A 72,089-nucleotide genomic window follows, 5' to 3' on the forward strand; every position below is an offset into this window, starting at 1 on the left:
CCTTCGTCTCGTGCAAGGGTGTTGTAGCGCACATCTCCAACAACGCAAGATTCATAATGTCTTACCCGAGTATCAGGACCCATTGCTAGTGAGTAAAGGGCATCATCAACTGCCTGCCCATCCTCCCGCATCTTCTTAACCTATGGTTAGAAAATAGACAAGCTGGTCATCTTATGTACTCAATATATTAAAAAAACTGACAGTGCACTTCAAAAGCTTACATGGTTCTTGAACCATTTCGCAAATCCTGCCATAACCAGTTTGTCAATGTTTCTTGGATTTTGCGGCAGTAACTCCTCTTTGTAGATGTTGCACAACATAGTGATCGCGTCAAACATCTAAATATATAAGAATGTGCTGCAAGTTTAGTAGATTACGATGTATAAGCTGCAGTACTGCACTTACTTGATATAAGGTAGTATCTCAGGACAGTTATTCAACACATACCAAACCATTTTGTCCAAATCTTTAGGTGTGTCCTCTTGTCGACTCTTTCCTGTAACTCGAACAGAATAATCAAAAACATTGAGCCCGGGATTGTCTTCACCCACCTCTTTGCTAAGCTGATCAGCTGTTTCAATGTATTTTGAGCAGAATGTCAACGCTTCTGTACCAATGTAGGCCTCTGCAATGGAACCCTCGGGTCTAGCTCTGTTCCTAACATAGCCCTTGAAAGTGCCTAGCCGCCTTTCAATAGGGTACATCCAGCCATACTGTACCGGACCTCTAAGTAGTGCCTCATCAGGTAGATGAACAGCCAAATGCACCATCACATCAAAGAAGGCTGGAGGATATATCTTCTCAAGGTCGCATAGGATAGTTGGTATCTTGTCTCTAAGATGGTCCAAAGCATCTATCCTGATATTCCTACTGCAGAGTTCCCTGAAGAATTGTCCCAACTCTGCAACTGCTCTGTTTAAGTCAGGGCGGCCCAATCCTCTAAGGATAACAGGTAAAACCCTTTGAAGTAGGACGTGGCAGTCATGAGTTTTCAACCCTTGTACCTTGTTTCCATCTGCACTGACTCTCCTTTCAGGGTTGGAAGCAAATCCATGTGGGAATCTCACACGTGACAGGACCTCGCAGAATTCTTTTCTTTTTACCTTGTCCAAGACGTACACAGCTGGTGCCATATCCCGTGGTTTACCTTCATCTTGCACCTGCAAATCCTTTCTGATACCCAGGTGTGTCAAATCAATCCTAGATTTTAAGGTATCTTTTGTCTTGCCTTCAATATTAAGAAGTGTGCTGATAATGCTGTCACATATATTTTTCTCGATGTGCATCACATCAAGATTATACCGCAGATCCAAATCTTTCCAATACTCCAAGTCCCACAAAGTGGACCTGCGGGTAAACAATAATCTCTCTTCTACCCTGCCACGCTTCCTTTTCCCGCTACCATTACCAGGATGGTTTCCTGGTGTAATATGCCTGACCTTCTCTAATTCCACTTGCAACTCATCGGCGGTGAGTCTCTTTGGCGCATCACGGTTTTCATGCTTTGCATTGAACACATGTATTCGGTATTTTCTAGGATGCGTCTTGTCCTTGGCAAGGAAACGGCGGTGTCCAATGTAACAGATCTTGCTAAGTATTGCGTATGACAGCGGATTCCTATCACAACGAACACATGCATTGTAACCATGTGTCGTTCGCCCTGACATAGTGCCCAAAGCCGGATAATCATGGATGCACCAAATTATAACAGCACGCAGAAAGAAATCAGCTGGTGGGCTGCTATATAGGTCTCGAGTGAGAACACCCTTCCATAGCTGTTGAACTTCCTCCACAAGAGGCTCCATGAACAAATCAAAATCCTTTCCAGGACTTTTTGGACCTGGGATGAGCAAGGCCATCATGTAGTTTGATTCTTTGGTGCAGACATTTGAAGGCATGTTGTAAGGGATAACAAGCACTGGCCACATGCTATATGTGGCGCTCTGGTGGCCGTTAAATCCATCTGAAGCTAAGCCAAGTCTAATGTTTCTCGGGTCAGCAGCAAACTCTTTGTGTTTATCATTGAAGCTTTTCCACTCACTACCATGAGATGGATGGCTCATTACATTCTGATCTCTGTACTCCTGGTTCCTAGAATGCCACAGTACATCCTCTCTTGTTTCAGCATCATGAAACAACCTCTGCAATCTTGGTGTAATTGGAAAATGTCTCAGAACATTATGAGGAATCCTCTTCACAGCATCGCCATCTTTCCATCTTGATGATTTGCATTTCGGGCATTCACTTAAGTTGGCATAATCCTTCCGGAACAGAACACAATTATTCTTACAAACATGGATCATATCATATCCAATTCCAACTGCACGAAGGAAATTCTTCATTTTACTTTAGGTGTGTGGCAGCTCGGACGCATCTGGGAAAGATTTGCGGAAAGTAGCCAACATCGCATCGAATGATTTGTTGGTCATCCGCTCAGATGTCTTCACCTGAAGAAAGGTGACCATAGCTGAGAATACTGACAGCTTATTTCCTGGGGTGACAGCAATGTTGCATTGTTCCAACATGCGGGCCCACCGTTTTTCTTCTGCAGGTGAAAGTTCACGGAATGCACGAGCATTTCGTAGCATTGTTTCAATGTTGGTCAAACTCACTGGCTCCGCCACCACCACCTCCTCCTCCTCTTCCACCTGAGCATCAGGCAGATCAAGATGGTGATCTGCTGCTTCCACGTAGTCAATAACATTGACGTTCACAGCTTCACCATGATGAAGCCACCTAGTATATGTGACCGACATCCCATACAAGTGTAGATGATTTTGCACAGTTGACTGGGGTCTTGTAACTGAATTCATACAACTGCTACACGGGCAGAGCACATCTGATTTCGGACCACCGTACTTAGCTCTGCTAAAGTTCATGAAGTTTTCAACCCCCTCAACATATGCAGCGGAGAATCTTTGAGCAGAAGTTATCCAAGTCCTGTCCATCTGTTAGACATACAAATTAGTTCTTCTACTAGATACTACAGGAAAAACATATATGCTTTTTTATGAAGTCCAGAAAAAATACCTAGGTCGATGTCTAAAGCTATGGCAAGATATTTGGACGAGCAGATCTAAGTAACGAAATATATGTAAAGCTAATTCAGCAAACAAATTTGAGTGCCAAATTATGGCAGGCTGTTTCAGCAGTCAATGAGGCCGAGCAAACAGCCATCGAACTATCGAAGGCCATCGCAGCAACAAAGATCGAGTATAAAACGGTGTAGAGCTATTTCACCTAACAGATTGGCTACTAGACCATGGCAATCTACGTCATAATAAATATATGGCAGGATATTTTAGCAACTAATCGGCCTTGGCATGCCATCTCAGCTAAGCAGATTGAATGCAGAACAGGGCAAGGAAGCTTCTTAAGCAGAGCATATTGACAGTAAACTACTTCGGCAAACAGTGAGATTAACAGCGTCTATCAGCTAACATTCAGTGCTACACCGACATGAACGGGGCCTCAGTCTAGAATGCGCGTGCCGTGGGATAAGCTGACCGCCGTGCGTCTCCACACGAACGTCGCCAGCGGTGGCAGCGCTGACCGCCGTGCGCCTCCACAAGAACGTAGCCAGAGGTGGCGGCGTGGCTAGAGGACGGCAGTCTACGAGAGCGTACTGTGGGAGCGAGAGGATCGCCAAACCGCGGCGCCGACGTATCGGCGCGGCGGGGAGGGCGGCTTTGGCGGAGCGAATGGAGTGGAGGGAGACAGGAGGGAGGGGGTTTGGGGAATATTATTGGCTAGTTGGCCGAAGGGCGGTTGAATAGGATTTGGGGGGAATTTTTGGGTGTGGGGGGAGGATTTTCGCGCGGTGGGCGGGGCGAGTTTGGCGCATGGTCGGTTTCTCCAAGTGCAGTCCCACGTGTCAGTGAAGAGGCAAGCCGAAGCGCGTTCCGTTTGCGTGAGCCGTGTGCAGGACCGAACGTGTGTGGGGTGCAATGCGACCGCGATAGGAGTGTTGTGAGTGTACCGCCTTTTTTCCTTTTAAACTAGGTGCTTCGCCCCCTCAAAAAAAAATTGTTGCTTCGCGCGATCCATCGATACTACTACTAGTAATCCGGTAATCCCGACTAAAACGGCGCGGCCGGGTCTTTTCCCGCGCGATATGCTGGGAGGTTGGCTTAGTTGGGTTTTTTAGGACGAGTAATGCTACACCTACGTAATCCCAGTTACGTAATTAATGTAATGTGAAACGTGTGAGCTATTGATTGTAGATTGGGGGGAGGGAGGGGCCCACCACCATGAAAATCAGGGGAGGAGAGAGAGAGAGAGGCAATTTACGTTAACCCTTTCGTAGGTTCCCGTAGATGTAGAAAGATGTGAAATGCGTGAATGTGTAGTGGACGTACTATTGGAGTGCCTAAGATAATTTGTGTATGTATAGACCCTATGTGTTTATTTTACTTCGCATGTTAGATTTGTCTCGGTTCAATAAAAAGCAGAGTTGGTGATGATGGTGTGCCTGTCATCCTGCGATATAGGCCGTCCGATCTATATCTAACGGATAGGAAGGAAACTATGAAAATTTGCCCGCACTCCTCTCCACATTTGCAGATAAGGCTTTCCCTCGTTCATCCTTTTCTCCCACAAGATCTTGATCTTCCGTGCGACGCACGGGCATCTTGCTAGTACTCCTACAATATGTATATTATTGTGAAAGTTCATATACACCAGCCGAGATTAATGCAAACACGGCAGATTTTCATTACATTTCGAACTTTTATAGGACAGAAAAATAAAAGAAACCCGACCCTAAACCTATTCTACGGCGGCGACCGACGTCCTCCATCTGCGATCTCTATGTACGGGGGCGGGGTTCAAGACCCGTGAAGTGAAGGTGCGGTCTCCGGCGAGGAAGAGTAGAACACGGGATACGGACCGGCCAGTTGGCACACCATGCCCTGCCGCCTCCCATGCCCTACTCATCCTCGGAGGAGTCCCCGACCTCGGTGGTGCCGGACGTTGGACGGCGGCAAGTAGGACGCATGGCTGATGGTGCTCCCGTCGTCGGCCGCCAGCGTGGCCACCGCTTGTGCGGTCGCGTCCGCGTCCGGCTACGCCGCTATTGCGTCGCGAGAGGCGACTTGAGCGAGGGCGGTGACCTCGAGCTTCATCCCCAAAGACAAGCTCTCCCGCAGAGCGTTCGCACTTGCGATCATGGCGGATGTGGTGCCAGGTAGGAGGAAGATGCGCCATGGTGTGGAGGTTAGCTGGGCGTTGCCGCTTTAAGTAGTGCATTCCGGTGAGGCCAAGCGTCCGGGTGCGTCATTAAGTCGCCGGAGTTGGTTCCTCGGGCACCGAGCCTCTTAACGACGACATACGAATGGATGGCATGAATGCGGGCAGCTGGCGCCGGCTGGGAATGCACCGCGCGACGGCGCGAGGGACGAGGGTTTTGGTGTGCCAGGGTAGTCAGCTGCGGTCGTGGCAACGTTGGAGATGCCCTTTGCTCACATGCGATCCCCGCATGTCATTGAAAAAGCAAGACGACCCGGCATGGTCTCAGGTCCAGAGGATGCAGTTGACCGCGCTACACCACTCCGCGGACGCGTCGTGGCGCCCCGTGCATCCTCGACGAGCCGGGTGTTGGGGTGTGTTTGGATTGTGGCCAAAGTGCACCTTACCAAAATTTTGGTCATGACCCAAAGATTGGTCTTTGTTTGGATGGTTGCCATTTTTTTGGCATGCCAATGAACTCTAGCCAACTCTAGTTCATTTTTCTTGCCAATGTCGGCCAAATCATGGGCAACCAATACCTCAACCAAAATTTTGGTCATGACCCAAAGATTGGTCTTTGTTTGGATGGTTGCCATTTCTTTGGCATGCCAATGAACTCTAGCCAACTCTAGTTCATTTTTCTTGCCAATGTCGGCCAAATCATGGGCAACCAATACCTCAACCAAAATTTTGGCTACCCAATGCTTTGATGGGGCAACCTTGGGCACAAACCAAACATACCGTTGGTCGTGCCACAGCACTAACGCCACCCTCGGCACACTGAAACCGACCATGTCTAGCGACAATATGAGCGTGTCGCTCACCGCGGTCGCCGTGTCCAGAGGCGGTGCCGGAGCTGCGCCCCGTTGTTGGCCCCAACGACCCACATGAACGGTTGTCGGTGGCGAGGAGGTCGTGGGCCAGCTCCTCCATTGGACTAGTCTGCGCTACGTCGTCCCGACGGGTCTGCCTCACATGTCGATTTCCCTGTTTTCCCGGCCATATTCGAGCGCCAGTGCTCCGCGTTGCGCATTAGGCCTTTCACTATGTAGGCCAAGCGAGACAACTTATTGTTTATTTGAGCCGTTCAAGTATAATCATGTGGCGTTTGCTTATTTCTCATTCCTCTCCAACCCTTTTCTCCATCGATCATGTCGCCCTCCAGTCGAGTCCATCCTCGCGCATGCCTCATTTGAACATTCCGCCGAGTATCATTCACATGTACCCACCCTAGTCCTCTTTCAATAGATCTCCGGACCCCGAGATGAAATCGAGAGGGAACGAGTGGGGGCACGTGATACCTAAGGCAGATTCAAAATTTTGAACCGGTGATCATAGCATCCGCAAATCATATATAAAGGGTATTCAATGTTCGTTTCGTTTTTGAACGTACAATATACTCCCCCTATCCTTTCTAGTTTACATATAAGTTTTATGTGTAGTCAAAGTATCTCTACTTTGATCAAAAAGGTATCAACATTCAACAACGCCCAGTCAATATTGTTAGATTCGTACGTACTCCTAGATTTGTACTCAAGATGGTTTCCAATTTGACTATTGACAAGATTAATAGTACATGAGATGTATAATGTGAAAATTATATCATTGCAAACTCCTTTCACATACGAATTTGACCGTATGCTTTGTGTAAGTTGCATGTCATATATTATTACTCTAACATTTGGTCAAAGTTAGCCTCGAAAAACGCATTAGACCCTGTATGCTTTGTGTAAGTTGCATGTCATATATTATTACTCTAACATTTTTGTAAGTTGCATGTCATATATTATTACTCTAACATTTGGTCAAAGTAGTATAGTTGAAGTGGATCCTCTAACGTAGGTATCCCTGCCTTGCCCTCCCTTTCGGTCACTTACTGGCGGACCCCATGCTTGCTAGGCCCCGCATGTCAGTTACTCAATGGGTTCGGCCACGTCAGGGGATCCTCATCCGTAGTATACTCCCTCCGTTTTTATTTACTCCGCATAAAATGGAGGGAGTCGTGGTATAATAAATGACGCGGGCGGGGGAGGGGGAGGGACGTCGGTTTGCTCTCAACTGCGGTCCCACAAGCGAGCGAAAACGCAAGACGAAGTGCATTCCATTCGGTGAGCGACGTGGAGGGTCCAGCGTGCCGGGCTGCAACGCGAACGCGACAAGAGCGATGTACAGTCAAAACCGATTGACCGGTCGTCACCGGAACCACTATTCACACCAGAACCTTCGCTGCTCGGCCTACGCCAGCCACTGCCCTAAAACCACACCAAATCTCCAGCCCATTCCCCCACCTTTCGATCCCCTAGCCCACATCAAGCGTCCCCTAGTTCGCCGGAAAGCCATGGTGCGCCGCAAGATCACTTACTACAAGTTGCTGACGCCGGAGCACCGCGCAGAAATCGCGGCGGCGGTCGGCACCACAGACCTCCGTTCCCAAGCTCGCTTTGCGGCGGGCCAATCCCCGAGTTCTCTGGAGCCAAGCTACGAGGAGGAGGAAGCCGATCCAATGTTCATGGCGAAGGTCGCGGCGCAGAAGGCCCCCGATGGGTATGAGACGATGGACGTCGACTTCGTGCCGGCGTCCGAGAACCCATGGTGCAGGCGGACCAGCGGTTCAACATGGCGATACTAAAGGAGGACCAGGAGGCAGAGGCTCAACTTGACGCGGAGCGTGCGCATGCCGCTGCCATCGAGGCTCTCCTGCAGGCGAAACCGGATGCCGTGGATGTGAACCGGGCGGCGGAGGCTCAACTTGAGGCGGAGCGCGCGGATGCCGCTGCCATCGAGGCCCTCCTGCAGGCGGAACCGGACGTCCTGGACTTGAACCGGGCGGCAGAGGCTCGACTCGACGCAGAGCGCGCAGATGCCGCTCTCATCGACGCCCTCCTGCAGGCGGAACCGGACGTCCTGGACTTGAACCGGGCGGCGGAGGCTCGACGCGGAGCGCGCGGATGCCGCTGCCATCGAGGCCCTCCTGCAGGCGGAACCAGACGTCCTCGACTTGAACCGGGTTGTGCTCTCGTCCGTGCAGAGTGCCCGCATGCTCCGCTTGAACGAGTAGCTGGAGGCCGAGGACAACCACGGTGCGGAGACACACGTCGGCAGCGACGGCTGGTTCGCGCCGGCAGCCAAAGACGACGAGGTTGTCTCTTTCCGCGAGCAGTGATAGTTTTTCTTTATGTTGTTGTTTTTATGGATCTTTTGCTATGTAAAAACATATATTTGTTATGCAAGTCGCCTGACTTGGGTCAGTCTACCATTTCAGGCGGTTGGATGAATATCCTACGTCTCCTAACCCTTCTTTCCTTCTTCCTCACCTCTTCTTCTTCCCCAACAGACCACCGCACGGGCCGTACGGATACTCCCCAACATGCGGTTGGATAAACATACTCTATGAACGAAAATTATGTGTCAGCGATAGGATGGCTGAGTTTGGTTTGTTCACATGCGACAGCACGTGTCAGTGAGGGTGCGTTCCCTTGGTTGGGTTTGCGGCGTGCAGGAGCGACTGTGTGAGGGTGCGGTGCGACCGCGGCATGCAGGAGCGACCATGCGAGGGTGCGGTGCGACCGCGACAGCCGTGCGCAAGTGTACCTCCTTCTCATTTTGAAAACTTTAGGCAAGCTTGGCAAAAATGTGTGGCGAAGTTTGGCAATGCAAGGCCTAGACCCAAACAGGATAAGTACGTACGTACTAGGAGTACTAGTGTTAAAAAAGAAAGGTGGGGTTTTCCTTCACGGGATTTAATCGATACAAATCCTCGTTTCACGTGTCAATTAATGCGTATTTTTTTTCTCCAAAGACCAAAGAGCTAACCATCTCACTCCTCATCGCTTGATTAATGCAGCGCCATGCAAACCAACCTTCTCACTTCCGCATGCATGCAGGGGATATTAATGTCCTTGGTTGCTAACCCCATAAATTTTGCCTCGATTAGTGTTAGTGGCCCTTTGCAAATTGTAATTTTGATATACTGGCCTTGTGTACAGAAAAAAATGGAGGTAGTAACTATATTTGACTTCCTTCCCCATTGCGGTGACGTCGACGATATCTTTTTTTTGGTGGTTTGGCGAAGTGCGTTCGACGGAGAACACCATTGAGGGAGACCACGGTAAGTCGGTCGCAAGTGCCGCCTGCAAGCCGAGACAACCGCCTTATTTGCATCCAGGAAGTCATTTACTAGTACTACTAGGAGTACTAGTGCGGTGAGATGGTTTCTCGAAGAAGACGATGGAGAAGCGGAGTCAGCGAAGAGTGAAATGATGGTTGCTTCATCCGTGCTTTTGTGATTTGATGCCTCACTGCTTTGTGATTTGTGATAGAAGGGACAGGGGAGTAGACTCTGTGCTCTATACTGTACTACATGCGTCCAAGCATGGGAGAAAGAGGAGAGACGTTGCATTTTTCTATTCCTTCAATCAATCAATCAGGGAGCTTCGGTTCCATCTTTTTGGTTTTGGCAACACCGTCCACAATGGTTCCCACGATGCCAAAAGCTATTTTCACATTTGGCTACACATTGTGGATGCCCTTAATCGTACCACTTGGTTTTGCTCCTGTGTGCTATCTATACAAATCTCAATTATATTGATCTAAAAAATTATAGAATCAAGATTAGTAAAAAGGAGGTGATTTTGCCGCGCGGATGGCGGGGGGGGGGGGGTTTCTTATTTGAGCAATGCTACATCCATGTAATGGTTTATGTAAAGTTACGAACTGATGTGATGTGGGACTATTTGATTGGATTAAAGGAGAGGATTAGGCCCACCCCACCTGAAAATCAGGGGGGCATATATAGAATAGATGGAAAGTATACGTAGCAGCTACGTAGCCCTTTGTAAGTCTAGGATTAGGCTTCTTATTTTCGGAGGACGTTGTCCTGCAGTTTGCTAACATGCGGTCCCACGTGTCAGTGCTTTACCAAGCCAATCCGCGTCCCACATGAGGCAGAACAACGGCAGAAGCAACACGTGGTTAAGTTGAAGAAGATGAGGGAGAAGCGGATTCAGCAACGAGTGAAATGATGTGATGGTTGCTTCGTCCCTCCAACTTAACCGCGGGAAAGGTGCAGCTTTGTGATTTGATGCCTCATTGCTCATTACTACGCCGGCGCCATGACTGGGGTGCTTCACCCCGGCTGCTCTGCACTGTATTCCGGTATGGCACGTGGACCCGGTAGCTTGATGTCCCACATGTCGGCGAAAGGGACTAGAAGATTTATGAAAGCGAGCGCTCCACTCTTACGATGGAGGAGTAGACGACACGACGGCCCAGTGAACTGTCACTTGTAGTACTGTATAGTACTATAGTTTTGCTATTTCGCACGATCCATCGATACAAACCCGATTAAACAGGAAAGGTCGGGATTTTTCCCGCGCGGTAGATGATACTGGCCATACATTTCAAAGGCAATTTTAATGTATGCAAACTGAATAATTATAAGTAACAATATGATATCTAGTAAAACTAAAAAACACATATGATTTATTGTGTTAGAGTGTAGTTGTAGTGCTGTATTGCATAGTTGTTAGATGTAACATGCGAGAACATGTAGAGATGTAGTTTTGGAGGGCCTACAGAGAGAAAAGCATAATACGGTCACCGAACTTCAGAATAAGCTGATTACGGTCACTATATACGTTTTGTGGTGATTATATGATCACTTGCTCACAGTTCAGCATCGGATTGCACTCTGTTGACCGGCCAAATAGTCTGCGTGGCGCCATGTTGACTAGTTAAATTGACCACGTTCCTTGTGGGTCCCACCTGTCAGTTCACATAGGCAAAAGGTCAGATAAACACAAATTTATGCAGGCGCGACAAGGCTCCAACCTGTGCGCGGGAATCACCTGGTTGTGTATGTGTCTGTCAGGGCCTGATGTGTGCGCATGCACGTGTAGGTTGAGCACTTGAGCGTGAGAGTGTGTGTTGGTCATGTGGTGTACTGGTGTGTGCATGCATGCGTGCGTGTGTGCGTGTGAGTGTTGCGTGCGTGCGTGGCTGCGTGTGTACGTGTGAGTGTTGCGTGCGTGCATGGGTGCATGTGTTTGTGTGAGTGTTGCGTGGATGCAGTTCGTGTGCATGCATGCGTGTGTGTATAATCACCACACCAGCTCCTGTGTGTTAAAACAGACGGCTCAGCATACCAATACAAGGCCACCTTGTCCGCTGTGCCCGCGGTCATGACTTCGAACCACCGTCCAAATATTTTTTTGTCGTTTGTTTTCATTCTTACTAGCAAGATGCCTGTGCGTTGCACGTAACATCAAGATGCATTTGTATGACTTGTTTATCTTGTGAGAGAAAAGGATGAACGAGGGAAGGCCTTATTTGCAAATGTGGAGAGGTGTGTGGGTACCTTTTTGCAAAATTGCCATAGTTTCTTTCCTATCCGTCAGATATAAATCGGACGGCCTATATTGCAGGATGGCAGGCACACCATCATCACCAACTCTGTTTTTATAAGAGTGTATTTTATGTATTTTATAAGAGTGTAGATGTAGAGTAGATACAAGTCGACAGGTGGGCACGATGGTAGTGAGATAATGTGATGCAACACTAGAGGTGCCATGTGGAGCGTTTAACTGGTCAACTAGTCATGTTATGAGCAAATACAGAGTTGTACGGTGAGCCCGTGACTGTATAATAACCACTAAACATAAATGGTGACCGTAATGAGTGGGTTCTGAAGTCCAATGTACGTATCGTGCTTTCGCTTCAAATACAATGATCGTCATTGCATATATCGCGAGAGAAAGATGAAACATGCGTGAATTTTCTGGGGGCTTACTTTTAGAGGACCTGGAGATAGTTTTGTGTGCATACGTGAAAGGGGCATACAGGGGGGTATGCGATGGAGAGAGAGATGCTCTTCGTTTCTCTTTATTATGACTAACTTTGTATATAGTATAAAAATATACAAATTCACAGTGCGGAATAAATATCATTGTGGGCACCATGCAATGCAAATTAGCGTTCGTACTCCTCCATATAACTTTGTAATGTTGTATATATGTAGAAACTCTAAAATAATTTTTTGGCCACACTTTATTCAAAAGGAATGTTGTATGCGAAATAAACGTGAAGAGAGGGCTTTTTAGATCAATGGGGTACGTGATGTAACATGTGTGAATGTGTAGTTGATGCATTTGGGGGGGCCTAGAGAGGTATGTTTGTGTATTACGTATTCGAGAGAGGCATGGATAGAGGGGCCGACGGGGGCGTGGGAGAGATAGCACGAGAAATGAGAGTGGTCTAGAGAGAGAGACGAATATGACGTCACGACAAGAGATTCCATTCCCTTGAGTGTGTATATGCAAGGGGGGAGGGAATAGAGGCACCAGGAGAAATTTTCTGTGTGTGTGGTGTTTGTGTTGGTATGTGTGGGTGTGAGAAGATAATGAGACGTGGGGGCAGAGGGTGTCTCACCGCGTGAGGTCTGGTGGGTCGAGGTGAGGCCCTTCGTTCGGTTCCGTCCTGCGCCACATTGGTCGGCCCGTGATGCATTTAGGAAGACCCATGGATGACTAGTCGTACAAGACAAAGATAGCAGAATTGTGAAGGACTCTGTGTCCACTGACAAAGCCGGCTAGGATTTGTAACCCTAGGTTCTCGGACTAAGGTAACCCCTTTATCTCTGATATTACTATTCATCCAACCTAACTTTAAGGGGCATCCTACAGAATGCTCTGCTAGAATCGTACTCGTCGATTAGGAAGAGAGGTGTGAGACAATGCGTGAGAGACAGGCGTAAAGATAATGTGCGTACATGAGACACGTAGGCAGGTCCATGTATATAGAAAGGGTCGATGAGGATTGTGCGTGTGTATGTTTGCGAGAGGAAGAATGCTTGTGATAAAGGTTAGTGAAAACAGTTGTAAATGGTTATGAGAGGGAGGGAGGGTTATATCTAGAGCATGTGTGCGAGAAAGACACCTCGGGAGAGAGTGTGTGAGCATGTGTGAGAGACCACCGATGGAGAGTGAAACTACACGTAAAAGACTGCTCTACACATTGATTAAAGATATAAATTGTATCCAAATATTAGGATGGGATCATGATATTTGCAATTCGCGTAAGGAGCGGTCATTGATCCATTAGACATCTAGATTCTATCAAATTTGAGCATGTCTATGTTATTATTCGACACAATCGATCCACATAGTTAGTATTTTGAACTCCAGACAATGCATCGCTTTAGCAATCGAATATAAACGTGAGTATAGTTCATGTTGTGTGTGTAAAGCACATTATACATACGAAAGTTACACAATGGACATTATAAATAGCTACCTATGAACTAGCATACATTTGAATTCAACTTAAGGTGGTTTAAAAAAATCGAATTCAACATGAAGTCCATTCAATTATTTGAATTTGATATCATGGCATTTGTAAACCATACCTAAATTATGGGGGCACCAATCTTTGCTCTGATTTTGTACATAATAGCATATGTAGTCGTGTACAAAATAGATTCAAATTTAGCTCCTCCATTCCAAATTAATCGTAGTTATAGGATTTTCAAGTGTCAAAATTTCAAAAAGAAGCGGATAATTTAATGAGGTTTTCAAACATACAAGGTCAAATATAACGTTGTCTATTTAGTTCAATCCTCATAGTTCAAGAGTACTCTAAACGTGAATGCTTGTGTTTCGAAATTTCGAACGAAGCGCCAAAAGAGCCTCTACTCGCCCGAAACCGCGTGAGACCAATGTTTGGTAGTACAAGGAAATTACTTTTCTAATAACTCTAACCCGTGAAACCTACCGGCCCGACGTCCAAAGGTCTAAACCGGGGTAGGTTTGTAGCTTCATCTAGATGCCACGCAACCGCATCCGAAAAACATTCATACACAATGGCCGCCTAAGCACACATGCGCGCGGCCGAAATCGCTCCCGCCCACTATTTGGGACACCTGGGATTACCATCCTACCCCCGACCCGCAGTAGGTCCGAAATTTAAGAGGGGGGCAAAGTTTGTACTTTCCCCAAATTTCAAACAAGCGCGTCGCATCTTCTGTTCAAAAAAGCCAAAAACAAGCGCATCCCAGACCGAAACATGGTTCCCCCCCACCCGTCTGATTCCCCATTCGTACTCCGTGGGCGCCAAAACTACCTCTCCACCAGCCGCGAAACCCCGGCGTCCTCCGTCCGCCACCCCATCCCACCCATCAACCGCCGCCCTCCTCCATCACGCCGGAGCCGATACCCCAACGTCGTCGTCCACCGCAACCTCTACCGCAACGCCCTCCACGGCTAGTAGTTGAAGCCGAGGCCGAGCCGTCCGTACCCGAGCCAGTTCAACCACGCCGTCCTGCGCCTCACCGCTGCCGCTCCAACTTCGCCACCCTCCACCGCACCAGAGTTGTTCCTGCTACGCCGTCCTTCGCCGCCTCGGATCTGCTTCCCCTCCGCCGACATACGGCCACGGCAACACAGTCAACAATTTGGCCATGGGTTCGTCCAAGCCTGCACCCTCCAGAACATCGGTTTCCCCGGTAAAAAGAAGAAGATCGGCGCGACATGTGGAGGTGACCACACCGGCAACCGAAAAAGGTACTCATCTTCCCTTATTCGTGCAAATCTTACATCTCTGCTTGCACGGTATTCATCCCACAGAAGACACTAGTTGACCGCTTCTTCTTGATACTAGATGTTCCTAGTAACTCGCGATGCACAAGGTTTCTCCTCATATACTATTTCACCTTAGCTAGAGGTCCGTCGCCCCCCTGAATTTCAATTTCTGGCCAGTTGATTCCCAATTAACGGAAGCATTCCCCGGTGTAACAGGCACTAGTACGCCTATTACGCCGGGGAAGCAGCGCCTTGGTGTTTATCTTAGGGGTGTGTGCGGCCTAGAGCTACTGGCGCCCGATCTGGAGGTCGGCCGGGATTAAAGGGATGGCCTGCGGGCGCTGCCAAGCACGGCGGTGGTGTGAGGTCGATGGGAGGGCGGGGCGGCGGAGGCAGGGGTCTGGGCCGGTGGTCGCTGGCGGTTCGAGAAAGATCGTCAACAGTGACTGGCGGGAGGTAGACGAAGGCCATCTGCCCGTTCCTTATAGATCGGACGGTTCATTAAAAAAATTGACTGACCTATTTATTTTTAGTCGACTGTTATCTTAGATAAGACCACATGTGGTGGTGTGCTGGAGGAGTACCTGCATTTCCTGTGCTCATATATTACAAAATCATACGGAGTAGAATCTAATTTTGTTTGCCATGCAATGTTGTAGAGCTATCATATGTCTCCTATCATTTATTTTTCAGCCACCTGCTATCTGCTACTTTTACAGTGCACTAGTTCTGCACACACTTCACCCTTACTCTCACTATTGTGTTTTCATGCAAGGGTATTTCAGACTCTGCTGCCATGAGAGAAGCCAAAAAGAAAAGAGAGAAGTCGCTCCAGCTTCGTATGCGGGTAGGCAAGACACGTTACAGCGCTATAAAGGGTGCAGTGTCAGCAGATGGAGACGGTAAACGTAGCTCTGGAGTTGATGACCTCGCTCGCAATGAACCACCATCCCAAGTGCTTGCTTTAACTTCACGGTGTCATATGTGGTTGCATGTTCCATATGGTGTCTAGCTTGTATTCGAAAGGCCGAAGTCGGTAAGATAAGGAAAGATATTTTTTTACATGAACCACCATCCCGTGAGCACCAGAAGACAAATAGCTAGTCAGGCACTGGTCGAGCCAGTGACAAGCCCAGCAAAGATAGGCATCACCTGGAAGCCAACTAAAAAGTTGCGATGGTGGCGAAGCAGCCCGCCTCCCACTAGGCTCTCAGGTCCTAGATGATCATGCTCACCACTCCAGCCGGATGTCTAGCTTGTATTGCTTCCAATTTTGTTAAATTGCATCTGCTTAGCTTACACATTATACCTTTGAATATGACATACCTTTCTGTTTTTGGTACATACTAGTACATCTGTGTATTAACCATGTTCTTACATCAAACTAATGTTCTTGTGTATCCCTCATCAATCACTTATGACGAGGCAGGCAGGCAACGGGACTACTCCTCATTTAAAGAATGCAGCGTTAGCCTCCCGACATGATTCTCAAGAAACAGAAATGCTAGATGAAGATAGTGAACGTAGCTCTGTAGTTGATTACCGCATTTCCCCTACACTAGCATCGCAGGTGCTTGCTCTAACTTGGCGGCGTGATATGTGGTTGCATGTTGCATATGGTGTCTAGATTGTAATTCTTCCAATCTGGTTAAACTGCATGTGCTAGTCTGCTTAGCTTATACATTATACCTGTTAATGTGACATGCCTTCCTGTATTTAGTACATAGTACATCTGTCTATTAAGCATGTCCTTACATAAAACTATTGTTTTTTTGTATCCCGCATCAATCAACATGATGAGACACCTTTAGTATATGCAGTGCGATATTAGTTGCATCTTTCATATGATTTATAGCATGCGCTGCTTCTAATTTGTTGAAATTCCATTTATGATGGGACGCTTTTAACTTGGCAGAGTCATATTGGTTGCATCTTTCATGTGGTGTCTAGCTTGCATTGCTTCTTATTTGCTGGAATGGTTTCTGCTTAGTTTACACAAATAGTTGTGAACATGCCATGCCGTCCTGTTTTTCGTACATATTCCATCCTGGTATCATGTGTTTGCCTTACATCAAAGTAGTGATTGTCAGTATCATGCATGAATGAGTTCTGAAGAGAGAATTTTATTGCTTTTTCTTGTTGGTTTTACTTGACAATTCAAAATCAATAAAGCGGAAGGAAGTTAGCAAGGCAGCGGATAAAGGTGCTCCTTCCGAACGGAGGGCCTCTACAGTTTCTACTCCTCCACACCCCCAAGATGATTTCCAAGACAACACATGCATAGACACTCAACAAAGCTATGTTTATGATGAGCATGTCTCCCCTAGTGCAGCATCACCGGTGCTCCCTCTAACTTGGCACTGTTATATGTGGTTGCATGTTATGTGTGATGTCTAGCTTGTATTGCTTCTAATTTTGTTGAATTCCATCTGCTTACTTTACACATTATACTTGAATAAGACACGTGTTCCTGTTTCTAGAACATACAATATCTGTCTATCACACCATGTTCTTACATCAAATTACTACTGTTGTGTAACCTGCAACAATCACTTATCATAAGACACATTTGACTTCGGAGTGTGATATAGGTTACATCTCACATTCTTTTCTAGCTTGTACTACTAATTTGTTGAAATGGCACTTATGACGAGACAGTTTTAACTTGGTAGAGTGATATTCGTTGCATCTTTCATATGGTGTCTAGCTTTCATTGCTTCTAATTTGTTGAAATGCCTTCTCCTTAGTTTACACATCATAAGCTGTGAATATGCAATGCTGTGAATATGCAATGGCACTAATGACGAGAGACCTCTAACATGGTAGTGTGATGTTGTTTGCATCTTGCATATGATTTATTTCTTGTACTGCTTCACATTTGTTTAGACGCCATTTATGATGAGACACTGTTAACTTGGCAGAGCGATATTTGTAGCATCTTTCATATGGTGTCTACCTTCCATTGCATTGCTTCTAATTTGGTGAAATGTCTTCTTCTTAGTTTACACATCATAGTTCTGGTTATCTCTTCCGTCCTGTTTTTCATACATATTACATCCTCCTATCATGTGGTTGTCTAACATCAAAGTTCAGTTCGTCTGCATCACGCATCAATTTATTCTGAAGAACTAAATTGTTATTCGTTTTTCTTGTCGGCTTGACTTAACATGGCACAGAGAAAGAGGAAGAAACATAGAATGGCAGGGAATGAGAAGCGGATGAATCCTGCAGATTCTGCTGCTACTGATGGTGCAATAGAAGGTCAAAGTCCAGCGGAAAATTCTACAAACACGGCATCCCATGCTACACGAGTTGCAAAAAAAGCCAAACAGAAACAAATAGCTGCCACCAAACAAGCAGAGACAGCCCTAGTTCTTGCAACACCTACCACAGTACTACCAGCTGCACGACTTACTCGTGCGTCAACTGAGCTAGCAGCACGTTCCCAAGCTCCCTTGCCACCTGACACTACTTCCCAAGCACTCTTGACACAAGACGAGTTGGCAATATCAGATGAACCTTGTGAGCTTCAACAGCAAGAAGGTAGTTGCTGGAGTCAAGTTACAGTTGCATGCTTCTTTATATGTAGTCTCACAGTTTGATGTACACTAACACTTCCTATGTTCGTTGTTGGACTAGCACCTAGGCGCAAGAGGAAACAAACATCAGGGATAATGCTCGATAGGTTAACTAAATCTAGAGGAGGAAGAATGGAGATCCGTTTTGAGGCAGGTTTAAAAAGGCCACGTGATGCTACAGAGTCAGCCAAGTTAGTATCAGAGGCAGCGGTTGCCGTTAGGTGTCATGTACGTATCCTCCCAACATGGATTCAGTACAGGAATGACAAAGACGAAACCCAGTTCAACACCTTCCTCGACCATTTATCTGTAAGTATGGTTATGTATGGAAACTAGTAATATCGTCTTGCTCTGTCCCATACTTTCTAGGTTGCTGATAATGAGACTCCCATAACTTTCAACAGATGAGGTTCAAGTTGGATAGCCAAGATGATGCAACCAGACAAGCTTGCACCCATGTTTTCAAGTCTGCTCTGCGACAGTATCGGTATAACTTGAGGAAAACTCACTTTGAAGGCAAGGCTAACAGTGAACTTTCCCAAACATCTCCAGTGGAAAATATATCGGATGAAGACTGGAGGGGCCTTGTTAAACACTGGTCTGATCCGAAGTATCATGTACATTATATATATGTGATCAGATCACATGTTGAAGTCCTATTTACGCATGTGCCACACAAATATATCTTCTTGTAGGTGAACTGTTCAAAGAACAAGGCCAACCGTACGAAAGTGAAATTCCAACAAACGACAGGATCTCGTAGCTATATTGCACACGGCGAGGCTCTTGTAATTAGCTGCTGTTTCACTCTTTTTGCTGTACCATATTATCATATCTATATTGACTTGTTCGAAATGCAGAGGAAAGCCCGCAAGGACCAAAAATTACCTGAACCAAATGCTGTGGAAATCTTCAAGGACTGTCACACCAGCAAGAAGAAGGGCATGACTACACCAGTCAAAGCCCCTATTGTAAGTCCTTAATCCTCATGCCTTTTAACTACTACTTACTCTGACTTGTGCCTTGAACTGCATGGTTTGCAGCCAATGTCTATTACTTTTTTCAATTTTATACACAATTGTCTTAGCGTATCATTGCACCTTACAAGGTTTAAAAGAGAGGAGTGATGTTCCTTTGATCTTGACCCGTAATCTAGTTCCGTGCTGGACTTGCCCACACAACGTTACAATTGTCTGTTTGTTTGTTCTCAGATGTTTTGTGATATGAATGATGTCATACTATGCTTACCGTATTATAAACCTCGTCTCTTTATCCTTAGCCCTCAATACAATGTGAAGAAATAGACAATACATTAGCGATGGTACATGGTCATATGTTTGGAACCTGGTTTTATTATGTACTTTGCAATAAAATACAACTAATATTTTACATGGGTTCACCAGAATAAGTTCTGTATATAGACCAAAGCTATTTTGTTTGGTTTTGCTGCCTCCTTAATATCTTCTGTTCTGGTACTACTAATGTAAAACCTCAACTTTTCAGCGAGCTATGGAAAAAATGGTGGAACTGCCACCTTCTGAAGGTGGCGAGGCAACTATAACCGCAATGTCAGCTCTTGCTGCAGTGGGTCAGTACCTGTCCACTAACAGTGCCAAAAGCACGTTCCTGCGTAATACTGGGTTGGTTGTTAAGGCAATATCGTCCAAACTGCCTCATGATCAAGATATGCAAGCTCAAAGCAATGTTGTATCTGCGCTCCAGACACAAGTCCATTCCCTAACAGAGACCCTTTGTGAAACAAGGAGAAACATTGCTCAATGTCGTCGAGATATGCATGGTTTTGAAACCAGACTATCAGACATTTGCTATGTTGTTCAGGAGCCTAGGGGAAATGAAGGCGAGGGTTATGGTGCTCCATCGGACAATACAGCATGAAAACGTAACAGTCAGGTCAAATGAACTGAGCTTCTGAACTTCTGGTGGTGCATTTATCTGTTAGACTGTTAAGTTTTATGCCAACCTTCCTTTTGTTATATAGTTGTAATTTGTTTTGGTGCGATACAAAATTTATTCTTAACGTGCAGCCACCGGCTGAAGAAAACAGCAAGCCATTTTTGTATAGTATAGGGTGTTCCCTATATTTGCACTGGTGGCGATCTTTGATGCCGAGTGGATGTAATCTGTGCAATCGCCTTAATAGCCTAGCGTTAGTTTCGGCCTTATTTATTTCCTAGTCTTCTTTTTCCCTGGTTTGCTAGTGGCCGCAACTACCATGGGCCATATACGGGCCGTAGGATCCATGGGTCTCCTACGGGCCGTCGATAAATGGGCCTGTAATCGGTGGGCCTCGGGCCGTCGGATAAATGGGTCTACATGGGCCGTAATCGGGCGTAATTGGTATCGGCCCAGCACGGTAACAGGCCATTAACAGGCCGTTAACAGGCCGTAGGACAGCAAAGGCTTAATTCTGTCACAGGCATAAATGGTCGTTAATGGGCCAGAATATAGGACGGGCTGGAAACGGCGCAACGGGTTAACAAGCCAGAAACGGGCCGACTCTTGCCATGGGCCGAATTTGGCCCATTATGGTAACAGGCCAGTAACGGGCCGACTCTTGCCATGGGCCGAATTTGGCCCATTAGGGGAACAGGCCAGTAACGGGCCGACTCTTGCCATGGGCCGAATTTGGCCCATTAGGGGAACAGGCCAGTAACGGGCCGGAAGTAATCGAGGGCCGAAAAGGAGCCCAAGAACGTATGGGCCGTCAATAGGCCGAAAGCTAACACGGGCTGGAAACGGCCCATGTAAATCACGGGCCGTTAACGGGTATAAAGAAAAATACTGTTCATTATGGGCTAGAGTCACCGTGGGCCTGTAAAGGGCCGAAAGATACGAAGGCCTCATATGGGCCGAAAGACGTTGTGGGCCATACATGGGCCGAAAGTGAAATGGGCTGGTGTTATATTTGACGGCCCACATGACGTTGTTGGGCCGATTTCCTTTAGGGCCTAACGGGCCGTGAGTTAACGGGCCGTAAAATGGGCTATTTGCGAAGAGACCGTTAACAGGCTTTTCATGGGCCAGCCTGTTAACTTTTGACCAAGTCAAACAGGCCGGCTTTGTAAGCTAAATGGGCCAGTGGTGGGCCGTGGCACGTGTCGACATATCATAGGCGCCCATCTGACCCACTGACGACCTGACACATGTTTCGTCCGGCCAATAAGAATTTTACACGTGGAAATTTCCCATTGGTCGGGGCTGTTAATGGGTTATCGGATCCAAAACCCGACCCGATAGCTTAACGGCGTTCCGTTACGGTGGATGCCACATGTCGGTCACCCTTGACGAAAGCACTTCTATGACGCGCGATTTATCGTCATGGAAGTGGGCACTTCCGTGATGATAATTTTGGTAATGTCATGGAACACTTCTACGACGGCACAGGTATGACTATCTTGATTCTGTCATAAAATCGTCATGGATGTACATGCATGACAAAAAACGCGACCTACTGTGACAAACACGTATCATCACGGAAGTGTATTTTTTTGTAGTGTCACTCTCATCGTCACAGGTTGATGCTAGCGGATGGACAAGGGACATCAGGTCGGAATCCGGTATGGGAGATCTATGGAAATTGAGGGTTCCGAGTAAAGTGAAAATATTCGTGTGGAAGGCCTTGCATGGGATTCTCCCAGGGTTGGCTGTACTAGCAAACAGGCATATCCCGACTACGGGCCAATGCCCGATATGTACATAGGGTGCGGAGGACATCAAGCATCTGATGTTTACTTGCTATCGAGCAAAGCAGGTATGGTGAGTCTTGGGCATTTTTGGACATAATTGAGGAAGTTACACACATTGATAGGCCTGGATCAATTGTATTGGAAGTGATCTTGCGGCGACCAAACAACAAGTCTCCTGTACTTGGTCATGTTGGGCTAAAAGAATTAATTGTTGTTGGATCCTGGTATATTTGGTGGCAACGGAGGGAGTTTGTCAAGGATGCATACATTGCACCACCGGCATGATCAGCGTTCAGAATATAGGCAATTGCAAGTGAGTTTGGTGTTGTAGGTCCTAAAGCTGTCACAAATGAAATACTATGGAGCAAGCCACCAAAGAACACATACAAACTGAATGTGGACGCATCTTTCTTCAGTGATGGAACGGGAGGGGCATGAGCTGTTATTCGTAATGATCAGGGAGAAGCAATTGCTGGCTCGTGTACACCCCTAAATCACTTGCTAGATGTGGCTACGGCTGAAGCAACGGCCCTACAGGAAGGGCTCAAGCTCGTAGAAAAAGTTGGATGTACGCCGGTCGTTATGGAATCGGACTCCCTCGAGCTAGTTCAGGCTTTCAATGGAATTGCTCCAGTTTTCAGTCCTTACTCAGCGATACTTGCAGAGTGTTTTCAATTAGCTCTAAGCATTGGGCCTACTTCATTGCATCATTGCAATCGGGAAGAAAATTTGGTGGCGCACAATTTAGCTAGACATGCAGCTAGCACAGTTTCTAGTGTTTTTTGGATTGATAATCCTCCAAGCTTTATTGATTCAGATGTAATAAACAATGTAACTTTGTTCAAATGTCAATAAAGTGCGCCATGAAGGCTTTCCCTCAAAAAAAATTTATTATGCTTAGTTTTGGTTGTACCCTATGACATGTGGGCCACCTCCTATTAGTTAACTTGGATTAAATAAGCTATTAAAATCAGAGATAATGACAGATGGGCCCCGCTTTGACCCTGTTGACCAGTCAACCTTGACTGGTCAACTGTTGGCTGAACCCCCCTGGTCCCTCCTGTAATACACTCTGGCTAGAGAAGCACTTGGTGACAAAAGTATTTAACTATTTTTTCGAATTAATATTAATTCCAGGATTTTCAGAAAATGATTAAAACTTTGAAAATTAATAGAAAATAAACCGTAACTCGGATGAAAATAATTTATATATGAAAAATGATCAGAAAAATATGAGGAATCCGAATATGCTATCCACATACATGTCACATTCCTCTAACACTGCAAACATGGAACCTTCCCCTCTGGATCGCCTGTCCGATAATTGCCCAGAGCCGGGAAAATATTCCCGGATATTTTCCCGCTCTGTCTCTAACGTGTAGCACTACGTTAGCTCACCCCTAGGACAGCTTATTGCCATGTCATGCTTTATGATGCATTTGATTGCTCCGTTACTTATTTGTTTCCCCCCTCCATTACTTCCTTCCGGTAGACCCCTAGACCGTTGTTGATTCGGTGATCGTCTACTTCGCCGTCGAGGGTTCGTATCTGTCTGCAGAGCTTCCAAGCAAGCAAACCCCCTTGATCATTCCTATATCGCCCATTCCATTCTCTCTCATGCTTGCATTAGATTTTTGATACTGTAAATGATTGCTCCTATTCTGATGCATAGCCTGCTTTTGTAACCTACTTTTGTACCTTACCTACTTATCCTATATGCTTTGTATAGGTTGGTTAGTGATCCATCAGTGACCCCTCACCTTGTCCCTATTGTCCCCGCTGGATTACCAGATGACTCGATCAACGTGATCGACGTCCAGAGCCCGACACATCACCTCACACCCCCTTTAGTGGCACGACTCTGCAAAGCTACTATCGAGTGCCGAGGGTAATACCTCATAACGCACATATGATGATAACTCTATAGTGTAGCTAATCGGTCGTGGTCTATCGAGGGCGATTCCTCCTTCACCACTCTCGATAACGACACTATCGTGAAACACTTCAAGTGTGAACCATCAAGGGTGATTCCTCCAAAGTTCACCTTGACGATTACATCAAGTGGATTCCATCAAGGGTGATTCCTCAGATTCCCCCTTGGTGTTTTGGACACACGTTTACTTTGACTTTACCACCGGAACTATGTTGAAGTCGGGTCGACCCCGAGGGGTGCCCGCGAGTGATGTGGAGTCAGGTTGATCTGGAGGATACCCGCGAGATAAATACGCAGCACGGCTGAGCATTCTTATCCCTTGTCGTAAGTCCATGAGACGGGGCGACGGGACCACATATCATGGGTCATTGATCGTCTCTGCGTGCTCCCAAGACACTAACGATTTGGATATGTGACCCGAGTAGGCCTCTGGCCTTTTCGCACTGACCACCACACCGGAATAAGTATGGGAACACTGTGTCGTACATTTCTTTCAAAAGCTCTCAGGCGTTAGCGATGGAGAGGCACGTGCCCGGGTGGTCCGCGTAAGCCCCTGTTTTGTATAAAGAGGTAGCCAGGACTGATCGCGGCCGTCCTCGCAACATGCAGGAGTGTAAAGGGCGATGGGCCCAAGTCCCCTGAGCACTTAGGGGGTGACTGGCGTGTTGGCCTCTCTGTTGAGTCTAGGTAGGACTACGGTGTGTCGATCAGCTGAGGCCGGGTATGATCCGATGGTGTGCCCGGCCGGAGTTAATCGAGCGTGTTTGGTAAGTTTGTGCACCCTTGCAGGGAACTCTATCTATTCGTCGTGTCCATGGTAACGGACACTCGGAGTTGTATCCCATCTATACAACTAGAACTGGATACTGAAGATGATAAAAGGATATGTTGGCTCCAGGATTGCTTTCTCATAGGGAGTCGAGGAAGGCTCTCTGGGCGTTACTAAATAAACTTGCTACTTTATAATATGCTAATCTGCACTCTTCTAATGTTGCAAGATGCTTCAAGATGCTAGTCTTCGATAGGCTAGGCATTCCCTTCTCTTCTGGCATTTCTGCATTTCAGTCCAAAGATACAGCCCCATTCCTTTGGTACTCACGCATACTTAGTATAGATCTGATGTAAGTCTTGAGAGTACTTTGGATGAGTACTCACGGTTGCTTAACATGTGAATTGGTTGCTACTTTAACATGAAGGTTTATATGAAAGAATTGCTGTTATGATGCTAGGAAAAGTGATAGAAATTATCATTGATCAAACTTGTGCACTTTGCTAGCATTCACACTTCATAAAGTATTTCCTTTATCATTTACCTACTCGAGGACGAGTAGGAATTAACCTTGGGGATGTTGATACGTCTCCAACGTATCTATAATTTATGAAGTATTCCTGCTATTTTATTATCATTCCTGGATGTTTTACAATCATTTTATAGCAACTTTATATCATTTTTTGGGACTAACCTATTAACCCAGTGCCCAGTGCTAGTTGCTGTTTTTTGATTGTTTTTTACATCGCCGGAAATCAATATCAAACGGACTCCAAACACCGCGAAACTTTTTGTGGATTTTTTATGGACCAGAAGACCACCAATGGGCCAGAGCAGCACCTGGGGGTGCCCCCAGGCGCGCCCAGGTGGGTTGTGCCCACCTCGGTGGCCTCCCACACCCCCTCTGAAGGAAATATGCCCTAGAGGCAATAATAAAGTTATTATTTATTTCTTTATATCATGATAAATGTTTATTATTCATGCTAGAATTGTATTAACCGGAAACATAATACTTGTGTGAATACATAGACAAACAGAGTGTCACTAGTATGCCTCTACTTGACTAGCTCGTTGATCAAAGATGGTTATGTTTCCTAGCCATAGACATGGGTTGTCATTTGATTAACGGGTTCACATCATTAGGAGAATGATGTGATTGACTTGACCCATTCCGTTAGCTTAGCACTCGATCGTTTAGTATGTTGCTATTGCTTTCTTCATGACTTATACATGTTCCTATGACTATGAGATTATGCAACTCCCGTTTACCGGAGGAACACTTTGTGTGCTACCAAACGTCACAACGTAGCTGGGTGATTATAAAGGTGCTCTACAGGTGTCTCCGAAGGTACTTGTTGGGTTGGCGTATTTCGAGATTAGGATTTGTCACTCCGATTGTCGGAGAGGTATCTCTGGGCCCTCTTGGTAATGCACATCACTTAAGCCTTGCAAGCATTGCAACTAATGAGTTAGTTGCGGGATGATGTATTACGGAACGAGTAAAGAGACTTGCCGGTAACGAGATTGAACTAGGTATTGGGATACCGACGATCGAATCTCGGGCAAGTAACATACCGATGACAAGGGGAACAACGTATGTTGTTATGCAGTCTGACCGATAAAGATCTTCGTAGAATATGTGGGAGCCAATATGAGCATCCAGGTTCCGCTGTTGGTTATTGACCGGAGACGTGTCTCGGTCATGTCTACATAGTTCTCGAACCCGTAGGGTCCGCACGCTTAAAGTTTCGATGACGGTTATATTATGAGTTTATGAGTTTTGATGTACCGAAGGTTGTTCGGAGTCCCGGATGTGATCACGGACATGATGAGGAGTCTCGAAATGGTCGAGACATGAAGATTGATATATTGGAAGCCTATATTTGGATATCGGAAGTGTTCCGGGTGAAATCGGGATTTTACCGGAGTACCGACGGGTTACCGGAACCCCCCGGGGGCTTAATGGGCCATAGTGGGCCTTAGTGGAGAAGAGGAGAGGCGGCCAGGGCAGGGCCGCGCGCCCCTCCCCCTAGTCCGAATAGGACAAGGAGAAGGGGGCGGCGCCCCCCTTTTCCTTCCTCTCTCAGTAGGACTCCCTCTGGCGCGCCTCCTCCTGGCCGGCCGCACCTCCCCCCCTTTGCTCCTTTATATACGGGGGCAGGGGGCACCCCAAAGACACAACAATTGATTTGACCTTTTAGCCGTGTGCGGTGCCCCCCTCCACCATAGTCCACCTCGATAATACTGTAGCGGTGCTTAGGCGAAGCCCTGCGTCGGTAGAACATCATCATCGTCACCACGCCGTCGTGCTGACGAAACTCTCCCTCAACACTCGGCTGGATCGGAGTTCGAGGGACGTCATCGGGCTGAACGTGTGCTGAACTCGGAGGTGCCGTGCGTTCGGTACTTGATCGGTCGGATCGTGAAGACGTACGACTACATCAACCGCGTTGTGCTAACGCTTCCGCTTTCGGTCTATGATGGTACATGGACAACACTCTCCCCTCTCGTTGCCATGCATCACCATGATCTTGCGTGTGCGTAGGGAAATTTTGAAATTACTACGTTCCCCAACAGTGGCATCCGAGCCAGGTTTTATGCGTAGATGTCATATGCACGAGTAGAACACAAGTGTGTTGTGGGCGATATAAGTCATACTGCTTACCAGCATGTCATACTTTGGTTCGGCGGTATTGTTGGATGAAGCGACCCGGACCGACATTACGCGTACGCTTACGCGAGACTGGTTCTACCGACGTGCTTTGCACATAGGTGGCTGGCGGGTGTCAGTTTCTCCAACTTTTGTTGAACCGAGTGTGGCTACGCCCGGTCCTTGCGGAGGTTAAAACAGCACCAACTTGACAAACTATCGTTGTGGTTTTGATGTGTAGGTAAGAACGGTTCTTGCTCAGCCCGTAGCAGCCACGTAAAACTTGCAACAACAAAGTAGAGGACGTCTAACTTGTTTTTGCAGGGCATGTTGTGATGTGATATGGTCAAGACATGATGCTAAATTTTATTGTATGAGATGATCATGTTTTGTAACCGAATTATCGGCAACTGGCAGGAGCCATATGGTTGTCGCTTTATTGTATGCAATGCAATCGCCCTGTATGCTTTACTTTATCACTAAGCGGTAGCGATAGTCGTAGAAGCATAAGATTGGCGAGACGACAACGATGCTACGATGGAGATCAAGGTGTCGCGCCGGTGATGATGGTGACCATGGCGGTGCTTCGGAGATGGAGATCACAAGCACAAGATGATGATGGCCATATCATATCACTTATATTGATTGCATTTGATGTTTATCTTTTATGCATCTTATCTTGCTTTGATTGGCGGTAGCATTATAAGATGATCTCTCACTAAATTTCAAGATAAAAGTGTTCTCCCTGAGTATGCACCGTTGCCAAAGTTCGTCGTGCCCAGACACCACGTGATGATCAGGTGTGATAAGCTCTACGTCCATCTACAATGGGTGCAAGCCAGTTTTGCACACGCAGAATACTCAGGTTAAACTTGACGAGCCTAGCATATGCAGATATGGCCTCGGAACACTGAGACCGAAAGGTCGAGCGTGAATCATATAGTAGATATGATCAACATAATGATGTTCACCATTGAAAGCTACTCAATTTCACGTGATGATCGGTTATGGTTCAGTTGATTTGGATCACGTGATCACTTAGAGGATTAGAGGGATGTCTATCTAAGTGGGAGTTCTTAAGTAATATGATTAATTGAACTTAAATTTATCATGAACTTAGTACCTGATAGTATCTTGCTTGTCTATGTTGATTGTAGATAGATGGCCCGTGCTGTTGTTCCGTTGAATTTTAATGCGTTCCTTGAGAAAGCAAAGTTGAAAGATGATGGTAGCAATTACACGGACTGGGTCCGTAACTTGAGGATCATCCTCATTGCTGCACAGAAGAATTACGTCCTGGAAGCACCGCTAGGTGCCAAACCTGCTGCAGGAGCAACACCAGATGTTATGAACGTCTGGCAGAGCAAAGCTGATGACTACTTGATAGTTCAGTGTGCCATGCTTTACGGCTCAGAACCGGGACTTCAATGACGTTTTGAACATCATGGAGCATATGAGATGTTTCAGGAGTTGAAGTTAATATTTCAAGCAAATGCCCGGATTGAGAGATATGAAGTCTCCAATAAGTTCTACAGCTGCAAGATGGAGGAGAATAGTTCTGCCAGTGAGCATATACTCAGAATGTCTGGGTATAACAATCACTTGATTCAACTGGGAGTTAATCTTCCGGATGATAGCGTCATTGACAGAATTCTTCACTGCCACCAAGCTACAAGAGCTTTGTGATGAACTATAACATGCAAGGGATGGATAAGACGATTCCCGAGCTCTTCGCAATGCTAAAGGCTGCGGAGGTAGAAATCAAGAAGGAGCATCAAGTGTTGATGGTCAATAAGACCACCAGTTTCAAGAAAAAGGGCAAAGGGAAGAAGAAGGGGAACTTCAAGAAGAACAGCAAGCAAGTTGCTGCTCAAGAGAAGAAACCCAAGTATGGACCTAAGCCTGAGACTGAGTGTTTCTACTGCAAGCAGACTGGTCACTGGAAGCGGAACTGCCCCAAGTATTTGGCGGATAAGAAGGATGGCAAGGTGAACAAAGGTATATGTGATATACATGTTACTGATGTGTACCTTACCAGAGCTCGCAGTAGCACCTGGGTATTTGATACTGGTTCTGTTGCTAATATTTGCAACTCAAAACAGGGACAACGGATTAAGCGAACACTGGCCAAGGACGAGGTGACGATGCGCGTGGGAAACGGTTCCAAAATCGATGTGATCGCCGTCGGCACGCTACCTCTACATCTACCTTCAGGATTAGTATTAGACCTGAATAATTGTTATTTGGTGCCAGCGTTGAGCATGAACATTATATCTGGATCTTGTTTGATGCGAGACGGTTATTCATTTAAATCTGAGAATAATGGTTGTTCTATTTATATGAGTAATATCTTTTATGGTCATGCACCCTTGAAGAGTGGTCTATTTTTGATGAATCTCGATAGTAGTGATACACATATTCATAATGTTGAAGCCAAAAGATGCAGAGTTGATAATGATAGTGCAACTTATTTGTGGCACTGTCGTTTGGGTCATATTGGTATAAAGCGCATGAAGAAACTCCATACTGATGGACTTTTGGAATCACTTGATTATGAATCACTTGGTACTTGCGAACCATGCCTCATGGGCAAGATGACTAAAACGCCGTTCTCCGGTACTATGGAGAGAGCAACAGATTTGTTGAAAATCATACATACAGATGTATGTGGTCCAATGAATATTGAGGCTCGTGGAGGATATCATTATTTTCTCACCTTCACAGATGATTTGAGCAGATATGGATATATCTACTTAATGAAACATAAGTCTGAAACATTTGAAAAGTTCAAAGAATTTCAGAGTGAAGTTGAAAATCATCGTAACAAGAAAATAAAGTTTCTACGATCAGATCGTGGAGGAGAATATTTGAGTTACGAGCTTGGTCTACATTTGAAACAATGCGGAATAGTTTCGCAACTCACGCCATCCGGAACACCACAGCGTAATGGTGTGTCCGAACATCGTAATCGTACTTTACTAGATATGGTGCAATCTATGATGTCTCTTACTGATTTACCGCTATCATTTTGGGGTTACGCTTTAGAGACGATCGCATTCACGTTAAATAGGGCACCATCGAAATCCGTTGAGACGACGCCTTATGAACTGTGGTTTGGCAAGAAACCAAAGTTGTCGTTTCTTAAAGTTTGGGGCTGCGATGCTTATGTGAAAAAGCTTCAACCTGATAAGCTTGAACCAAATCGGAGAAATGTGTCTTCATAGGATACCCAAAGGAGACTGTTGGGTACACCTTCTATCACAGATCCGAAGGCAAGACATTCGTTGCTAAGAATGGATCATTTCTAGAGAAGGAGTTTCTCTCGAAAGAAGTGAGTGGGAGGAAAGTAGAACTTGATGAGGTAACAGTACCTGCTCCCTTATTGGAAAATAGTTCATCACAGAAACCGGTTCCTGTGACGTCTATACCAATTAGTGAGGAAGTTAATGATGAAGATCATGGAACTTCAGATCAAGTTGTTACTGAACCTCGTAGGTCAACCAGAGTAAGATCCGCACCAGAGTGGTACGGTAATCCTATTTTGGAGGTTATGTTACTTGACCATGACGAACCTACGAACTATGAAGAAGCGATGGTGAGCCCAGATCCCGCAACATGGCTTGAGGCCATGAAATCTGAGATGGGATCCATGTATGAGAACAAAGTGTGGACTTTGGTTGACTTGCCCGATGATCGGCAAGCCATTGAGAATAAATGGATCTTCAAGAAGAAGACTGACGCTGGCGGTAATGTTACTATCTATAAAGCTCTACTTGTTGCGAAAGGTTTTCGACAAGTTCAAGGGATTGACTACGATGAGACTTTCTCACCCGTAGCAATGCTTAAGTCTGTCCGAATCATGTTAGCAATTGCAGCATTTTATGATTATGAAATTTGGCAAATGGATGTCAAAACTGCATTCCTGAATGGATTTCTGGAAGAAGAGTTGTATATGATGCAACCAGAAGGTTTTGTCGATCCAAAAGGAGCTAACAAAGTGTGCAAGCTCCAGCGATCCATTTATGGACTGGTGCAAGCCTCTCGGAGTTGGAATAAACGCTTTGATAGTGTGATCAAAGCATTTGGTTTTATATAGACTTTTGGAGAAGCCTGTATTTACAAGAAAGTGAGTGGGAGCTCTGTAGCATTTCTGATTATGTGGATGACATATTGTTGATTGGAAATGATATAGAATTTCTGGATAGCATAAAGGGATACTTGAATAAAAGTTTTTCAATGAAGGACCTCGGTGAAGCTGCTTATATATTGGGCATCAAGATCTATAGAGATAGATCAAGACGCTTAATTGGACTTTCACAAAGCACATACCTTGACAAAGTTTTGAAGAAGTTCAAAATGGATCAAGCAAAGAAAGGGTTCTTGCCTGTGTTACAAGGTGTGAAGTTGAGTAAGACTCAATGCCCGACCACTGCAGAAGATAGAGAGAAGATGAAAGATGTTCCCTATGCTTCAGCCATAGGCTCTATCATGTATGCAATGCTGTGTACCAGACCTGATGTGTGCTTTGCTATAAGTTTAGCAGGGAGGTACCAAAGTAATCCAGGAGGGGATCACTGGACAGCGGTCAAGAACATCCTGAAATACCTGAAAAGGACTAAGGATATGTTTCTCGTTTATGGAGGTGACAAAGAGCTAGTCGTAAATGGTTACGTCGATGCAAGCTTTGACACTGATCCGGACGATTCTAAATCGCAAACCGGATACGTGTTTACATTGAACGGTGGAGCTGTCAGTTGGTGCAGTTCTAAACAAAGCGTTGTGGCGGGATCTACATGTGAAGCGGAGTACATCGCTGCTTTGGAAGCAGCAAATGAAGGAGTCTGGATGAAGGAGTTCATATCCGATCTAGGTGTCATACCTAGTGCATCGGGTCCAATGAAAATCTTTTGTGACAATACTGGTGCAATTGCCTTGGCGATGGAATCAAGATTTCACAAAAGAACCAAGCACATCAAGAGACGCTTCAATTCCATCCGGGATCTAGTCCAGGTGGGAGACATAGAAATTTGCAAAATAGATACGGATCTGAATGTTGCATACCCGTTGACTAAGCCTCTTCCACGAGCAAAACATGATCAGCACCAAGACTCCATGGGTGTTAGAATCATTACTGTGTAATCTAGATTATTGACTCTAGTGCAAGTGGGAGGCTGAAGGAAATATGCCCTAGAGGATATAATAAAGTTATTATTTATTTCCTTATATCATGATAAATGTTTATTATTCATGCTAGAATTGTATTAACCGGAAACATAATATTTGTGTGAATACATAGACAAACAGAGTGTCACTAGTATGCCTCTACTTGACTAGCTCGTTGATCAAAGATTTATGTTTCCTAGCCATAGACATGGGTTGTCATTTGATTAACGGGATCACATCATTAGGAGAATGATGTGATTGACTTGACCCATTCCGTTAGCTTAGCACTCGATCGTTTAGTATGTTGCTATTGCTTTCTTCATGACTTATACATGTTCCTATGACTATGAGATTATGCAACTCCCGTTTACCGGAGGAACACTTTGTGTGCTACCAAACATCACAACGTAGCTGGGTGATTATAAAGGTGCTCTACAGGTGTCTCCGAAGGTACTTGTTGGGTTGGCGTATTTTGAGATTAGGATTTGTCACTCCGATTGTCGGAGAGGTATCTCTGGGCCCTCTTGGTAATGCACATCACTTAAGCCTTGCAAGCATTGCAACTAATGAGTTAGTTGCGGGATGATGTATTACGAAACGAGTAAAGAGACTTGCCGGTAACGAGATTGAACTAGGTATTGGGATACCAACGATCGAATCTCGGGCAAGTAACATACCGATGACAAAGGGAACAACGTATGTTGTTATGCGGTCTGACCGATAAAGATCTTCGTAGAATATGTGGGAGCCAATATGAGCATCCAGGTTTCGCTGTTGGTTATTGACCGGATACGTGTCTCGGTCATGTTTACATAGTTCTCGAACCCGTAGGGTCCGCACGCTTAAAGTTTCGATGACGGTTATATTATGAGTTTATGAGTTTTGATGTACCGAAGGTTGTTCGAAGTGCCGGATGTGATCACGGACATGACGAGGAGTCTCGAAATGGTCGAGACATGAAGATTGATATATTGGAAGCCTATATTTGGATATCGGAAGTGTTCCAGGTGAAATCGGGATTTTACCGGAGTACCGAGGGGTTACCGGAACCCCCCGGGGGCTTAATGGGCCATAGTGGGCCTTAGTGGAGAAGAGGAGAGGCGGCCAGGGCAGGGTCGCGCGCCCCTCCCCCTAGTCCGAATAGGACAAGGAGAAGGGGGCGGCGCCCCCCCCTTTCCTTCCTCTTTCCCCCCTTCTCCTAATCCAACAAGGAAGGGAGGGAGTCCTACTCCCGGTGGGAGTAGGACTCCTCCTGGCGCGCCTCCTCCTGGCCGGCCGCACCTCCCCCCTTTGCTCCTTTATATACGAGGGCAGGGGGCACCCCAAAGACACAACAATTGATTTGATCTTTTAGCCGTGTGCGGTGCCCCCCTCCACCATAGTCCACCTCGATAATACTGTAGCGGTGCTTAGGCGAAGCCATGCGTCGGTAGAACATCATCATCGTCACCACGCCGTCGTGCTGACGAAACTCTCCCTCAACACTCGGCTGGATCGGAGTTCGAGGGACGTCATCGGGCTGAACGTGTGCTGAACTCGGAGGTGTCGTGCGTTCGGTACTTGATCGGTCAGATCGTGAAGACGTACGACTACATCAACCGCGTTGTGCTAACGCTTCCGCTTTCGGTCTATGATGGTACGTGGACAACACTCTCCCCTCTCGTTGCTATGCATCAGCATGATCTTGCGTGTGCGTAGGGAAATTTTGAAATTACTACGTTCCCCAACACCCTCTTTGCCCCATAAAATCCCAAATATTCCAAAAACCCTCGGGGTAAACCTAGATCAGACGTTCCGCCGCCGCAAGGCTCTGTAGCCACCGAAAACCAATCTAGACCCCATTCCGGCACTCTGCCAGAGGGGGGAATCATCATCGGTGGCCATCTTCATCATCTCGGCGGCCACCATGATGAGGAGGGAGTAGTCCACCCTCGGGGCTGAGGGTTTGTACCAGTAGCTATGTGTTTAATCTCTCTCTATCGTGTTCTTGAGATGTTACGATCTTGATGTATCGCGGTCTTTGTTAATATAGTCGGATCATATGGTATTTTCCCCTCTCTACCTTGTTGTGATGAATTGAGTTTTTCCCTTTGAGATTTCGTTGTTATCGGATTGAATACTTTTATGGATTTGAGAGCACTTGATATATGTCTTGCATATGAATACTCGTGGTGAAAATGGGGTATCATATTGATTCACTTGATATGTGTTTTGGCATTCAACTCGCGGATTCTCGCGGTGACATTGGGGTAATTTATGCATAGGGGTTGATGCACGTTCTCGTCTTTGTTTCTCCGGTAGAAATCTTGGGGCACTTTTTGAAGTTCTTTGTGTTGGATTAAGTATTATGAATCTGAAATTATTTGGTGTTATTTTAGTACGAACTCTTAGATAGATCGATCGATAAGAATAGCTTCGAGGTGGTTTTGTACCCTACAAAAAATGTCTTCGTATGTTCTCCGCTAGATAGGAACTTTGAGTGATTCTTCATCGCACTTTGAGGGATGGTTATATGATCCAATTATATTAGCACTATTGAGAGATTGCACTAGTGAAAGTACGGACCCTAGGCCTCATTTTCAAGCATTGCAATACCGTTTTTGTGCCCGTTTACTACTTGCTACCTTGCTGTTTTTATTTATTCAGATTATAAAAATATATTTCTACCATCCATATTACACTTTTATCACCATCTCTTCGCCGAACTAGTGAACCTATACAATGTATTGGGTGTGTTGGGGACACAATAGATTTCTTGTATTTGGTTGCAGGGTTGTTTGAGAGAGACCATCTTCATCCTACACTTCCCACGGATTGATAAACCTTAGGTCATCCACTTGAGGGAGAATTGCTACTGTCCTACAAAACTCTACGCTTGGAGGCCCAACACAAGTCTACAAGAATAAAGTTGCGTAGTAGACATCAGTATGATTAGTGCACGATTAATTCGGGGGCGTCACAGAGCGTACGAAAGACCTGGACAACACCAACCGGACATACCAGGCACCACAACATTGGTTAGCACTGACCGAGAACCAGCATCCACAACGACATCCCAACGCCCACCGGAAACACAACGAGAATAAAGTATCCAGCACGCCAAAACCGGAAACTACGGACCGTCCACCACCCCAACAACAACGCACGAGAGATACCCGACATAACCCGACCTAGCGTAGGCTAATAGCCGAGTAAGGCACAACCAAGCCACCCGTGCAACACCACGTCGGACAAACTGAACATCACGACAGTGGCTTGCACAGGCCAAAAAGCAGCCTGCGCATCATCGAGTAAGTCACGGCTACACCCACGGCGACCAACCGCAGGAAACGCGCACACAGAGGCAATGAAAAGCACCACAGAAAGGTGGCCGCGAGCGTGCCTATGGCCCACACTCATCATGGAACTCCGAGGATGCCGGATCAATAAGGAGGCATGGGTCCTATTTGACGGCAGGAGGCGTCAGGCAGGCACCGGCACAAGGTGCGAGCGGATCGGACAACATGGAGCCTGCTCAAAGGCGCCAATGCCCCTAGGAGGCGGGTCCACCATTGTTTGTAGGAGTAATGAGATATAAGATACCTTTTGGGTGTCTTCTTCAATAAAAAAAAGCATGAAAAAATGACTGTTACTTATTTTCGGTATAAAATGAACCGGAAGTGATACATTTGAATTGCCCGGCTTTTCTACAAACAATAATGTACTTAGGGCATGTACAATAGTTGATAAGACAGTCTAAGTAGGATCACAACTTAATTGAGATGAGGCAACAAAAAATATGTAGAATGGGTTGTTTCCTAGTCTTATCTTTGATAAATAGATATCACTAAATATGCAATGAAACATATTGTTGCTAAGAGATCGTCTCTTAATTAAGAGAAGACAAACATTTTCTTATGGTTTCTCTCTCGTCTATCTCAACATCCTCTATAACACTAAGCTCCCTAGTTTTTGAGGCCCCACAATCAACTGAGGTCTTCAATTAAAATTGTGTCACCTAATTTTGACCGGGTCAATAATTTTTCAAAGCTCTCTCACTCTATTTTTTATACTATACACCATGCTTCTTAGTTTTCAAGGTCTCACATATAATTAAGATCTTCAAACTGGAATTCGGGTCACCCAATTTTGACCGGGTCAGTAATTTCTGAAGGAGCTCTCCCATTCAATTCTTTTAATTCAGTATGTTCCCTAATTTTGAAGCTCTTTCATTCTATTAAGGTATTCAATTTTGGACATGGTTTACAGTTTTGATCAGGCCAACCATTTTTCAAATCAACCAGCAATCGGCCTATAAAAACATATTAATCCCGCGCTCCCTCCCACCACGTAGAAAAAAGTGTCACCATATGATACATGCAATCATCGATAGAGAAATTTTCCTACTTAAATATGAGTTGACTAGCGGTATATACAGAATCACACCACGAAAGACACACCAAATCAACACCATATAAATAAAAAATAAACACACTCCATCGTCTCCCCCACCCGCCAAACTAAGTACTCCATTAGTTCCAAAAACAAAGGGGTATTAGTTTTTTGAAAAATTAAATTTCTTTACCTTTGATCAAGTTCGAAGCAAAATATTGACATCCATAATATTAAAAAATAATATAGAAATTCATTTGATGATGAATCTAATGATGCCGATTTGATATTATGGATTTTGATATATTTTGTTGAGTAAATAGGCAATTTTTTGATTAACTTAATCCACGAGTAAATCACTAACATGGCATTAACAGAAATAATCGCATACTGATATTCAATCATGCAAGCACATACTACGCTAATTGCAGACAGATCTACGTATAATGCTAGCATGGCTAAAACAGAAAACAAAAGGAGCGGAATAAACGAGTTATACCCTCCAGTAGGCCAGGCAGAAGCCGCCGCGGCGGTGGCGGTAGCGGCGTCCTCGGCGGCCTTCTTGTCGGCTTCAACCTTCTCGGCGGCGGCACGTTCGGCGTCGGTGGACATGGTGATGATGAGGATGACGCAGACGTAGAGGAAGTAGACGAACAGCGAGCAGTCGCGTAGTCGCTTCCCAAAAACCTATTCGCACCTCTCCCGTACAGGAACCAGAGGGGCGGGGTTTCGAAGACCTGCTCTCCTGTCGACCGTGTACGCAGCAGACGGGATGGAGTCACCGGCGGCAGCAGCAGCAAAGGAACGACGGTGGGCAGTGCGCGTGAGCAGATGTGATCTGTTCGTGGCAGTTAGGGTTAGGAGACACCGCACACTTATATAGGCGCAGCCGCGTGGAGAGACATGTGCTCGACCCACGTCCGAGTCTGTGAAAGCCCACGATCCGACGTCTCAAATCATGGCCCAGCTGTCAGAAACTCTCCGTTAGTGACTGGCAAAAATAAGCGCGTAGGTGTGAGCTCGGCTCGGCTCATTCCCGCAACCTGCGGCACGTCGCGACGAGGTGTGGCGGGCAGCGGAGGAGTGTGCGAGGGGCTCTTCTATTCTCAAGCTCCAATAGCATGTGGAAAACAATCCCTTATAAAGAGGTCCAACTCCTTCTCCACTAGCGGGGTGGGACTAAACTTCCCACTACACCTAGTGCCAATAATCCACATGGGCCCTTAGAGATTTTTCAGAAATTGCTATATGGGCCTAAAGCCCATCCCAAATTTCAGCATATTTCTCTACAAATTTTATCAAACTTAAAAAGTTTGACGAAAAAAAATATACCTTATATTTTGAAACGTAGTGAGTAATTTTTTAAAGGAACCCAACAACACCAACGGCGCAGTAAAGCGCGCCCAATCCTTCTAGTTTATTTTATGCGGCGCTCTTAAGATAGCACCATTGTACATACCCTTAAGTTCTACGCTCAAAAAATAGAATGTGATTCGGTTTTATCTATAAAATTAATTTCACAGGTGTCCAAATAAATAAGCAAGGAATGAAAAATAACCGGAGAGGCTTTTTAGACTAGATGGAAAATTTAGATTTTGTGGTGATGTACAACCTAGTAGATACAAAACAAAAAAGCTAGTTCATGAAGTTTCCTGACAGTAACTCGGGCCCTACTGGAGGAATGGGATTAGTACTTTGTGGTGCTGCAAAGCCAGTCTAGACGTTTCATGCAAAATGCAAAAAGAAATTAGAGCGAACAAGGTGTGATTTTTATGGTGAAGGATGAAGGCATCAGTGTTTCTACGGCGACGCACGCTGATAGGAACATTGTGTCGTAACTAATAATGCATGCATACCCGCATAAAGAAAACTAATAATGCATGCATGCTCCGGGCCCGTAACACGAGGAACCGAAGGCAGGCAGCTTAGATATCTTTTAGGCCGTCGGATGCGCCGATCGGGAGGCTGACAAGCAGCCACGTCGACGCTTTTGTGTAGAGACGGATGGACTGAGCGCGGGTAGCCAGGAAGCCAATCCTCAGCGTGTGGCTCCTGGGCGATGCCCAACCCCATCCTCACAATTAACATCTCATCATCCTCTCCACTTGGCTCGCCTCAGTACTTATCGCAGCCGATCGCGCTAAGCAAAACCAGTTAGAGCCTAACAATCACATCTTTCTTCACTGCGTGATTACGCGGGGACGCTCTAGAATAGTCTCGCACGCTGTAGGTCACTCCGGTCGCGTTGGACGTTTGCTCCATGGCCGTCTGTGCGTGCACCTATATAAGCCGCCATAGCCAAGCTGCACCGATCGGCATCGCATCTGTACTTGCTAGCCGGCGCACCCTCTCTTTTATCCACATCAGCTCGGTCGATCTGTGACCATCTCAGTCGAGCTGCATCTGCAGGTGTACTAGTAGTACACCTAAGCTGAGCTTGCGTATACCACTGCACGTATACGCACATCAAATTAATCTGAAACTAATTAAGTTATCAGGTGCGGGGAGAGAACAATCGACACGATGGCTTCTGCTTTCTCATCCACCGTTGGAGCTCCGGTACGTATGACTATGACCTACACTCATGGTAGCTAATCCTTAATCCAGTGGACAGAACGTATGTACATCTACTCGCTAAGTTACTAACAACACACTCGGTATTAACAATACTCATCGCCTCCTCTAAATATGGCTGACTTGCTACATATTTTCAGGTTTGAATTGTTTTATTTTGTACAATTTCAATATAATTTGTGATCTTGCTTTGAGATTTGGACGCGACAAGCAGGGCCTCCTCTATGTGTTGACTCGGACAAGGTCATCTTTTCCTCACACATGCCTTCCGGGGCTTATGAAGACTAGGGTGGATGGCCGGCCGCCGTGGGGCGGAGGCTATCAAATGAGGTCATTTGTGCTCGGTTTGCGCATGACCATACATAAATGTTGAGTTAGCACGACAAAGATAATGTAGGCAACACTAGCGACTGATCCATGATGGTGTGGATGGAAAAGAATAGGAGGTGGTCTCGAGATTTTCTTAAGGAGCAACTAGTGTGTGCTTTATTGAATCACGACGCAAACTATAAATAGTGCGGGGTGAGGGTGGTGGCGGGGAGGGTTGAGAAATGTGGGAAGTTGGTGGTTACACTCTTTAGAGGCTACAGGAGGTGGGGAACAAAGGTAGGAGCTAAAAAAGTCTCGAGTGAAGGCACATGGTTGTCTAGCCCGTTTGTGAGAATTTGAGTGACATATAGATTCTCAATCAGTTTGTCTCCCGCCTTCAAGAAGGGACTAAGTGAGGAGAAAACTAGATCTAGATCTAATAATCTTTAAAAGAAAAGTGAATGGTCGACATGAAGGAGGAAGGGAGAGGGAAGAAAGATTGAACTTAGATACAATTATTTAAAAAAACTGACTAATGAAATATATTTCTCATTATTCTCCATCAGCAAGAACTTTTGGTTGAACTGGTTAAGCCGTTCTGTAATCCAATATGTTATTCAACCCATGAGGCATCAATTTCAAGGCCCGGTATGCAGAGGCGGACCTAGAAACTATTTTGACTCGGGGCAAAACATAAGAGTCGTGGTACATTTTGTCTAAATTCATTGAGTTTTAGCATTTCCCCTAGAAGTTAAACAAATCATATTGAAATTTCATATTTTAAGTGCGGTCCTGGCCCCCACTCCCCTCAACACGGGTCCACCCCTCCTGGTATGAGTTGGAGCGTCGAAATATATATTCGACCTTCCGCCTCTCTTCACGGGCTCAAGCTTTTGAATGAACTAATTAATTGTATATGACATGCAATTGAATAGTGACTGAAGACTACAAATGCCTAATTCAACAATTGATACACTGTAGAAAACTTACGACCTCTTTGTAAAAAGTCTTCGTTTATTGGGAAAGAATCAATATATTTTTAATGTCGAATCGGGATTCACTAAGACAAAATTCGTGGGATTCCTAAATCGTTGGAATAGGAGAAACACGGGAATGGACTGGCATACCATCTTCAAAACTTTTGACTTAGTATAGTTGTTTGATTGTGTGCAAGAAAACCATAAAATTCCTCACATTAGGTTGGAGTGGATGAAAATTTTCCTACAAAAACTAGTACTCCCTTCGTCCCAAAATAAGTAACTCAACTTTGTACTAACTTTGCTAAAGTTATTATAAAGTTGAGTCACTTATTTCAAACGGAAGAAGTACAGATGAATCATAAGAAGAAGAAAAATCATGTGAATTGAAATCCTACAAATCAAACAACTCACATAGAAAAAAAATCCTAAGGATTAGAATGCTCCAAATTTTTTTTGGGAATCCTCTGAATCAGAGAGGCATATTCAACCCAAGCGTGCATCGTGGCAACTGCTATTGAACCAAGTGAACCAACGTACATGAATCTGGTTGGGGCTGACCGTGTCATACTTGTGCAGGCGTCGACCCCGACCACCTTCCTCGGGAAGAAGGTGAAGAAGCAGGCCGGTACGTTGAACTACTACCATGGTGGCAACAAGATCAACAGTAGGGTGGTCAGGGCCATGGCGGCCAAAAAGGAACTTGACGAGGGCAAGCAGACCGATGCCGATCGGTGGAAGGGTCTCGCTTACGACATCTCCGACGACCAGCAGGACATCACCAGGGGGAAAGGTATCGTGGACTCCCTGTTCCAGGCCCCCATGGGCGACGGCACCCACGAGGCCATCCTGAGCTCCTACGAGTACATCAGCCAGGGCCTGCGGAAGTACGACTTCGACAACACCATGGACGGGCTCTACATCGCCCCGGCATTCATGGACAAGCTCATCGTCCACCTCGCCAAGAACTTCATGACGCTCCCCAACATCAAGGTCCCTCTCATCCTGGGCATCTGGGGAGGCAAGGGACAGGGCAAGTCGTTCCAGTGCGAGCTGGTGTTCGCCAAGATGGGCATCAACCCCATCATGATGAGCGCCGGAGAGCTGGAGAGCGGCAACGCCGGCGAGCCGGCCAAGCTGATCCGGCAGAGGTACCGCGAGGCGGCGGACATTATCAAGAAGGGCAAGATGTGCTGCCTCTTCATCAACGACCTGGACGCCGGCGCGGGGCGGATGGGCGGGACGACGCAGTACACGGTGAACAACCAGATGGTGAACGCCACCTTGATGAACATCGCGGACGCGCCCACCAACGTGCAGCTCCCGGGGATGTACAACAAGGAGGAGAACCCACGCGTGCCCATCATCGTCACCGGCAACGACTTCTCGACGCTGTACGCGCCCCTCATCCGCGACGGCCGCATGGAGAAGTTCTACTGGGCGCCCACCCGCGAGGACCGCATCGGGGTGTGCAAGGGCATCTTCCGCACCGACAACGTCCCGGACGAGGCTGTGGTGAGGCTGGTGGACACCTTCCCGGGGCAATCCATCGACTTCTTCGGCGCGCTGCGGGCGCGGGTGTACGACGACGAGGTGCGCAAGTGGGTCGGCGAGATCGGCGTCGAGAACATCTCCAAGCGCCTCGTCAACTCCAGGGAGGGGCCGCCGACGTTCGACCAGCCCAAGATGACCATCGAGAAGCTCATGGAGTACGGCCACATGCTGGTCCAGGAGCAGGAGAACGTGAAGCGTGTGCAGCTCGCCGACAAGTACCTCAGCGAGGCGGCGCTCGGCCAAGCCAACGACGACGCCATGGCGACCGGCGCCTTCTACGGCAAGTAGAATGAAGGCCAGCCCGTCCTAGTTAAGATGCATGCATGCACTATATATATTTTGGAATATTTTGGACTCAAACTTTTTGATTCATCGCCGCACAGGTAACCCAATTGTAACTTGTACGTCTCTTGTTGAAAGAAAATCGAATTATACTCCCTATGTTTCTAAATATAACTCTTTTTAGAGAATCCAATATGAACTACGTACAGAGTAAAATGGGTGAATCTACACATTAAACTACGTCTATATACATCCGTATATAGTCCATATTACAATCTCTAAAAAACTTATATTTATGAGCGGATGAAGTATATGTTATTGCATATATATATACCTGAATCGTCATTTTCGGCTTAATCATTTCTCTAATAATGGATGCAAGCTAGGGGTCCCAACAACCTACCTCTTGATATTAGCATTTGTCGGAAGATTAGCAGATATCTGGAAATCCTCTGAAAATTATTGATTAGGTACTGTAAATGTGGGGGTCATGACTAGTGACATGTTTATTTTCCTCTTGACGGATTTGGAAACTGATTAACAAGACAACATCACTAGAGGGCGTATTGGACAAAGATTGTGCAAGGCAAACACGGCTAGCATTCATCAAAAGGATCAATGGTCTGTAGTAGACCAAGACAATGAGTATTCCAGGAAACTTGAGCCAAGCAGCACCAATAACATTTACATGAAAACATTACAGACGTGACATATACACACAGCCATCATTTTATCCTCAAAATGAAAAACTGCATGACTAGCTTTTTCTCTTAATACGCTTCTTTTTTTTTTACCGAAGTGGCAATATTATTGGATTACACAAAAGTACAAACCCATGTGCTTGATGTCAACCAGGACTTGATTTGTGTGGTGCCAAATGACATCCCTAGCTTGATGGTTATCAACAAACCAGTATATGTATGGCAGCAACAAATTTGTGGTATTTGAACTAGAATACAATTTTGGGTGCCTCATCCAACAAGCAACGAGAGAGCCTTTTTTGTGGTTATGCAACGACATAGCTTGGCTAATAAACAAGATAGTATATACGGGCGATCCGGTGAAAGGAAAAACGAAAGGCACGGAAGAAAATGGAGATGATTTGAGCATGAATGGTTAGATTCTGTGGCCGTGGAAGGCCATGGAATTGATGGCCAGCAGACGTACCTGCAGCTGCAGCAGCAGCGTTTGGTCTTGACGGTCCAAGTCATCCAACCGGCCGGCCAAGACGCTTAGAACCCAATCTCCAGCGTGTGGCCTGTGGGGGATCGGGAAGCTGATCCACAAGCAGGGGTGTGTGTATGCCGCCTCCTCCTCTAAGCTCCCCACCGCAGCAATATGCCAATCCACGTGTATTTAAGGCATCTCATAGCTCGGCCTCTATACTTTGAGCAGCAGCAGTCATTCATCACTGATCACCAGCACAGCCGCGCATCCACCGTTGCTAGCAAGGTCGAGCAAGCAGCACAGAGATGGCTGCTGCCTTCTCCTCCACCGTCGGTGCCCCGGTGCGTATGACACACTGATTGATCGATCGATTGATTGATTGCGTCTCTTGCTTAGTGATGATACCATATCAATGTCTTCAACGGCGTCTCATGTGTGTATGTGTAATGTATACAGGCTTCTACGCCGACCAACTTCCTCGGGAAGAAGCTCAAGAAGCAGGTGACCTCGGCCGTGAACTACCATGGCAAGAGCTCCAAGGCCAACAGGTTCACGGTCATGGCAGCGGAAAACATCGACGAGAAGAGGAACACCGACAAGTGGAAGGGTCTTGCGTACGATATCTCCGACGACCAGCAGGACATCACCAGAGGGAAGGGCATCGTGGACTCCCTCTTCCAGGCGCCCACTGGCGACGGCACCCACGAGGCCGTCCTCAGCTCATACGAGTACGTCAGCCAGGGACTCAAGAAGTACGACTTCGACAACACCATGGGAGGCTTCTACATCGCTCCTGCTTTCATGGACAAGCTTGTTGTCCATCTCTCCAAGAACTTCATGACCCTGCCCAACATCAAGGTACGTACGACATGCATCATCACCTACTATTTAATTTAACTGATTAGCAGCAAGAAAATCATTCCGATTCTGAAACTGACCTTGAATCGAAATTCAGATCCCACTCATCTTGGGTATCTGGGGAGGCAAGGGTCAAGGAAAATCCTTCCAGTGTGAGCTTGTCTTCGCCAAGATGGGCATCAAGTAGGAATTTACATTCATCTATTATACATACTGCCACACGGTTATAGATGCCTGAAGCCAAAGTGCTAATAATAGATAATGACGTGTGCTTTTCACCACAGCCCAATCATGATGAGTGCCGGAGAGCTGGAGAGTGGCAACGCCGGAGAGCCAGCCAAGCTCATCAGGCAGCGGTACCGTGAGGCTGCAGACATGATCAAGAAGGGTAAGATGTGCTGCCTCTTCATCAACGATCTTGACGCCGGTGCGGGTAGGATGGGCGGGACCACACAGTACACCGTCAACAACCAGATGGTGAACGCCACCCTCATGAACATCGCCGATGCCCCCACCAATGTGCAGCTCCCAGGCATGTACAACAAGGAGGAGAACCCACGTGTGCCCATCGTCGTCACTGGTAACGATTTCTCGACGTTGTACGCCCCTCTGATCCGTGATGGTCGTATGGAGAAGTTCTACTGGGCTCCCACCCGCGACGACCGTATCGGTGTCTGCAAGGGTATCTTCCAGACCGACAATGTCAGCGACGAGTCCGTCGTCAAGATCGTCGACACCTTCCCAGGACAATCCATCGGTATGTTCCTCACAACTGCACTGCAGAGATAATATTCATCAGGGCAATCAAGTTATATAGTATTGACAAAGGATCGTCGATCCTACAGACTTTTTCGGTGCTCTGCGTGCTCGGGTGTACGACGACGAGGTGCGCAAGTGGGTGACCTCTACCGGTATCGAGAACATTGGCAAGAAGCTGGTGAACTCGCGGGACGGACCAGTGACCTTTGAGCAGCCAAAGATGACAGTGGAGAAGCTGCTAGAGTACGGGCACATGCTCGTCCAGGAGCAGGACAATGTCAAGCGTGTGCAGCTTGCTGACACCTACATGAGCCAGGCAGCTCTGGGTGATGCTAACCAGGATGCGATGAAGACTGGTACCTTCTACGGTTAGAACATTCTCCATACACACCCACCATCTCTTGCTGCATAGGAGGAGGTGAACTACGCACAATCCTTTTATACTTTCAGCACCTACTTTACATACATACTTACTTCTCACTTGCTTACTTCTGAAACAAAAGAGTGAATCATAAACAAACAGTGGAGGCCTATTCTTCTTACCTGTTCTTCTGGCATATCAAGCTCATCTTTCTCATCAGATCGTCCAAAACAATTAAATTGCAGGTAAAGGGGCACAGCAAGGTACTTTGCCTGTACCGGCAGGATGCACCGACCAGACTGCCAAGAACTTCGACCCAACGGCGAGGAGTGACGACGGCAGCTGCCTTTACACCTTTTAAGCATGCCAATTTAATATCTGATGTTTTATCCTTTGTACCTAAGTACCGCATCGCATCCAAGCGATTGCTGGGCATGTTTTGTTAATATATAAAGATATTGAGTATACCTATTTGGTAAAGACAAATAGGACTACTTATCATTTGTCACTCTCAGTATTCATTCCTTCAGTGGAGACTGCTTCTGCTTTGTTGCAAACAGAACAAAAAAATATTAATTTGAGCTTCAGCTTATTAATTATTATTGCACAAACGCATGGAAACTAAGAGTCACTTGTGTTCATGTGATGCATACAGCGTGTAATTTTAGCGCTGCTGTTCCGGAAGGAGCACTTGTTTCACACAATTGCTCTGGAAGGTACATCCTTAATAACCAGCTCGATGATGCTGTGGTTCCCTAAGAGCAAGAAAAAAGTATGCCGTCAACGTTGTCCACTATCGATTAGTAGCGATAGAAATCAATTAGAAAAAAATGTCGCTCATGTTAATATACATACACCTCTGTATAAGAAAATGTAAACTGTAATTTTCAGTGGTATGCTCTCTTCCATTCAAATAACACCCAGCCAGTTAGTAAAAAAAATGTATTGGAAGATAAATAGCATGGAGATGGCCGCAGAGACTTGGACATGCTCATGATCAGAAAATCTGTCCAGGAAATAAGAAAATACTATGTCAGCTGAACTTGAAACAGCTGAGTATCTACAGGCGTTAACTATTAAACTCATCATATTGAATAACTCCACTTCAATCCCCATATATAAAATCCTCTAGGATCACTACCGTCCAAATTTGCATGCACAGCTCCACAATCTACAAGACAGGCTGGAACCATTAATTATGTTTCGAGTAACATTAGATGGTGTGAAATTTCTAGCGTTTGTATCAATTTGAAGAGCATAGCTAGGTGTTGTTATGTCTGATGCCTGTTCAAAAAATTCATGAATGATGGTATGTCTCGCTGATCTGTGACTCTGTCCTAGAACATGGTTGATCATCATCTTCTACTTGTGTTCCTGTTGCATATAACAACATTGTTGCTTGGTTAAGGGTGATTTCAGTCAAGTAGTAAGTGCAGAATCACAATGTTGGTGCCCAAAGAGTTCTGGGATACAGGAGCGAACTAGCACACATTTTTGGTGCTTAACTGTTGGAGTGTCGTACAAACTAACTTCAGTAATAGCTGCAACACGCTTGGGGATCATTTCAGAGCTAGTAACTGGCGAAATTTTCTGAATGACTAGGCTAAAATGTACTTTTTTGGCGTTATCCTGCTGATCCAACCAATTCCGGATCGATGGAGACAAGGAAAGAAAGGAAGGATACCAATCCACATGGAACCAGATTTTGTAGTAGTGTACCCTTGGTCGTATGCGACTACATCCACTCCTTCCCATTGAGGAACGCAAGAAAGATTGGTGGTGTACCTGAAAAGGCGACCAGCATGTCAGCGGCACTGCCTGTTACTTGTCAGGAATTTCGGCGAACACCTAGCAAGCGTACCGGCTCCGTGGTAAGATTCAGCCAAAGAGAAAATCGGAAGAACAGATCGCGCGCTAAAAACTACTTTGCCGCACGCCCTTTGCCTGGTTTTACGCGGCCGGCAACGCTGGCTCCAACAGCCGCGCTAAAATGCAGCACGCGCCGCTCTAGCAACGCGCAAAAAATGCCGCACGCGCGACTCGTCGGGGCATTGCATATATTGCATTTTGGACACAAAATGGATTTCAAACATTCGAAATGCAATGAACATGAGACATATAAATTTCACAGAAACAAGTTGACGAATAAAAGTTCATGCCCACAAGTTCAAAATCATGCCCACAAGTTCATCCAACCAAGTTCAAAATGCAAACCAAGTTCATGACACAAACGAAAGACACATCAAGCCTCGTCCTCGTCTTCGTCCTCATCTTCGGAAGACGATTCTTCCTCCTCCGAAGATGATTCTTCCTCCTCATCATCATCATTGTCGCACACCGCACCACGTGAAGCTCGGACGGTGTTGGCAAGATCTTCAACGGCATCTTCATGGGAAGGTGTGTGAGGCACACCGGAAGACATTCCGCCCATAGCGGCCGGAGGTGGACCCATGCCTCCCATGAGAGAAGCAAAACTCATGCCTCCCATGGCGGCCATAGCGCCGGGGGTGCTCCAAAGCCACCCATGGCTCCATGGTCTCCATGGTAGCTCCAAAGCCACCCATGGCACCTAAGCCGCCCACGGTACCTCCAAAGCCACCCATGCCTCCCATGGCGCCAAGGCCACCGCCACTCATGGCGCCAAGGCCACCGCCACCCATTGTGCGAATCATGGCTCTTTTTTGGATCAAGACTTCTTCACGGGCAAGATTGACATACTCCTTTTGCGCCTCATTGAGGATAGATGTGTCCAAAAAGAACAAGTGATTCTCCCATTCCAACATTCTAGTTCGCTCCTCATTGTTCACCTTTCTCTCCTCCAAAGCCACCTTCCTCTCCTCGCCTTTGAGGTGCCGGAGCCGTCCGCCGCCTTGTTCATCTTCGCGGATGTCTTGCCCTTCTTCGGCCGCACCGCATTGGGGAGCTTCGAGGGGGGAGGGGCGCACGGGGCGGCGCTGGCGCAACGCCATCATCCACGGCGGCATGAAGAGGCCGATGCTCGGAGGAGCTCCGGTGGTGGCGAGGCCAACGCTCCCCGCGCTAGGGTTTCCGGCGGCGGCGGCGGCGGTGGAGGGGTCGCGGCTGTAGGATGGGGTGAGCGGGGTGCCGGCGCGTGCATCCATCGGGTCAAGTTCGCCGGCGCCGGTGCGCGTGGGGCGAAAGTGGCGGGGAGGAGAGAGTGCGGCGCGAGCGCTCGTGTGTGCTGCGCGCGGAAGCGAGCGCCCCAAATACACAGCGCGAGTTAGCGATTCGGACCGCGCGCCCAACTCCATATGCCGCGCGCGCGGTTATTGCGCGCCCGCTGGAGCCACTCTACAGGTTGCGTGTGCGCTAAAATGGCAAAATTTACGGCACGGCGTTTGTTTAGCGCGGCTGTTGGAGATGCTCTTAACAGTGTGAAGGCCTAATCTGCCAAATCACTGAGTACTCTTTGAAAAAGTTATTTCACGTGAGAGTTTTTCTTTTTTTTCATACATTTGTTTGTTCAAACCATTTTATCTATTACTAGGAAACATGCCGCTACGGGTTGGATGGGCAGTGGTTGTGGAGAGAAGGGTGCACGGTCGAGTGCATTTTTTCTCGAATTTAAAGCACGTTCTTCAAGAGTTCAGTTACTAATTCAAAGTATTTTTGAAGTAAGAGCACACATCATGTTTTTCATCCAATTTCAATACGATGTCTCAATTCACGGTTAGCTGTAATTAGCTCTATTCTAGCTTTTTTTTGTTCCGGTTGCATATTTATGTATTTCTGCCTTTCCCATACACACTTTTGATCTTCTGTGTTGACTTCATGTTTGCATATTTCTTCCTCCCTTGTGTGTTTTTTTTTTTGCAATTGGGGTGGATATTTAATTCTCTTTTTAGTTGACAGGCTTCACAACGCTTTTTCAGTTTTTCTTAATTTTTTTCATTGGTCATTCGTGCATACGCTCTCTATCTCTTTTCCTTCTTTATTTCTTAGTATCCATGACTTGAGATTGCCATCAGAATTGCTTGCCTGCATGTATACTTTACGAATCTGTTGTTGATTAAAAACTGATATATATTTTGCGTTATAAATAGAGCATACGTAGTTACTTATAAATAAATTTAATTACACTGGACATAAGTATATGTGTTGTTTGCATGCTAGAGTATCATGTTTTTCTTTGAACTAATTTAGAAAGCGAAGAAATGATATTAAATTAAGAGCACTGATATATACATCATGTTTTCTATCCGACAAACTTCAGTACGAAGTTGTAGATCAGTTTGTCGATGCCTAGTGACAAAGCATACCACACCAGCAGATTAATTATTGCATTGCCATTAGATAATAAAAATATCGTAGTGGATGCAATTGTTCTTGTTTCTCCATATCATCGATGTTTGGGTCAAAAGGATGTTTAAGGTGGTTGCCATGTTCCTCGTATAACCTTCAACATAACCATCTTCAGAGACATCAATCATGGCATCTTGTTCCTAATTCGAAACAACAACTTTATTGAGAACAACTAAAGACTTTATGGCCATAATATGTAAATGCCTATGTTTTAGCGTTGATGATTTATTATACATACTATAAATCGGGATCAGCAGCTCCCGGAGATAATTTACTTATTTACTTCATGTGAAAGTAGTGGCTGAACCCCAACTCGGTGCACCCACGCAAAAAAATATAGAAAACATTTCAAAAAAATTATGATACTTTGTGGGAGAGATAATCAACAAATGTTATGCGCATTTGCAAAGTTTTGTGGTCAATAACATTCGAGGAGCTCTGAAAAAAAAGACAAAATTGCAAAATATGCTCAAATAGTGCACTTACATTTTGATTAATTTTTAGTGATTTTGTCTTTTTTGTACAAACCTCCTCGAATGTTATTTGACCACCAAACTTTGCAAGTGCCCATAACATTTGTTGATGACATTCCCATAAAGTTTTATAATTTTTTGAAATGTTTTGCTATGTCTTTTTGCATGGGTGCACTGAACTGGGGTGTAGAAAAACCACTTTTATGTCTCAGTGAAGACATTGCCTTCAACCTTTTCTGGCTTCTTCAGAAGGGTCGGAGAGATTTGTCGTACATCTCAAGAGATAGCTCGGTTGCTTGTGACACGTGAGTACACATGTTTGTATATGTGTCGCCGCCTACAAACTAATGTACTTACCAATGCAATATTTTCACCATTTCCCAAGTAAGACAACATAGCAGGAGAAATAAAAAACTCAATATCTGAAACCTAGCTACTCCCTCCGTCTAGGTGTGTAAGTCACCTTACAAAAACCAAATAATCCCAAAACACTTAGGCATGGTATATTAACTCCCTCCTCGTTTCTTGTTTCGTGACATATCAACCAATAAGGGATGTAGGTCGTGCATGCTTTTAATGACTTGAGACTAACAAACATGACATGCAGTGGTTAGTTATTGCATGCAATGCTACTAATTAGCAAAAAGACATCAATTTATCTCGTTTTTCCCTCCGCCTTGGTCATGGTGCACAACCTAAGATGACTTACACACCTAGACGGAGGGAGTACCAAAATCTACCTAGACCCAGTTGGTCTTGAGCTCCAAACTATATCAACAATATCTTGGATTTGAGAAAATAAAAGCATATTTCAAGTTATTAATGTTGACACTACTACACAAACATCCAAATAACAATCTCAGATTCAGCCTACCTTAATGATTATATGCAGCCATGTACATATGATTGGACTATGAATAGGTGGTACGTGGTATTGAACAAGAAGAACTTTTTGGCGGAATGCATAGACAAATCTTCCTAATTGTTTGTTTTCATGTTGACATAAAGTCGTAAGTTTATGCAGGTGTTCTTGATGTTGGTTAAGTCTATATGGAAATCAAAAGCGGCCTCCTCGGGGACCGCTGAGAGATCCATGTGCACGACCATGGTGAGACGGGACTCATCGGCGGCGCTACCGGCCGTCAAGATCGAAGTACCACTGTTGCATGAGCTGCTCCATATCCTCGATCCACTCAGCCACATGCACACATCTGCGACGCTCATGCTGCCCAGCTCCTTCGCCTCCTCCTTTGTGACTATCACCACTGCCTCCACATCTTCTCCAGCTCGTCGTAGGCATCCTAGGTGGCAGCAGCCTTTGGGTTGGCACAGCCGGAACCATAGAAACTTAGTTTGGAAGAAGAAAGATCGGTGATGGATAGAGAGCCAAGGGTTCCCGGGGTGGGGAGATCACACACCGCGCAGGGGTGTCGATTGTGATCGTCGCCGATTGATTGCAACCATTGTTTCTTTTTTTGTGAAGACATTGGTGATCGTTTGGTTTGAGAAAAACCAGGTGGGGTCACCGAGGGAAAGGTGTAACGTGCGAGATGAGGACGACGTATATGAATTTTAGGTATGAGCAATCGAGGCTTGCCCTAGAAACAATCCTACCATTTTTTATACTTTCTTTATTCATTTTTATAAGACATTGTACACAATTCAGACATCACCTAAAACAGTTCAATGTCAACTGTATGAAACGTCTTATAAAAATGAGCGGAGGGAGTAATAGAAAAAAAAAACTTCCTTTCTACGTAAATAGGAGAATCACGTTTGAGTCCATCTAAAAAAAGAATCACGTCAGCGAATCATTCTTTAGTTTTTTCTAAATCGCGTTTTAAAAATGTTCGTGCTTCAAAAATATTCAAAATTCAAAAACTTGTTCCTTTTACAAAAAGTCCAAATTCAAAAAATTGTTCCTTCTACAAAAATGATCGAGTATAAATTTTGTGTTCACAACTTTGCAAAGTATTCACGTATGTTTTAGGATCCGGTGCTGCTGCTAGTATTGTTTAATAAATAAAGATTGGAATCTGACACGTAGAGTTGTCTAGTTTATTGGCTAGCATGTTCCAGTTACCTGCGCTAGCTCCCCGGTACCGGTACGATTACTGATGGCACAATTTTCCTTTTTTTTATTCCTTTGAGAAGAGCGCACTTTGGGGCTGTGGTATAGCGTCCGGCAATGGGCCAGTCCATCTCGGCTTGGCATGGCGCGTCATACGAATTTTTGTTAGAGTTTTTGTACCGGGCGGGTAGACTAAATTTTGTACCACCTCGAGTAGCCACAATTTGAAATATTCAACAATACCTAAGCGAGACGAAACTAAGAATATCACCTTGGTTTATTAGTAAAAAATAAGGTGTATATATATATCGCGCTATTCGTCACCCTGGGTGAGGAATAGTTACTCTTCACCCCCTCTCTATTTTGATATCAATGCACCGTATTTTTACGTTTCGTAAATTTTGTCTTATTTCATACTTAAAAAGAGAACGTAAGAAAATATATACTTGCCATAAAAAATATTTTATGTTACGTAAAGTTACGAACGTAAAAACATACATGAAATGCGATATTTCTGGTCTTATAACCTATTTTTTTGTTTTCTTATACCAAATTTTACGTAGTGAATCAATATAAATGTAACTATTTGTATTCTAAATGTAATTTATTTATGAAGCGATCGTAAGACTACCTCGGACGAAGAATAACTTATTCTGCAACCTGGGTGATGAATAGTATTACTATATATATATATATATATATATATATATATATATATATATATATATATATATATATATATATATATATATATATATATATATATATATATATAGTGTTACTACTCATCATCCAGGATGCGGAATAAGTTATTCTTCACCTGAGGTAATCTTACGATCATATCATAATTAAATTACGTTTAGAATTCAAATAGTTACATTCCTATTGATTCACTACGTAAAATTTGGCATAAAAAATAAAAATATAGGTCATAAGGCAAGAAAATTTGCAGTTTATGTGTATTTTACACTATGTTTTTACGTTTGTAATTTTACATAACATGAAATATTTTTTACGATGATTATATATATTATTACGGTCTTTTTTTATGTCGGAAATAAGACAAAATTTACGAAACGTAAAATTACGGTGCATTGATGTTAAAATAGAGGGGGGTGAAGAATAACTATTCCCCACCCAGGGTGACGAATATATATATATATATATATGAGACAAATTTTATCTACAAGTGGTGGTAGTTACCACCTAATTCTTTGGCCTCCACGTGTCCCTCAGACCGTAGCACCAATTGGGTTAGTGGATACCAAAAAACCTGTTATTGTTCAACTCTACGTTAATTATTTAGTTAAAAAATGTTTGGCAGCCCACGGATTAGCAACAACCTGCTAATATCATGGCCGCATGCAGAGTACCTCACTCAATGGATAAGTGCTGCTAATTTGATCTCGTAATTTAGGCCGATCGCCCTCATTAATAACTTCGCCAAGTTTCCGGCTAAAGGGTTAGCCACTCGTTTCTCCCCCATTGCCCACCGTACCATTAGCCCTTTCCAGTCGGCTTTCATCAAGGGTCGTTTCATTCTGGACGGGGTCCTCTGTTTGCATGAAATCGTTCATGATCTTAAGATTCGTAAGTCGAAAGCGGTGATTCTAAAATTAGACTTTGAGAAGGCCTATGACTCGGTGAGTTGGCATTTTTTGCGTAGAGTTTTATTGGCCAAAGGGTTCGAGGGGCCCCTCGTCCATAGGATTATGCAGTTGGTCTCGGGAGGCCACACTGCCATCAATGTTAATGGTCAGGTTAGCAAATTCTTTGCCAATGGTAGGGGCCTGAGGCAAGGCGATCCTACCTCTCCCATCCTATTCAATTTCGTTGCAGATGCTTTATCTCGCCTCCTTTCTAGGGCGGCTGCCACTGGGCACATTACTCTGGTTTGCTCTAATCTCATTCCCCATGGTCTCACCCATCTCCAATATGCGGACGACACTATTATTCTGGTCGAGATGAATGAGGCCTGCCTTGCCCACCTCAATTTTATTTTACTCTGCTTCGAGGCTATGTCGGGGCTTAAGATTAACTTTGCCAAGAGCGAAGTAATTGTGGCTGGTGTGGACGGGTCGGAAGCCGCGCGAGTGGCCGACCTTCTTAACTGTAAGCAGGGCTCCTATCCGTTCAAATACTTGGGGCTGTCTATTTCCCCGGATGTGCTACATGCCAAAGATTTTGCCCCGATAGTCACTAAGGTGGGAAACAGGGTCCTTCCTTGGCGGGGTAGATATAATACGAACGCTGGTAAAGTGGCCCTAATTAATGCCTGTCTCTCCTCCCTCACCATGTTCCTTATGGGCTTCTTTCTCTTGTCGGTTGGGATTCATGCTGGTTTTGACAAACACCGTGGGGCGTTTTACTGGAATGTTGCGGACAACCGCCGCAAATATCGCTTCGTCAAATGGAAACTGATGTGCAGGCCCAAAAACCTTGGGGGGTTAGGGATTCTCAATACTTCCATCATGAACCAATTCCTGATGATTAAATGGTGGTGGAAGATTATGAGCGCTGAGGAACAACCCCTTTGGTTGTTGATCCTTAAGGCTAAATATTTCCCATCCTCTAGCCCGATGTTCGCTCTGCCGCGTGGTGGCTCTCAGTTTTGGAAGTCTCTGGTCAAAGTTAGACCTGTTTTTCAATCTTTTGCTAAGTTTGTTGTTGGGGATGGTTCCTCTATTCGGTTTTGGCTTGACTGGTGGTGTGGAGATTCACCCCTCTCGGTGACCTTCCCTACCCTTTTCTCTTACTGCTCTGACCCTAATATTTCTATTGCGATGCTTGCTTCCCAGGGGTGGAACCTGGCCTTTCGCCGTTCTCTGTCGCCTGTAGAGTTTGAAGATTGGCAACGTCTTACTGCCCTCTTCCCTACGCTCTCGACGGTCAGGGACTCGGTGCTCTGGCCGCTTTCTGCCTCTGGGCGGTTCTCTGTTAAGTCGCTTTATTCTAAGCTAGTTGGTGGCACACCTACCAGTCGTTTTTCCAAAGTTTGGAAGGCCCGTATTCCCCCTAAGATAAAAAATTTCTTGTGGCAAGCCTTTCGAGGCCGGATGCCCTCGGCTGATCAGATTCGTAAGAGAAACGGGCCGGGTTCCCAGTTTTGTGCTCTTTGTGGTGAGGTGGAGGACGCGGATCATATCTTTTTTCACTGTCACCTGGCTAAGCTTATTTGGAGTTGTGTGCGGGACTGGCTTCATGTGTCTTGGGCCCCTGCATCCTTTGCTGAGTTGCGCAGCCTGGCATCCAACCTTTCCGGTGTTTCTAGACGGATCTTTTGGGTGGGCTTGGGGGCTTTATGCTGGTCTGTGTGGACTACTAGGAACAAATTTACTATCGAGCACGTGTTTCCGGCTAAACCGGCTGACTGCTTATTTAAATCGTGTGCTTTCCTGCAGCAGTGGAAATCATTGACTAAAGCCGACGACCAAGAGGCGCTATCTATGCTGATCGACAAAATCCGGACCACGGCGTCTCAGTTATGCAGACAAGAGCACGTTGATTGAGGGATTCTTTTGGGCCTGAGTCTTTAGCTTAGTTGGTTCCTTCTATTCCGGCCTGCGTGCCGTGTACTGGCGTGGGAGCCATGTACCATGATTTTATTCGCGTTGTCCTGCCCAACGTTGGGGCTTGGGTGTGTTTGATATGTTTCGGTGATGCTGTTGCTACCTGCCTTATGGCTTTATCTATAAAGTCGGGCGTATGCCTTTCCTCTAAAAAATGGATAAGTGCTAGCTAGCTATCCACTAGGAGACATTGATTTTAAAACAACCTAGTGGACACATACTGCCCATTCAATCTACGTAAGATGTTCTGAAAATGCTTATTATATATATTCTCCTTAATTCCAAAGAGATCATAGTTCTATATCTACTCCAAAACTTTATAGTGTATATATTGTATATTCCCAGCGTTCTAATTGTCCATACTATATACTCAAAAAATAAATCCTAGAATATCTACTTGATATTAAGATGGAGTATGGAGTATGAAGCGCTTCATAGTAAAAGTGTACAAAAAGGTATGGAGTATGCTCAAGAGCCAAAAATATAGTATATTAAGTAACCTTCAAAAAAGAATATAGTATGGAGTATGGAGTATGAAACGCTTCATACTAAAAGTTACAAAAAAAGGTATGGAGTATGCTCAAGAGCCAAAACTATAGTATGAAGTAACCTTCAAAAAGAATATAGTAGTATGGAGTTGGTATTTTTTTTTAAGATAGTATGGAGTTGGTAAATAGTAATTCATAGTAGAAAAAAGTATATACAAAATAGTATGGAGTATCATTAAAAGGATAGCATGTCGTATATCTCATATAGTACAGTAAATGGAGTATACATATCACGCTGATGAAAACGATAGTACAATTACATTCATGGTCCTAAACGGCTGAACCTATGATTGAACCATCATATCCTTCTCATACATTGTCATCTCACGATGGAGTGTGCTGTGCGAGTATTTGTACATCGTCGCCTTCGCTGCCGCCGCTGCTGTCGCGCCGGAGCAATCACATGTCGGCCATACACAGTCTTGTGGCGCAGTCGCCACCGCCGCCTCGCCAGTCACCTGCCCGCGATGTGGAGCCTACATCGTTGTCTCTGCTACCACATAGAGAAGTCACTCATCCGCCGTGTACATCGTTGTCACCGTCGCTGCACCACAACACTCTTATATTGGCAGTCATTGCGCATCGCAACCTTGCACGGCGGACATGTTCTGTAGATCGCAAAAAGATCCGCTCATATTAAAAATCGATTAGGGAGAACATTATAGATTGGGTCCGCTAGATGAATACTAGTACCTTGGAACATCCATCCATGCGCCTAATCCAGTCAGCTATAATTGCCGGCGGCCACTGCATATGAATGGAAATTAGGAACAATTAACAATCAATTTGCATGATGCGTGTGTAGAAATCACAGAAAGATGCATTACGCATACCTCCTTTTGCATCTAATGATTTTTCTGATACAACTTCACGTGGAGACTTTGATTTTCGTGAAACATGGAGATAGAGAAAGAGAGCTTTTGAGAGATATAAAGGGTTTCCGTTGCATCTTCTCTGCCAAGCGATATATGAGGCTAGCCCAAGAAAATCGGAAGTTGACTATCCAAGTGGGAAAAAATCCTATTTTATTTTACCCGCAACCCGTTAGGAACCGCACAGATCTCAAGCAATCGGACGGCAAATAAGACGAAGGTGACTACCACCTAATGATAGGATGTATTTTCCATATATATATAATTTACCTATGAAAATAAAATTAACTGGGACACCTAGGTGCCCAGGCACCTTGATTGTTTTAGGTATGTACCGCCGCACAATGAATGTTTGATTTGTTTCCTAACTATTCTTCATGCAAGACTTTCCATGTTTATATTTTATTTTCGTTTTTAACTATTAGGCATGCAAGACTTGCCATACAATAAATCGTAGTAATATTTTATTTTCTTCTGAACTACTATGGGTATCTAATACGCGTATTTTTTGTTTCCTAACTATCTAATACGGATATCTAATACTTACTAATAATAAAATTATATGCATACATGGGTATATATACCCAGTAAATTATTCTCTAACTATTAATTTTTTTAACTATTTAATATGAGTATCTAATACCTATTAACGAAATTATGTACATATCGAGTACGTGTATATCCAATAATTTATGTAAATGTATGGGTATCTAATACCTACTCATGTAATTATGTACACATGCGGGTACGTATATACCCAATAATTTGTTTTTAGAACTATTTACATTTTATTTTATTTTCTAACTATCTAATACGGGTATGCAATACCTACAACCAAAATTATGTGCATTCTCAGGATGTGTATATATCCAATGAAATCTTGGGTCATACGTACCCATTCCTAATTTGATCTGTTATACAAGGGCGGAATACATGCTATATAAGAAAGTAATAAATGTCGACTTACATTTTAATATCCTGCCTTTTTATCACGCCACATGCATGCATGAAACGGTCCACGAATTAAAGCCTGCCAAATTAACTAGCAATTGATGCATTTTTATTGGTTTCCAAATCAATCGCTGAACACGATCCAACGATGAAGAGGCAAGGTGCCCAGGCACCTAGGTGTCCCAAACTGGCCCTGGGTGAGGAATAATTATTCTTCACCCCTTCTCTATTTTGACATAAATGCATCGTATTTTTACGTTTCATATTTTTTGTCTTATTTCATACATAAAAAGAGAATGTAAGAAAATATGCACTCGCCGTAAAAAATATTTTATGTTACGTAAAATTACGAATGTAAAAACATAGTGTAAAATATACATAAAATGTGATTTTTCTGGTCTTATAACCTATATTTTTGTTTTTTATATCAAATTTACATATTGAATCAATATGCATGTAACTATAAACGTAATTTATTTAGGAAGCGATCGTAAGATTACCTCGGGTGAAGAATAACTTATTCTGCACCCTGGGTGATGAATAGTAACAATATATAAATATATATATATATATATATATATATATATATATATATATATATATATATATATATATATATATATATATATATATATATGACAACACTATTTTGATCCTGAGATCAAAGTAACTATTTGGATCACGTCCGGCCTATATAGGGGCGGCGAGGTGTTCCCGAACTGGTGCGTCCCGATAAAAAGGCAGCCCACCCACTGCCCCACGCCCACGATCCTGTCCCGCACCACCGGCCTCCATCCATGCTCTATCCCCATGCACCGCCGCTGCCCTGGATTCCTTGGCGCCGTCGTCGGTCACCGGATCCCACGGCGCCGCCGTCGGGCCATGGATCTCCGCGCGACGCCGCGGCCCACCACATCCAGCGCCGTCCCTAACCTCCCGTTTCTCCCCATCTCTCCCCCACCTTCCTGTGCCACCGGCTGCGCACCGCCGCCGCCGCGGTCCACCCACACCAAGCACCCCAGCGACGAGGTCAAACGGGACGCACCCGCACCTCCACCAACCACCCCAGTCGCCGGCGCCTTGGGCCCCGCAGCTGCGACCCATCCACCCCGTCGCGCCGCTCGAGCTCCCTCACCTGTTCCTCTGGATGCCCACCTTCTAGCGGCATCGCCGGATCCCCCACCCTGGAGCTGGCGCTGACTTTCTACCCACGACTAATCTGAACTTCATCGCGTTGCTGGCTTCTGCCTACTGAAGTGAGCCTTTCTTCCTCCGCCATGCTGCCTCTGCTCAACCCATGCTGCCTCCGCCACCAGCCGACCATGCTATTGTGGTGGCTGCTCAACCGTTCCAATGCGCGTGCTGTACCATGCACCCCTCGCGTTGCCATGGACAAGATGGTTGAGGAATGAAATCGGGAGAAGTAGAGTAGTGGCTGCAGCTACAGTTCTGGAGGAAATTAATCAGTAGAAGTACAGAAGAGTAGTGGCTGCAAATTCAAGTTTGGAGGAGAGTTGTGACTGCTGGAGCGCAGGGTGAGAGGCATAACAAAGCAGCGACAGCAGGTGGCTTTGGGTTAACAGCCACTGATAACATACAAAAGGCAATATTTTTTTTGGGCTGGGCTGGCAACCGCCCAGGCCTCCCTCTGTGTTCCTATGTGTGTACAAAATCCATTGATTCATACACATTGCTTATCAAAATTTACTGATTCGCGAACTCTGGGCCTAACACAAGAAGTTCATGTAAATCTGTTGGAAAGGTTCTGGTACACGAATATTAAAAAAATGTTTTACTGTATAGAGGAGTTGATGCTCTTCCTGTATATATGTGCATATAGATGAGTTCTCACCTACCTATTTTACTCTCGCGGGAGCTGATGCATTCTTCTCCCCAGCTGCGAGTGGAGTAGATGTTGGAAATATGCCCTAGAGGCAATAATAAATGGTTATTATTATATTTCCTTGTTCATGATAATTGTCTATTGTTCATGCTATAATTGTGTTATCCGGAAATCGTAATACATGTGTGAATACATAGACCACAACGTGTCCCTAGTAAGCCTCTAGTTGACTAGCTCGTTGATCAACAGATAATCATGGTTTCCTGACTATGGACATTGGATGTCATTGATAACGGGATCACATCATTAGGAGAATGATGTGATGGATAAGACTCAATCCTAAGCATAGCACAAAAGATCGTGTAGTTCGTTTGCTAGAGCTTTTCCAATGTCAAGTATCATTTCCTTAGACCATTAGATCGTGCAACTCCCGGATACCGTAGGAGTGCTTTGGGTGTACCAAACGTCACAACGTAACTGGGTGACTATAAAGGTGCACTACGGGTATCTCCAAAAGTGTCTGTTGAGTTGGCACGGATCGAGACTGGGATTTGTCACTCCGTATGACGGAGAGGTATCTCTGGGCCCACTCGGTAATGCATCATCATAATGAGCTCAATGTGACTAAGGAGTTAGCCACGGGATCATGCATTACGGTACGAGTAAAGTGACTTGCCGGTAACGAGATTGAACAAGGTATTGGGATACCGACGATCGAATCTCGGGCAAGTAATGTACCGATTGACAAAGGGAATTGTATACGGGATTGATTGAATCCTCGACATCGTGGTTCATCCGATGAGATCATCGTGAAACATGTGGGAGCCAACATGGGTATCCAGATCCCGCTGTTGGTTATTGACCGGAGAGGCGTCACGGTCATGTCTGCATGTCTCCCGAACCCGTAGGGTCTACACACTTAAGGTTCGGTGACGCTAGGGTTGTAGAGATATTAGTATGCGGAAACCCGAAAGTTGTTCGGAGTCCCGGATGAGATCCGGACATCACGAGGAGTTCCGGAATGGTCCGGAGGTGAAGAATTATATATAGGAAGTCCAGTTTCGGCCACCGGGAAAGTTTCGGGGGTTATCGGTATTGTACCGGGACCACCGGAAGGGTCCCTGGGGTCCACCGGGTGGGGCCACCTATCCCGGAGGGCCCCATGGGCTGAAGTGGGAGGGGAACCAGCCCCTAGTGGGCTGGTGCGCCCCCCATGGGCCTCCCCCTGCGCCTAGGGTTGGAAACCCTGGGGGTGGGGGGCGCCCCACCTGACTTGGGGGGGAAGTTTCCCCCCTTGGCCGCCGCCCCCCCATAGATGGGATCCCAGGGCCGGTGCCCCCCCAGGGGGCCTATATAAAGGGGGAGGGAGGGCTGCTCTACCCTAGCCCCTGGCGCCTCCCTCTCCCTCCCGTGACACCTCTCCCTCCCGCTTGCGCTTGGCGAAGCCCTGCCGGGATCCCCGCTACTTCCACCACCACGCCGTCGTGCTGCTGGATCTCCATCAACCTCTCCTTCCCCCTTGCTGGATCAAGAAGGAGGAGACGTCGCTGCTCCGTACGTGTGTTGAACGCGGAGGTGCCGTTCGTTCGGCGCTCGGTCATCGGTGATTTGGATCACGACGAGTACGACTCCATCAACCTCGTTCACTTGAACGCTTCCGCTCGCGATCTACAAGGGTATGTAGATGCACTCCTTCCTTCTCGTTGCTAGTAAACTCCATAGATGGATCTTGGTGATGCGTAGAAAATTTTAAAATTCTGCTACGATCCCCAACAGTGGTATCAGAGCCAGGCCTATGCGTAGTTACTATACACGAGTAAAACACAAAGCAGTTGTGGGAGTAGATGTTGTCAATTTTTCTTGCCACCACTAGTCTTATCTTGTTTCGGCGGTATTGTGGGATGAAGCGGCCCGGACCGACCTTACACGTACGCTTACGTGAGACAGGTTCCACCGACTGACATGCACTAGTTGCATAAGGTGGCTAGCGGGTGTCTGTCTCTCCCACTTTAGTCGGAACGGATTCGATGAAAAGGGTCCTTATGAAGGGTAAATAGAAATTGGCATATCACGTTGTGGTTTTACGTAGGTAAGAAATGTTCTTGCTAGAAACCTATAGAAGCCACGTAAAAAACTTGCAACAATAATTAGAGGACGTCTAACTTGTTTTTGCAGCATGTGCCTTGTGATGTGATATGGCCAAAAGGATGTGATGAATGAGATATATGTGATGTATGAGATTGATCATATTCTTGTAATAGGAATCACGACTTGCATGTCGATGAGTATGACAACCGGCAGGAGCCATAGGAGTTGTCTTTATTTTTTGTATGACCTGCGTGTCATTGAATAACGCCATGTAAATTACTTTACTTTATTGCTAAACGCGTTAGCCATAGAAGTAGAAGTAATCATTGGCGTGACAACTTCATGAAGACACGATGATGGAGATCATGATGATGGAGATCATGGTGTCATGCCGGTGACGAAGATGATCATGGCGCCCCGAAGATGGAGATCAAAGGAGCAAAATGATATTGGCCATATCATGTCACTATTTGATTACATGTGATGTTTATCATGTTTTGCATCTTATTTGCTTAGAACGACGGTAGTAAGTAAGATGATCCCTTATAATAATTTCAAGAAAGTGTTCCCCCTAACTGTGCACCGTTGCGAAGGTTCGTTGTTTCGAAGCACCACGTGATGATCGGGTGTGATAGATTCTAACGTTCGCATACAACGGGTGTTGACGAGCCTAGCATGTACAGACATGGCCTCGGAACACACGCAATACACTTAGGTTGACTTGACGAGCCTGGCATGTACAGACATGGCCTCAGAACACGGAAGACCGAAAGGTTGAGCATGAGTCGTATAGAAGATACGATCAACATGGAGATGTTCACCGATCTTGACTAGTCCGTCTCACGTGATGATCGGACACGGCCTAGTTAACTCGGATCATGTTTCACTTAGATGACTAGAGGGATGTCTATCTGAGTGGGAGTTCATTGAATAATTTGATTAGATGAACTTAATTATCATGAACTTATTCTAAAATCTTTACAATATGTCTTGTAGATCAAATGGCCCACGTTGTCCTCAACTTCAACGCGTTCCTAGAGAAAACCAAGCTGAAAGATGATGGCAGCAACTATACGGACTGGGTCCGGAACCTGAGGATCATCCTCATAGCTGCCAAGAAAGATTATGTCCTAGAAGCACCGCTAGGTGAAGCACCCATCCCAGAGAACCAAGACGTTATGAACGCTTGGCAATCACGTGCTGATGATTACTCCCTCGTTCAGTGCGGCATGCTTTACAGCTTAGAACCGGGGCTCCAAAAGCGTTTTGAGAAACATGGAGCATATGAGATGTTCGAAGAGCTGAAAATGGTTTTCCAAGCTCATGCCCGGGTCGAGAGATATGAAGTCTCCGACAAGTTCTTCAGTTGTAAAATGGAGGAAAATAGTTCTGTCAGCGAGCACATACTCATAATGTCTGGGTTACACAACCGCTTGTCTCAGCTGGGAGTTAATCTCCCGGATGACGCGGTCATTGACAGAATCCTTCAGTCGCTTCCACCAAGCTACAAGAGCTTTGTGATGAACTTCAATATGCAGGGGATGGAAAAGACCATTCCTGAGGTATATTCAATGCTGAAATCAGCGGAGGTGGAGATCAAAAAGGAACATCAAGTGTTGATGGTGAATAAAACCACTAAGTTCAAGAAAGGCAAGGGTAAGAAGAACTTCAAGAAAGACGGCAAGGGAGTTGCCGCGCCCGGTAAGCCAGTTGCCGGGAAGAAGCCGAGGAATGGACCCAAGCCTGAGACTGAGTGCTTTTATTGCAAGGGAAGTGGTCACTGGAAGCGGAACTGCCCCAAATACTTAGCGGACAAGAAGGCCGGCAACACCAAAGGTATATGTGATATACATGTAATTGATGTGTACCTTACCAGTACTCGTAGTAGCTCCTGGGTATTTGATACTGGTGCGGTTGCTCATATTTGTAACTCAAAACAGGAGCTGCGGAATAAGCGGAGACTGGCGAAGGACGAGGTGACGATGCGCGTCGGGAATGGTTCCAAGGTCGATGTGATCGCCGTCGGCACGCTACCTCTGCATTTACCTACGGGATTAGTTTTAAACCTCAATAATTGTTATTTAGTGCCAGCTTTGAGCATGAACATTGTATCTGGATCTCGTATAATTCGAGATGGCTACTCATTTAAATCCGAGAATAATGGTTGTTCTATTTATATGAGAGATATGTTTTATGGTCATGCCCCGCTGGTCAATGGTTTATTCTTGATGAATCTCGAACGTGATGTTACACATATTCATAGTGTGAATACCAAAAGATGTAAAGTTGATAACGATAGTCCCACATACTTGTGGCACTGCCGCCTTGGTCACATTGGTGTCAAGCGCATGAAGAAGCTCCATGCAGATGGACTTTTGGAGTCTCTTGATTACGAATCATTTGACACGTGCGAACCATGCCTCATGGGTAAGATGACCAATACTCCGTTCTCCGGAACAATGGAGCGAGCAACCAACTTATTGGAAATCATACATACCGATGTGTGCGGTCCAATGAGTGTTGAGGCTCGCAGTGGCTATCGATATGTTCTCACTCTCACTGATGACTTAAGTAGATATGGGTATGTCTACCTAATGAAACACAAGTCTGAGACCTTTGAAAAGTTCAAGGAATTTCAGAGTGAGGTCGAGAATCAACGTGACAGGAAAATAAAGTTCCTACGATCAGATCGTGGAGGAGAATATTTAAGTCACGAATTTGGTGCGCACTTAAGGAAATGTGGAATCATTTCACAACTCAAGCCGCCTGGAACACCTCAGCGAAATGGTGTGTCCGAACGTCGTAATCGCACTCTATTGGATATGGTGCGATCTATGATGTCTCTTACCGATCTGCCGCTCTCATTTTGGGGCTATGCTTTAGAGACTGCCACATTCACTTTAAATAGGGCTCCATCAAAATCCGTTGAGACGACACCGTATGAATTATGGTTTGGGAAGAAACCTAAGCTGTCGTTTCTAAAAGTTTGGGGATGCGATGCTTATGTCAAGAATCTTCAACCTGAAAAGCTCGAACCCACGTCGGAAAAATGCGTCTTCATGGGATACCCTAAGGAAACCATTGGGTATACCTTCTACCTTAGATCCGAAGGCAAGATCTTTGTTTCCAAGAACGGGTCCTTTCTGGAGAAAGAGTTTCTCTCGAAAGAATTAAGTGGGAGGAAAGTGGAACTTGATGAGGTGATAGTCACCCCTTCCGAACCGGAAAGTAGCGCAGCGCGGGAAGATGTTCCTGTGGTGCCTACACCGACTGGGGAGGAAGTTAATGATGATGATCATGAAGCTTCGGATCAAGTTACTGCTGAACTTCGTAGGTCCACAAGGACACGTTCCGCACCAGAGTGGTACGGCAACCCTGTCCTGGAAATCATGTTGTTAGACAACGGTGAACCTTTGAACTATGAAGAAGCGATGGCAGGCCGGATTCCGACAAATGGCTAGAAGCCATGAAATCCGAGATTGGATCCATGTATGAAAACGAAGTATGGACTTTGACTGACTTGCCCGATGATCGGCGAGCCATAGAAAATAAATGGATCTTTAAGAAGAAGACAGACGCGGATGGTAATGTGACCATCTATAAGGCTCGACTTGTCGCTAAGGGTTATCGACAAGTTCAAGGGGTTGAATACGATGAGACTTTCTCACCCGTAGCAAAGCTGAAGTCCGTCCGAATCATGTTAGCAATTGCCGCATACTATGATTATGAGATATGGCAAATGGACGTCAAAACGACATTCCTTAACGGCTTTCTTAAGGAAGAATTGTATATGATGCAGCCGAAAGGTTTTGTCGATCCTAAGAATGCTAACAAGGTATGCAAGCTCCAGCGCTCCATCTATGGGCTGGTGCAAGCATCTCGGAGTTGGAACATTCGTTTTGATGAGATGATCAAAGCGTTTGGATTTACACAGACTTATGGAGAAGCCTGTGTTTACAAGAAAGTGAGTGGGAGCTCTGTAGCATTTCTCTTATTATATGTGGATGACATACTATTGATGGGAAATGATATAGAATTCTTGGAAAGTATAAAGGCCTATTTGAATAAGTGTTTTTCAATGAAGGACCTTGGAGAAGCTGCTTATATATTAGGCATCAAGATCTATAGAGATAGATCAAGACGCCTCATTGGTCTTTCACAGAGTACGTACCTTGACAAGATATTGAAGAAGTTCAATATGGATCAGTCCAAGAAGGGGTTCTGGCCTGTATTGCAAGGTGTGCAATTGAGCACGGCTCAATGCCCGACCACGGCAGAAGATAGAGAAAAGATGAGTGTCATCCCCTATGCCTCGGCCATAGGGTCTATTATGTATGCCATGCTGTGTACTAGACCTGATGTAAACCTTGCTGTAAGTTTGGTAGGAAGGTACCAAAGTAATCCCGGGATGGAACACTGGACAGCGGTCAAGAATATCCTGAAGTACCTAAAGAGGACTAAGGATATGTTTCTCGTTTATGGAGGTGACGAAGAGCTCGTCGTAAAGGGTTACGTCGACGCTAGCTTCGACACAGATCTGGATGACTCGAAGTCACAAACCGGATACGTGTATATTTTGAATGGAGGGGCAGTAAGCTGGTGCAGTTGCAAGCAAAGCGTCGTGGCGGGATCTACATGTGAAGCGGAGTACATGGCAGCCTCAGAGGCAGCGCAAGAAGCAATCTGGATGAAGGAGTTCATTACCGACCTAGGGGTGATTCCCAATGCGTCGGGCCCGATGACTCTCTTCTGTGACAACACTGGAGCTATTGCTCTTGCCAAGGAGCCCAGGTTTCACAGGAAGACCAGGCATATCAAGCGTCGCTTCAACTCCATTCGTGAAAGTGTTCAAAATGGAGACATAGATATTTGTAAAGTACATACGGACCTGAATGTAGCAGATCCGTTGACTAAACCTCTCCCTAGAGCAAAACATGATCAACACCAGAACTCTATGGGTGTTCGATTCATCACAATGTAACTAGATTATTGACTCTAGTGCAAGTGGGAGACTGTTGGAAATATGCCCTAGAGGCAATAATAAATGGTTATTATTATATTTCCTTGTTCATGATAATTGTTTATTGTTCATGCTATAATTGTGTTATCCGGAAATCGTAATACATGTGTGAATACATAGACCACAACGTGTCCCTAGTAAGCCTCTAGTTGACTAGCTCGTTGATCAACAGATAGTCATGGTTTCCTGACTATGGACATTGGATGTCATTGATAACGGGATCACATCATTAGGAGAATGATGTGATGGACAAGACCCAATCCTAAGCATAGCACAAAAGATCGTGTAGTTCGTTTGCTAGAGCTTTTCCAATGTCAAGTATCATTTCCTTAGACCATTAGATCGTGCAACTCCCGGATACCGTAGGAGTGCTTTGGGTGTACCAAACGTCACAACGTAACTGGGTGACTATAAAGGTGCACTACGGGTATCTCCGAAAGTGTCTGTTGAGTTGGCACGGATCGAGACTGGGATTTGTCACTCCGTATGACGGAGAGGTATCTCTGGGCCCACTCGGTAATGCATCATCATAATGAGCTCAATGTGACTAAGGAGTTAGCCACGGGATCATGCATTACGGTACGAGTAAAGTGACTTGCCGGTAACGAGATTGAACAAGGTATTGGGATACCGACGATCGAATCTCGGGCAAGTAATGTACCGATTGACAAAGGGAATTGTATACGGGATTGATTGAATCCTCGACATCGTGGTTCATCCGATGAGATCATCGTGAAACATGTGGGAGCCAACATGGGTATCCAAATCCCGCTGTTGGTTATTGACCGGAGAGGCGTCACGGTCATGTCTGCATGTCTCCCGAACCCGTAGGGTCTACACACTTAAGGTTCGGTGGCGCTAGGGTTGTAGAGATATTAGTATGCGGAAACACGAAAGTTGTTCGGAGTCCCGGATGAGATCCCGGACGTCACGAGGAGTTTCGGAATGGTCCGAAGGTGAAGAATTATATATAGGAAGTCCAGTTTCGGCCACCGGGAAAGTTTCGGGGGTTATCGGTATTGTACTGGGACCACCGGAAGGGTCCCGGGGGTCCACCGGGTGGGGCCACCTATCCCGGAGGGCCCCATGGGCTGAAGTGGGAGGGGAACCAGCCCCTAGTGGGCTGGTGCGCCCCCCATGGGCCTCCCCCTGCGCCTAGGGTTGGAAACCCTGGGGGTGGGGGCGCCCCACCTGACTTGGGGGGGGGGAGTTTCCCCCCCTTGGCCGCCGCCCCCCATAGATGGGATCCCAGGGCCGGCGCCCCCCCAGGGGGCCTATATAAAGGGGGGGAGGGAGGGCTGTTGTACCCTAGCCCCTGGCGCCTCCCTCTCCCTCCCGTGACACCTCTCCCTCCCGCTTGCGCTTGGCGAAGCCCTGCCGGGATCCCCGCTACTTCCACCACCACGCTGTCGTGCTGCTGGATCTCCATCAACCTCTCCTTCCCCCTTGCTGGATCAAGAAGGAGGAGACGTCGCTGCTCCGTACGTGTGTTGAACGCGGAGGTGCCGTCCGTTCGGCGCTCGGTCATCGGTGATTTGGATCACGACGAGTACGACTCCATCAACCTCGTTCACTTGAACGCTTCCGCTCGCGATCTACAAGGGTATGTAGATGCACTCCTTCCTTCTCGTTGCTAGTAAACTCCATAGATGGATCTTGGTGATGCGTAGAAAATTTTAAAATTCTGCTACGATCCCCAATAGTAGAACCGCCAGCGTGGCTCGTATCCATTCCTTATTTGTGCACATGTGCTTCTGTGGTAGCACCACGAGGAACAACTCGTCCTATTCTATAGCAGTGGATGATGTAGTTTGAGGAGGACTGAAGTTCAGAGTGCCATCCCTGGAGCATTACTTGTTGTGGCGCCTCTCACTGACCTTCCCCGGTGCCTCTCACCGACCTTCACCATAGACACAGTACAAAAAGGTTTGAAAGTTCAGCAAAGAGTTTTGGCAAGGCAGCTCACAAGAAAAAGCAGCGACAGTGGTCTTCTCAGGAGCCTCGCCTAAAAAAGGAACCTCTATCTCAGCTACTGATGGTCACCATATTGTAAATTAATGCAAAGAACATGTTCTGATTATGTGATGTGTACATGCTTGTTGAAATGCCGAATGAGAACTGATATTTTGATATTTTTCCTTCGTCTTGAGGTTGTTTTGTTGATGTTTGAGAGTTAATATTTTTGCAAGTTGAAAACTCCAGGTTATGAAGTTCAATGGATGCGAGACTTCTTTGGACATTGCACTCTTAAAAAGGAGCTTCCAAAAAATTACCTCACATGTTGATGCATCCATGCTCATATCTTCAACTCTTTCATGGTATGATCTGTGTTCAAAAGTGCTCAATGAAAATTATGTTCGGAGAAGTTCATATATTACTACGTGGAAAAGTAATGTACTAAAACTACCCAGGAAGTGAAATGTTTTGCACACCACAGTTCACTGCAGTAATATGTACAACTCTAGTCCAATGTGTTGATCTTCTTTAGTCCGTATTAACAACCCTTCCTGATGTAAATGCTTCTACGCAGAGCACTTCTAATTCATCATGGAGAAAAATAGATATAATTTGAGTAGAAGCTTATTTCTTTTTGGATGAACATGCAAACATTTTGGTAGAAACTGGAAAGAGATATATTGGAGTTCATTAAAACAGAGGTTCACACTATAAAGGGCATGCTTTTTTATTAATCTAGAAGTTCAACGACTTCCACCAAGAAAGTTCGAAAGACATTGTTTTTTGGGGAGAACGCATCCTGCCTAGAAAATGCACGTAGAATAAAAATCATTCATCGGGCAGCAGTACATAGATACAACTTATTTTGTTATGGTCGCTCACTCCCGTTTCTAGAAAAAGCCTAGAGGTTCAAATTTAAAAGACAAAAATGTTAAATGTTTGTTACAAAACCCAAAAAAGGTCAAATTAAAAAAACAAAGCATCTCAAAAAAAAATTATAAAAAAGGGATTTTCTCCATTTTTAAAAAACCCAGAAGTTCAAATTTATAAAACAGAGCGGCTTGATGTTTATGAAAAAACTATGATTTTTTCGTTACTAAAAGAAATAAAAACATGAAGTCCAAATTTTTTAAAAAGGAGTAGTTGGATGGTTATACGAAATTCCATTTTTCTTTATTATTAAATAATAGAGACAAGAAGTTCAAAACGAAAAAACAAGACATTCAAATTTTACAAATAGAGCAGTTTGAAATTTATAAAAATGGATTTTCACCGTTTCTAAAATAGCAAGAAGTTAAAATTTAGATAAATGGACCAGTTCAATATTTATTACAAAACTAGCGTTTTTATGTTAGTAAAATAAAAACCAAAAGTCCAAATCACAAAATATAGAGCAGTTTGATATTTATAAAAAACTTATATTTTCCTAGTTATTTAAGACTAAAACTAAGAAGTTTCAACTTAAAAATAAGATAGTAGTTCGATCTATACAAAAAAGTACGAAGTTCAATTTAAAAAAACTTGTTAGATGCTTATTTAAAAACATATTTTTCCTAAGAATAAAGCTAAGAAGTTCTAATGAGAATAACAGAGAAGTCCAAAGATTATTAAAAAACTCAATTTTTTCTCGTTACCGAAGAATAAAACAAAGAAGTTCAATTTTAAAAATTAGAGCAGTTTGATATTTATTTGAAAACTCAGTTTTTTCCGATTACTAAAGAATAAAACTAATAAGTTCTATTCAAAATAACGAAGAAGCTTGATGTTTCTAAAAAAACTCCAATATTCACATTTCTAAAAAACACAAAGAAGTTCAAATAAAAAAGTTAGAGCGGTTCAGTGTCTATAAAAAGCTTAGATTTTTCATTACTAAAGTGAAACAGAGAGAAGTTTAAATTCATAACTGTCAGAAGTTCACGTATTGCATGGCGTGTGTTTTCATATGAGAAAATAGAATAAAAGGTTAAAGTATAAAAGGATTGTTGCTAGAAGTTCAGGTGCTCATCACGGGAAAGTTCAAAACTTCTTATGTGAGAGGTATCGGCACGGTATATCATTTGTGCAACTCCGATGAATGGGTAAGAAATTACGAACAAAAATACATGCCAGAAGTTCAATCTGAAAACAGGAGGAAGTTCAACTACTACACGGAATGCGTTTTGAATGAGAATAAAACGAATAAAAAAACTAAAATTCTAGAAGTTTTGTTGCAAGAAGTTCACGTGCTCCTCGCGGTGAAGTTCAAGATCTCTAGTGCGTGACGTCCGACCTTCAATTACATGTAAAAAACAGGCAAAAAATGACGTTGTTTTTTCCATTTTTAAAACTGCTCTCAAACGACAAAATTTTGTAATGTTTGTCTATATGAAAAGATGCTCCTATTCATAAGCTTTCCAATGGTATATTATATGCTATATTCTGATGAATGGTTTAAAAGTTTTGTGTATACCGTTAAAACAAAAATTTTACACATTCAAAAAATATATTTTGAACCATCGCGAATATAAAAAATTGATCAACACAAAAAAGTTGCATGTTTTGAACAGCTTTCCATCGATATATCAT

General features: G+C 45.2%; 2 protein-coding genes across 3 annotated transcripts; both read left to right on the forward strand.

Moving 5' to 3' along the window:
- The first annotated feature begins 39,120 nt into the window (after positions 1-39,120).
- Positions 39,121-42,834, forward strand: LOC109757774 (ribulose bisphosphate carboxylase/oxygenase activase B, chloroplastic). The gene is made up of 2 exons (XM_020316601.4): positions 39,121-39,528; positions 41,409-42,834. Exons 1-2 carry the CDS (start codon positions 39,493-39,495, stop codon positions 42,669-42,671), a joined length of 1,299 nt encoding a protein of 432 aa, XP_020172190.1. The 5' UTR covers positions 39,121-39,492; the 3' UTR covers positions 42,672-42,834.
- A 782-nt stretch (positions 42,835-43,616) lies between these two features.
- On the forward strand, positions 43,617-46,318 carry LOC109757802 (ribulose bisphosphate carboxylase/oxygenase activase A, chloroplastic). Of its 2 annotated transcripts, none has more exons than XM_020316637.4 (6): positions 43,617-44,173; positions 44,289-44,690; positions 44,788-44,873; positions 44,975-45,447; positions 45,536-45,867; positions 46,056-46,318. In XM_020316637.4, the coding sequence occupies exons 1-5, from the start codon at positions 44,138-44,140 to the stop codon at positions 45,820-45,822; spliced, it is 1,284 nt and encodes a 427-aa protein (XP_020172226.1). In that variant the 5' UTR covers positions 43,617-44,137; the 3' UTR covers positions 45,823-45,867; positions 46,056-46,318. The 2 variants fall into 2 exon arrangements, with proteins under 2 accessions (XP_020172226.1, XP_020172225.1); XM_020316636.4 differs by having other exon boundaries at positions 43,799-44,173; positions 45,536-45,817.
- Positions 46,319-72,089: the final 25,771 nt, after the last annotated feature.

This window comes from Aegilops tauschii, chromosome 4 (genome assembly GCF_002575655.3).
Source record: "Aegilops tauschii subsp. strangulata cultivar AL8/78 chromosome 4, Aet v6.0, whole genome shotgun sequence".
In the NCBI taxonomy this organism is placed as follows: Eukaryota; Viridiplantae; Streptophyta; class Magnoliopsida; order Poales; family Poaceae; genus Aegilops; species Aegilops tauschii.

Excerpts from the sequence above, each read along its gene's own strand:
- LOC109757774 (XM_020316601.4), top strand. The coding sequence starts at position 39,493 with ATGGCTTCTGCTTTCTCATCCACCGTTGGAGCTCCG. Across the intron at positions 39,529-41,408 it reads CATCCACCGTTGGAGCTCCG|GCGTCGACCCCGACCACCTT; the intron begins GTACGTATGACT and ends ATACTTGTGCAG.
- LOC109757802 (XM_020316636.4), top strand. The coding sequence starts at position 44,138 with ATGGCTGCTGCCTTCTCCTCCACCGTCGGTGCCCCG. Across the intron at positions 44,174-44,288 it reads CCTCCACCGTCGGTGCCCCG|GCTTCTACGCCGACCAACTT; the intron begins GTGCGTATGACA and ends TAATGTATACAG. Across the intron at positions 45,818-46,055 it reads GAAGACTGGTACCTTCTACG|GTAAAGGGGCACAGCAAGGT; the intron begins GTTAGAACATTC and ends ATTAAATTGCAG.